The sequence below is a fragment of the Scyliorhinus torazame genome, chromosome 21 (genome assembly GCF_047496885.1).
Source record: "Scyliorhinus torazame isolate Kashiwa2021f chromosome 21, sScyTor2.1, whole genome shotgun sequence".
NCBI lineage: Eukaryota > Metazoa > Chordata > Chondrichthyes > Carcharhiniformes > Scyliorhinidae > Scyliorhinus > Scyliorhinus torazame.
Window position 1 is genome coordinate 5,642,330 of NC_092727.1, and position 72,089 is coordinate 5,714,418.

At 47.6% G+C, this 72,089-nt stretch overlaps 1 long non-coding RNA gene across 1 annotated transcript; it reads left to right on the forward strand.

Annotated features, from left to right (window-relative positions):
- Positions 1-8,344: 8,344 nt before the first annotated feature.
- LOC140397943 (uncharacterized) lies at positions 8,345-45,337 on the forward strand. The gene is made up of 4 exons (XR_011937345.1): positions 8,345-8,425; positions 10,637-10,781; positions 42,594-42,726; positions 45,221-45,337. It is a non-coding gene; the product is annotated as an uncharacterized lncRNA (long non-coding RNA).
- The last annotated feature ends 26,752 nt before the right edge of the window (positions 45,338-72,089 follow it).

A 72,089-nucleotide genomic window follows, 5' to 3' on the forward strand; every position in this document is an offset into this window, starting at 1 on the left:
TGTTGGCGAGTGGGTAGGTGTTGGTGAGTGGGTAGGTGTTGGTGAATGGGCAGGTGTTGGTGAGTGGACAGGTGTTGGTGAATGGACGGGTGTTGGTGAGTGGGCAAGTGCAGGTGAGTGGACAGGTGTTGGTGAGTGGGCAGGTGTTGCTGAGTGGTCAGGTGTTGGTGAATGGGCAGGTGTTGGTGAATGGGCAGGTGTTGGTGAGTGGGCAGGTGTTGCTGAGTGGGCAGGTGTTGCTGAGTGGGCAGGTGTTGGTGAATGGACAGGTGTTGGTGAATGGAGAGGTATTGGTGAGTGGACAGGTGTAGGTGAATGGACAGGTATTGGTGAATGGACAGGTATTGGTGAGTGGACAGTTGTTAGTGAGTGGATAGGGGTTGGTGAGTGGGCAGGTGTTGGTGAATGGACAGGTGTTGGTGAGTGGACAGATGTTGGCGAGTGGGTGGGTGTTGGTGAATGGACATGTGTTGGTGAATGGGTAGGTGTTGGTGAATGGACCGGTGTTGGTGAGTGGGCAGGTGTTAGTGAGTGGGCAGGTGCCTGCTTGTTATCTTATCAGATTCTGGTTGCCGATAACCTCAGTTGAATGACTTGGTGCCAATGAGTAGCCAGTTCGAGGAAAGCGACTGAAGGGGCATTGCCAAGTCATAGGAGTTTTTGAATTTTTTTCACAGATTAAGGTTGGATAAACAAGAATGGCCTTGTAATCGATAGAGATCTCACACCCATTGTATTGGGCAGCCTCGAGTCCAGCACACTTGGCAGGGGACTATTTAGCTGCCCTTCCCTGTGAACACCATCAAAAAAATAGAAATGGAAACACAGTCAACCTTTTTGAACAAGAGGCACTGAAAATGTGTTTTTGGAAGATTCAGAAGGAGGTTTTGTTTAAATCAAACCAATGACTAATTGACATGGAATAATATTGCTATTCTGATTATTTTTATATTGTTACATGTAAAGGAATTGTACTGTGGGAATACCTGAGTCCTGTGGTAACTGATTTCTATGCTCATTGCTGTGAAATGAAGTGCTTTCGATCTTGTTTTAGGTGTGAGAGAAGGTTGCAGTGCCCGAGAGGTAGTGGAAGCAGATTCAATAGATTATTTCAAAAGGAAATCGAATAAATACTTGGAGCGTAAAATATTCCAGGGTTATGGGAAAGAGTAGGAGAGTGATTCAATTATATTATCTGAGTAGTTTTTTTAAACTAAGTTTGCCTTTAAAAAGATTGGATCCCCTCATTTGAGAAAAACTAAAGTATTGAAATTAGAGTGGGGGGGGGGGGGGCAATTCTCACACCCCTGGTCGGTTTACCAATCTATGTTGAGAGATAAAGGTAAGAGGCTTAAAGATGTGAGCAGAAGACCACAATCCCCTAAACTCTCAACAGGCACATTGACCCAAGGAATCGATCAATCAAACTGATTGAGAATGGAGTTTACCTCAATCTGTAACGAGACAAATACATCAGCTTTGCTTATATGAGGTGAGGATTTAAAAATAACAGATTTCACAAATTGCTGCTTTGTTTACTTATTATTGGTTGATTTTGCTGTGTCTTTTTTAATTGACTACATAGGATTGCATGTGATACATATCTCGAAAAGCAGACCATTTGGCTCAGCTGTTCCATGTTTGTGTTTATGATCTACTTGTGATGTACCAGGGGCTGCATTCTCCGCGCACCGACGCTGAAATCGCATTCGCCGACAGGGCGGCGAATCCATTTCGGAGCCAAAATCGGGAGCGGCGCAGGTTTTTAAATTCTCCACCCCCCCCCCCCCCCCGAAAATCCATGAGTACGCCGCGCCGAGTATCCACCGCCTCAGGCCATTGCCTGAGGCCTGCCCCACGAAGCTCCGTTGCCGACCGGCCAAATTCCCGACGACGTGGCTCACGTGTGCTCACACCGTCCCGGATCCTCGCTTGGCGGCTGTGAGCTCAATGCACATGCACGGCCTCTGACCCGGAACTGCAAGAGGCCGAATCGGCAGCTAGAGCTATGAGCTCTATGGCGGCTCCCTGCTAGCCCCCAGGAAAACAGGGAATCTGTGGCCTTGTGGGGCCAGTTGTCCTGGCGTAAAAGGTCACCGTTTTCACGACGGCATGGGGACTTAGTCCCAGAAACAGAGAATCCAGCCCCAGGTTCACGTTGATGTTGCCTAAAGCAGACTACTGAATACCTGCCCAAAGTCTGCCCTAGGGAGGCCTTCTGGAGGGCAGATTCCACAACTTATTGTCATTAAGGAAGATATGAAACTTAACCCAGCATTCTAATCTTGTCTCATGCATGTGGTAAACCTTATTAAACGCCTTGGCAGATATCAGTTCTATCCACAAGGTCTTTGTTTTGTTCTTCTCCTCCTCAAAGTGCTCGAGATCAGTTCATATCAAAACTGCTCCCTGTGAACACAACTTTGATGGTTCACATTTTGCACAAAGCACCTTTTCAGGAAACCATCCAAGCTTAAACAATAAAATCCACTGTAGTTTATTTCAGCTGCCTATTGTCACAAATAAATGTCGACGGTGCCAGTGATGGTGACTGTGATGGTAGGTGTTATGGAGTCACGGCTTAGAAACTCCAAAGTGTAGTTTGAAGTTCATCTGACCTGCAACCTTTATGTTGACCTTAGCTAGGATGAGAACAAAAGCTTTCACTACAGGTGTGATTCCAGCCGTGTCACCCATGCGGACGCCACCCCGTGGAGGCTCTGACACCGATATCATAGATTATCATAGAATTTACAGTGCAGAAGGAGGCCATTCGGCCCATCGAGTCTGCACCGGCTCTTGGAAAGAGCACCCTACCCAAGGCCAACACCTCCACCCTATCCCCATAACCCCACCCAAAACTAAGGGCAATTTTGGACACTAAGGGCAATTTATCATGGCCACTCCACCTAACCTGCACATCTTTGGACTGTGGGAGGAAACCGGAGCACCCGGAGGAAACCCACACACACACGGGGAGGATGTGCAGACTCCGCACAGACAGTGACCCAAGCCGGAATCGAACCTGGAACCCTGGAGCTGTGAAGCAATTGTGCTATCCACAATTCTTACCGTGCTGCCCCACAGTATGCGAGAGGTGGTCGACTCCGACTTGGAAATGGAGACCCAGGCAACCGTGGTTTGCGACGGCGACCTGGCCAGGGACCAGTCGCCCACGGTACCCCACACGGTCATCCAGGAAACGGCGTTCCCAGACACGCTATACGTCCCCCAACCCAGTGCTGCAGACACTGAAAGTGCAGCCACGGGCAAAGAGGAGCAGAAGTCCTCCAGATTGAACTTCTTTGGAGGGACCTGCAGACTCCTCTGTGACTACCAAAACCTCCAGTGCTTAAAGGAAACAATTGAGATATTGGACAACAACTTCATAACTATTGCCCATAACATTTTGCGTTAATAGGTCAATCTCAGTGTTGTATCTGAGGTTAGTATAATTCATATATTTCGATTTCTGAAAAGTTTCTTCCTTCGACTTAGTTATTGTTTAAACGGTGACTTCATTTGAGTATCCCACAATGCACTGTGGGTCAAGTTCGATGAAGAACATAACCAGTGCTTTTTTTTGAGTGCAGAAAATGTAAATTAATTTTAAGATATTCCATGGAATAGAACAAGTACATAAATCAAATATTGTGTTTGCGCATTTAAGGTGAAGCCAGATAATTACATGAGGAATAAAGGAATTGAGAGATATGCTGACAGGGTTCAAAGAAAGGGTAGCAGGAGAGTTGTTTGCAACATAAACATGGACCAGTTGCGTCGAATAACCTTTTTCAATTTGCACTTTCTATGTAATTCTATATAAACATAGATGAATAGAACATAAAAACAGAGACATCATATTTAAACCTGTATGGAACCTTGTTTATACCACATTTAAAGTATAGAGCACAGTTCGGGTTTCCATTTTAATGTCAGCCAGTTGGTAATATATTTGCCTCTGCATAAGAAGATTGTGCATTCAAATCTCACTCCAGAGACTGAAGCACAAAAATGCGACGGATGCCGCTAGTATTGTACCAGGAGAATGCTGCATTGTCAATCGCACCATTGTACAGAGGTACAGTAGTTAGCCATTGTCTATGATACATGATCGGCTTTGTTTTCAGCGAGATATGCATTGTTAGGTAGCTTGAGTGGCACCCCAAGGGGCTGGTTTAGCACAGGGCTAAATCGCTGGCTTTTAAAGCAGATCAAGGCAGGCCAGCAGCACGGTTCAATTCCCGTACCAGCCTCCCCAAAAAGGCGCCGGAATGTGGCGACGAGGGGCTTTTCACAGTAACTTCATTTGAAGCCTACTTGTGACAATAAGCAATTTTCATTTCATTCACTTCTGCATCAAACATGGGGAAAGGCAAAGAGACAGGCCTCCATAAATTATCACAATCATTACAGGGCTTGGAATTGGCATCATTCTGCACCACACTCTCACCATCTAACTGATGGAGCTAAACGACTCCCACCCATTGTATAGATAAGACTCGAAAATCAAAGCCCTCAGTGCCCTATTAAGTGGGCAGAAAACATCACGTGGCACTATTTTGAAGAAGGACAGGGGAATTATTCCTGGTGTTCTGGCTAATATTTATCTCTCAAATCAATATCTGCATAAACAGGCAATTTGGTGATTATCACATTGCTGTTTGTAGGACCTTGCTTTGCACAAAAGGACTGCTGTGATTTCGATATGAACACAATGATCGTTAAAAGTGCTAATTGGCTGTAATATGCTTTGGGAAGCCCTGAAGTCGTGATAGGCTCTGTGTGAAAACAAGCTTTTTTTATATACCAAAAAGATACAGCAGCATGAGAGAGTGTGGGAAATAAGATTTACAAGATCCTAGAACTGAGAGGTTGTGTGGGATTCTCCGTCGGCCGACACCAAAATCGGAAAAACGCGCTTGGGCGGAGAATTGATTTTGATGCCGAAATCGTGACGGGCGCTGGTTTCACTCCAAATCACAATTCTACGTCACCTTAACGGCGACGTCAATGCGTTCCAGAACGCACGTACAGCACCCAATTCATTTTTTTCCAATTAAGGGGCAATTTAGCGTGGCCAATCCACCTGCCCTGCACATCTTTGGGTTGTGGGGGCGAAACCAACGCAAACACGGGGAGAATGGGCAAACTTCGCACGGACAGTGACCCAGCCGCATGTACAGTAAACACTGTTGGCATATCATTAGCGGGCCTGACCCGGTATTCTCTGGGGCCTCCGCGAAGCTCCGCCTCCGCTGGGGTGAATTCCCAACGGTGCTTTTATAAATCGTGAAACAGGCGCCGTGACTGCTGAGGGAGCGAGAGGGGGGTACGGAAAGTGTCCAACATCACCATAGTTTGCTGGCAGTCGTGCCGCTGGCCATGGGGGCTTCTGCCAGGGCCGGCGGGAGTAACGGGGGGGGGGGGGGTTGGCAGACATGACTCCTAAAATAGATTCAGGACCTTCAAATGGTAGAGAACTACTTCCCACAACATCCAAGGGAGGTCGCGCTGTACCAGATGTCTCTGTTGACAATATATTGGATGATCTTAGATATTTGATTTGTCGAAATATGGACTGTCTGAAGTTGCCACAAAAATTGAGTCAAAATATGAGATCCCCAAAGGGCAGTGGTCCCTTGATAATATCAAGAAGGCATGGGGGAAACCCAAACACTTAAATAGAGGAAAACGTATGAAATGGTCTTTTGCAGTAATGGCACAGCTCCAAAAACATCAAGAGACAATCGCAAAAACTAAATTTGATCATGACCTTAAGTCCACTAGAGACCAACTAGCAGCGGTTGTTGAAGAATTACGAGATGCAAAACCTAAACTTGATCAATGTGATCAGATTAAAACACGATTGGAAAAGGAAACCTTTAAAGTTCAACAACAATCATTTCAAATTGATGAACTCCAAAAGAAAAATGCTGACTCAGAATCCAAACTTCAACAGTTAATATCAGAAAATTATGGTCTTAAAAATCAAAATTGCCATGTATTTTGGAAAGTGACATGGACACCATGAAATGCCATAACAAATTACTGACAGACAAATTAACAGCTCAAGAGCCTTCAAACCTGTCTTTAAAAAATCCGCTGAACTCTCCAAAGCAAACAGTGCCACCAATGGGACGAGCTGAAATGATTTTAACTAAGACGCAAGATGTACCAGTGATAACTAAACCAAATCCTACATTATTGCAAGCTGCTACTGACATGAAAACAATGAGTACACTGATCGAAGTTCCACTGGGGGAGTCTGGCCAAATGAACTAGCTGTCTGTTCTGGGTTCAAGGACCCTTTTACTGAGACCGACCACGAAATGCTGCTGGCCCCGATCCAAAAGCCTCTCATGGCAGCTTTAATAGACTGTGAGATTTTTAAACAAGAAAAGCCTATTAGGTTAAGCAACAAGCCTAGTGGCAAACAAAGTGTAATACAACTTAACCCATCAAGCACCAAACAGCTTGGAGTTGAAGTGATAAAGACAACAGCCTGGTTTTTAAACCATTTAAAAGATCTATCAAAAAACCATTTTGTCACTGGTTTAAAACCAGAACTGTCTGCAGCTTTAAACTTGATCCTACTCAGACCTCAGCCTCAGTCCGAAACAGCAACTGCTAAAAATAGCTCATCAATCGTTGCTTCTCCTCCTCTGTTAATGACAAATCCGACCCCTATACTCACTTTGAAAAAGAATTCCAGAAGATTCCTTTCTCGTGTTGATGACGGCCATTTTGCGAGTTTCAGATTTCATGATTATAAATTGGTCTCTTACGATGAAGGCCCACCTCCTGGCTACAGGGACACACCCCAAGCCACATATCACTAAAAAGTTGCCAAGAACTGTTAGCTTGCGAAAATTGTCATTATTTTGAATGTTGCTTTATTAATTTTAAGAAATTAACAAATCTTGTTAGCTGTGCTTCCTTTAACAGCCGGCGAATTTATCTACAGAAAACCAAGTTCATTCATTCAGCGCAAGATTGGTTCAGTCATGTATTCAATAAGTAATTGTGTTTGATATTTTAAAATAAATGTTTAAAATTAGCTTGAAAATTAAAACTTCAGACAATGTGGAAGCTGTTTTTTAAAAAAAAACACACAATTTTTATTAAAGGCAAATCAATGTTTCAAGGCATCGTTCTAAAACATTTGATAACCGGAATTTGGCAGCAATCCAACTTTTAGTCCCAGTCCATTTGAGTGACAAATTTAAAAAACGTTTAGAGATGCAAATACAAGCTATCCACCCACTAGATACCCTCTTTTGTCTCTGCGGGAAAATTAACCCTTTCAACAGGCGTTTGTGTTTAATACAGAAGATGTCAAAGACTTGGCAATCCAAATACAATACAAAGTTTTAAAAAACACTTGACCAATCCTTTGATTACACTTTTTTGGGGTTGGCTTTCCAATTGGTTGGGTGACACAGGAATTAACATCATTCAGGGACTTTTCCTATTTTGCATATTTGGACGTATCATTTACGTACTAATGTTGCTGATCGGATACTTTAGCTAATGCATACCTACCCATAGTGCCCCACCAATCCACATGGTTCATATTAATTCATATGCACCACTAGCCAATAACATCAAAATGGAAAGTTTCTGTTGAACTATTATTTACTGCATTATTATTCATTTATTAGTGAATTATTATTGATAATTTATTACTAAATTACATAATCAATTTTGATAATCATTTCACCATTTATTACTAAATCATATACTCAACTTCAGTTATTTTACTGTATAATCACTTTATTTGTATACATGAAATTATTATTATTGATTGTTTATTACTGAATTATGTAATCACAATATCAATTTTTTAATTAGTGTATCAATGTTTTAAGCAATACTAAGGAAAGAAAAGTTGTATCCACGCATCACATGTGAAGCACGCGTATAAATATTAAGATCTTGTAAAATGTTTACTGTAATATTCATTGCAGGTTATTATTTTTTCCAATTAAGGGGCAATTTAGTGTAACCAATTCACCTACCCTGCACATTTTTGGATTGTGGGGGACGAAACCCCGCAAACATGGGGAGAATGTGCAAACTCCACACGGACAGTGACCCAGAGCCAGGATCGAACCTGGGACCTCAGCAGGGCTAACCCACTGTGCCACTGTGCTGCCCCTATTGTCAGTTATTTGATAGGCTATGTAAATGTTGTACCAGAACTGAATAAGAACACATTCCTTTACACATCTAAGATATATGCTAAAAATTTCAACATTTCCAATTGTTGGGTATGCATTGCAACCCCTACTAATTCAGGAGAGGGTATTCCCTTTCTAACTATTCCCTTTAATGCTTCAGAAACAGCAGAATGGTACATCTATCAAAGCATCCCTCGCTCTGTAGTGGACCAGTCTGGAGCATATTCATGTGAAAAAGGAAGGTACAAGATTTATTTACAGGAACTTATTAACTTATGAAAATTTGCAGGCTATCCACTAAACATCTTTTCAGGATGACACCAACTTAAATATAACCCTAACAATAATCCTCAATATATTAGCCTCCCAACTAATATTAAATAAAAAGGATCAATGTGCCTCATTAGTAATCACTCGAAAGGGATGAAAATGGGCAACAGTGTTTGTACTAATGATGTAGATGTTAACACAGCCTATAAATGTATACAAGATTTATTACAAAGAATTAAACGATCCTCAACAATAACAGGCATACACAAATACGCAAATAATAAAACATTCTCAGATCATTGGTATTTAGAAGATATTTACTTATACTCTGCTTATGATGGGACTTATTTTATTTGTAATAATAGAGCATATTCCCAGCTCCCAAAATACTGGTCAGGATCTTGCTATTTAGGATACATTGTATCTGCTGTCCGTCATTTTCCTCATCTCCCTTATGTTTCAGAACCAGCCACTCGAAGACATAAACTTTCCATAACCTTACGAGATTCAATTTATGCTAGAATTATTCCTTTCTATTGGGAAATAAGGATGGGCAATGAATTGAATAAACTAACGACCATCATACAAAATGTAGCCGATTACACCGCCACTGCCCTCGGTAAAATTTCTGATGAAATGCGAGCAATTCGAACCGTGGCATTACAAAATCGAATGGCACTTGACTATGTGCTCGCCGAAAAAGGTGGCACCTGCGCCCTGATTGGTGCGGAGTGTTGCACCTTCATTCCAGATAACTCGAAAGAAGTTAAAGACCTCGCATCACATATCCACAAAAGAAATCAAGAAACTTGATCCACCCCAGTTATCCCTCTCTGGGATAAACTTTGCAGGTGGTTGGGACACACTGGATTGTCCACAGTAAGAATAATCTTATTCTCCTGTGTAGCTGGATTCATCATTTACAAAACATACCAATGTGTTAAGTGCATCAACGAACTACAGGGGACCAACTGTCAGAATGATTCACACAAACCCAACTGCATCACCATTAGATGAAATAGAAATACATTATTATTGTTGAAATGTTACTGATCAATCAATTATTTGACTGTATTATTAACATATTGTATAATTTATTAATACTGAATCAGTAGAATCAAATTTGATTAATTTATTAATTGTTATTTTATAATAATGATTCTTTACGAATTATAATAATTTTTGCTGAAATGCTTGTAATGCAATGCTTGTCCACTCAATTGTTTAAAACTGCAATGACAATATGAATGAGTTATTCTTTGCACTTTTACCTATCCTATCGCATTAATGGTGTCTTTTATCTTATTCTGATATATCTCACTTGATCTTTCAATCTATCAAAAGAGCGGACTGCACAGCCAACTGTTTTCTAACACACCTAATAGGTAAAAGATAGCTAAATATTAAGCCCCTATCTTACTAGATACCCATTTTAAATTCACTCTTAACTTTATGTCATCTCAAAACATACAGCTTACAAAACAACATGACACAGCACAAATCTACAACATAAAAACACATAATTCAACAGAAATACAGAAGGACCTGATAGATTAAAACAAACACTTTGACAAGACGGTGTCCAAGGACAGGGTAGGCTCTATGGCAACAGCATCAAGGCACCATTGTTCTCAATGTTGATAACAGCTAAGTCAACAAGAAGTTAATTCAAGCCAGTTGCGATAACAGCATAGAATCGCATTCCATAACACATACAAGAATTCATTTCTGAAACATTTCAAGTTAATGTTGCACATTAAAGACTGACAGCTAACCGTCAAATCAAACTCATTTGATTTTAACCTAAACCAATTAGGATTACATAGGGGTGTAGATAGATGGCTAAAGACTGATATGATTTAGTATAACCGTGGCAGTCCGTACGGCCATCTTTATCCTGGATCATTCTATACTTTGATCTAAACTATTCTCGATCTCTATATTTTCACTTTCCCACTCTAACTCTTGAAGTAAATGCAAGCTGTTTGCCGTTAGCAAGAAAGTCATTTCTGTATCATTTGAAAGTTAAATTGTGTACAAATGACTTCTCTTTGAGTCCTTTTGCATGCTGGACTCATTAGAGAATAAGATTTAAGCGATTCTCAATTGTGATCAAATAGAAGACAATAAACAATTCCTATTGGCACCCGAGAAGTGTTACTCAAATTTCTACTGAGTTTTAGTGTTCGCAAGTGCCGCTAAATCCGCATGGTAGATCTCTACAACTGGCGTAGTTCGGCAAAAGGGGAGGAGCCAGCCAGGAAGAAATCAGAAGACCAAAGAAAAACCAGAAGGATGGAAGACCCAAAGAAAAACGGCTAGACTGGGGTAAGAAACATCTTTTTCACCCATTAAAAGTCTTAAAGCCGCATGAAGCAGTGCTTTGACCCCTTAGAAAGGACCTTTTTCAGACTGTGTTAATTCAATCGGGTGCCGGTCGTTGAAACTAAAATAAAACGGGACTGAGAAAATAGCCACGGTAGTGTACACAGATTACACATAGTTGACGACCAACAAATTGGGTGTAAGGCTGAGTTTATGGCAGACCATGATTCCTAAAATAGATTCAGGACCTCCAAATGGTAGAGAACTACTTCCCACAACGTCCAAGGGAGGTCGCGCTGTACCGGATGTCTTTGTTGACGATATATTGAATGATCTTAGATTTTTGATTTGTAGACAATTTGGACTGTCTGAAATTGCCACAAAAATGGAGTCAAAATATGATATCCCCAAAGGGCAGTAGTCCGTTGATAATATCAAGAAGGCATGGGGAAAAACCACTCATTTAAATAGAGGAAAACGTATGAAATGGTCTTTTGCAGTAATGGCACAGCTCCAAAAACATCTAGTTTTGCCTGGAGAATCACTGGGGGGGGGGGGGGGGGGGGGGGACGGACACACACGACCTCTGTCAATGGCCCACCAGCCGTGCCGCCTAATCTGGGCGAGAGTGATTCCCCGTGGGAGCGGCGACAGCTACGATTTCGGCGTAAAGATCGATTATCTGCCCCCCGCTCCAAAACGGGATTTCGGTGCAGGACTGTGGGAGAATCCCGGCCATGGTGTGTGCTGTTCCCTTTCAAGTGGCTGTCAGGCTTCTACAAAGTAAACTGTGCACCATTATCGCTGCCAATCTGCTCCGGTGTTCCAAATCTTGCGAATACTTTGTCTAGTTTCTCAGTCAGCTGCCCAGTCGCATTGACTTCGTTATCGTGTCTTCTGGCCATTTCGAATGCACATCCACAGTCACTGAGAACATATGACCCTCTAGTGGACCAAAATAATTGCCTGACAATTCCTTCATCCTTGCCACACCAGGATGTCCGTCATGCAGTTGGTCAAGGGCTATACTGTGCAAGTACTGAGGAATAATCACATGGATTCCCCACAATAGAACTCCATCCTGTGCGGCCAACTCAAGTCTTCATGCGTTGTAGGGCTTGAGGTCTGAATGTTTCCTTTGACCTTCTGATAGTGTTCTTGTTTGGGCCAAGTCCATCACCTTCCCCATCGCGGATCCTCTTTGAACTTGAGACGAAGTCACAGGTACACTATCCACATGAGAAATACAAAATATTGTCAGAATGTTCTTCAGGATCATGCGTGACTTGTAATTGCAATAAAGCATCAGCATGTTGCTCTGACGTGTGAACCTCAATATTGTGTGTGCCAACAATATCAACGACCACCTTTACAATCTACTAGCACTAAAGAAGGTAAATCTTTATATGGCCTGAAAATTGTAGTCAAGTGTCGATGATCCTTCAAAAGGGTAAAATGAAGATAATGGTGGAACCTTCTTATCCCGAAAAAATTATTTTTTTCACGGAGCGCATTTAATTTCTGCCCTCGTCAGAGTTCATGAAGAAAATGCTTTTGGTCGTTCCTCTGCTGAAGGCATAATGTGCGAGACAACTGCATCAACCCCGTAGGCTGAGGCATCACAAGCAAGTTGCAACTTCAACTTGGGATTATAATCAACCAAGGGCATGCTCCGCCCCCGACCGGCCGAGTTCCCGATGGCGCGGGACAGGTGTGGTCTCATCCGTCGGGACGTCGGCGTGGCGGCTGCGGACTCAGTCCAGCGCCACCACAGTCGGGGAAGGGCCGATCCGCGGGCAGGGGGGGGACTTCATCAGGAGTTGGCCGCACTGTGGGGGTGGGGGGGGGTCTGGGGTGCGCGAGCCGGCCGTTGGGGGGGGGGGGGGCTATGTCACGGGCTGGGTCCGTGAGCGGCGGCCGCCATGTAGCACGGCGTGGCTGCTGCAGGCCACCACTGTGCGTGTGCGCGGCCACCGACCTGGCAATGCTCCGGGCAGTATCGCCAGCTAGACCGGGTGCTCTGCGCTGCCTTCCTGCTAGCCACCAGCAACACGGGGAATCGGTGGCCGCACACGCCACCGTTCCCATGCCGGCGTGGGGCCATAGCCCCCAAAACCGGAGAATCCAGCCCCTGATCTCTGCACACATCTTCTTTACTGAGCAGTACCACACTCCGTGTGCTTCACCCGATGCCCGTGTCTATGTATTTACATTGTGTATTTTATGTTTGCCCTATTAGGTATTTACTTTTCAGTTACGGAATGATCTGTCTGAGCTGCACGCAGAACAATACTTTTCACTGTACCTCGTTACACGTGGCAATAAACAAATCCAATCCACTGAGTATTTTGATGTTTTAGCCGGAGCAGTGGCCTGTGCAGAGTCAGCAGACTTCGAAACTCCCGTTCCCTGCAGCCCGTGTAACGTTGCCATGTGCAGGGTCCCTGCAGCCCAGACCCTACCAGGGGCATGGGAACCTGGATTGTAGTTTTAGGGTAAGGGAGAATGAGAGTACAGAGGTCAGGAGCACAGATTTGACGTCGCAGGAGGGGGCTAGTGTTCAGGTAGGTGGTTTGAAGTGTGTCTACTTCAATGCCAGGAGTATACGAAATAAGGTAGGGGAACTGGCAGCATGGGTTGGTACCTGGGACTTCGATGTTGTGGCCATTTCGGAGACATGGATAGAGCAGGGACAGGAATGGATGTTGCAGGTTCCGGGGTTTAGGTGTTTTAGCAAGCTCAGAGAAGGAGGCAAAAGAGGGGGAGGTGTGGCGCTGCTAGTCAAGAGCAGTATTACGGTGGCGGAGAGGATGCTAGATGGGGACTCATCTTCCGAGGTAGTATGGGCTGAGGTTAGAAACATGAGAGGAGAGGTCACACTGTTGGGAGTCTTCTATAGGCCTCCAAATAGTTCTAGGGATGTAGAGGAAAGGATGGCGAGGATGATCCTGGATAAGAGCGAAAGTAACAGGGTAGTTATTATGGGAGACTTTAACTTTCCAAATATTGACTGGAAAAGATATAGTTCGAGTACATTAGATGGGTCGTTTTTTGTACAGTGTGTGCAGGAGGGTTTCCTGACACAATATGTTGACAGGCCAACAAGAGGCGAGGCCACGTTGGATTTGGTTTTGGGTAATGAACCAGGCCAGATGTTGGATTTGGAGGTAGGAGAGCACTTTGGGGACAGTGACCACAATTCGGTGACGTTTACGTTAATGATGGAAAGGGATAAGTATACACCGCAGGGCAAGAGTTATAGCTGGGGGAAGGGCAATTATGATGCCATGAGACGTGACTTGGGGGGGATAAGGTGGAGTAGGCTGCAAGTGTTGGGCACACTGGATAAGTGGAGCTTGTTCAAGGATCAGCTACTGCGTGTTCTTGATAAGTACGTACCAGTCAGGCAGGGAGGAAGGCGTCGAGCGAGGGAACCGTGGTTTACCAAAGAAGTGGAATCTCTTGCTAAGAGGAAGAAGGAGGCCTATGTGAAGATGAGGTGTGAAGTTTCAGTTGGGGCGATGGATAGTTACAAGGTAGCGAGGAAGGATCTAAAGAGAGAGCTAAGACGAGCAAGGAGGGGACATGAGAAGTATTTGGCAGGTAGGATCAAGGAAAACCCAAAAGCTTTCTATAGGTATGTCAGGAATAAGCGAATGACTAGGGAAAGAGTAGGACCAGTCAAGGACAGGGATGGGAAGTTGTGTGTGGAGTCTGATGAGATAGGCAAGATACTAAATGAATATTTTTCGTCAGTATTCACTCAGGAAAAAGATAATGTTGTGGAGGACAATGCTGAGACCCAGGCTATTAGAATAGATGGCATTGAGGTACGTAGTCCCCGGGTCCTGATGGGATTTATCCTAGGATTCTCTGGGAGGCAAGGGAAGAGATTGCTGGACCTTTGGCTTTGATTTTTATGTCATCATTGGCTACAGGAATAGTGCCAGAGGACTGGAGGATAGCAAATGTGGTCCCTTTGTTCAAAAAGGGGAGCAGAGACAACCCCGGCAACTATAGACCGGTGAGCCTCACGTCTTTAGTGGGTAAAGTCTTGGAGGGGATTATAAGAGACAAGATTTATAATCATCTAGATAGAAATAATATGATCAGGGATAGTCAGCATGGCTTTGTGAAGGGTAGGTCATGCCTCACAAACCTTATTGAGTTCTTTGAGAAGGTGACTGAACAGGTAGACGAGGGTAGAGCAGTTGGTGTGGTGTATATGGATTTAAGCAAAGCGTTTGATAAGGTTCCCCACGGTAGACTATTGCAGAAAATACGGAGGCTGGGGATTGAGGGTGATTTAGAGATGTGGATCAGAAATTGGCTAGCTGAAAGAAGACAGAGGGTGGTGGTTGATGGGAAATGTTCAGAATGGAGTTCAGTTACAAGTGGAGTACCACAAGGATCTGTTCTGGGGCCGTTGCTGTTTGTCATTTTTATCAATGACCTAGAGGAAGGCGCAGAAGGGTGGGTGAGTAAATTCGCAGACGATACTAAAGTGTTGTCGATAGTGTGGAAGGATGCAGCAGGTTACAGAGGGATATAGATAAGCTGCAGAGCTGGGCTGAGAGGTGGCAAATGGAGTTTAATGTAGAGAAGTGTGAGGTGATTCACTTTGGAAGGAATAACAGGAATGCGGAATATTTGGCTAATGGTAAAGTTCTTGGAAGTGTGGATGAGCAGAGGGATCTAGGTGTCCATGTACATAGATCCCTGAAAGTTGCCACCCAGGTTGATAGGGTTGTGAAGAAGGCCTATGGAGTGTTGGCCTTTATTGGTAGAGGGATTGTGTTCCGGAGTCAGGAGGTCATGTTGCAGCTATACAGAACTCTGGTACGGCCGCATTTGGAGTATTGCGTACAGTTCTGGTCACCTCATTATAGGAAGGACGTGGAGGCTTTGGAGCGGGTGCAGAGGAGATTTACCAGGATGTTGCCTGGTATGGAGGGAAAATCTTATGAGGAAAGGCTGATGGACTTGAGGTTGTTTTCGTTGGAGAGAAGAAGGTTAAGAGGAGACTTAATAGATGCATACAAAATGATCAGGGGGTTGGATAGGGTGGACAGTGAGAGCCTTCTCCCGCGGATGGAAATGGCTGGCACGAGGGGGACATAGCTTTAAACTGAGGGGTAATAGATATAGGACAGAGGTCAGAGGTAGGTTCTTTACGCAAAGAGTAGTGAGGCCGTGGAATGCCCTACCTGCTACAGTAGTGAACTCGCCAACATTGAGGGCATTAAAAAATTTAAAAGTTTATTGGATAAACATATGGATGATAATGGCATAGTGTAGGTTAGATGGCTTTTGTTTCGGTGCAACATCGTGGGCCGAAGGGCCTGTACTGCGCTGTATCGTTCTATGTTCTATGTTCTATGTACTCACTTCAAAGCAACTGAGACCTCCTACTCACAGTTGCTGTCGAAAATGTTGTTAACCCTTCGCATCACTGACAGAGATTCGCCCGACGTCTGTGTATGTGTAGCCTTCTGATTGGTATGGCTCAGCGCCACGTTGCATGGTGCATTCACCCAGACAGCCAGTACGAGGGCACCCAAGAGCGTTTGTGCACATTCATTCCTATTTTGTGTTTTAATTTAACTTCCTAGCTCCTGCCGCGCCCGAGGCCACATATAGAACGTCCGTTTACAAAGTCTGCTTGGACACCCTGCAAAACAGTTTGAATCTTTTAACAAACAACTAACAAACAAGAGGGAGAATCCAGATCCCTTCATTAGTGTTGCGATCTCCCAGACTGACAAATGTGATGGTCGCCATGGCAGCAGCAATTCAGTGTGATAATCGTTACTTTATAATAAGGCTCCAAATTAGACTGTGGCAGAGCGAGACACACCTCACACAGCAGCGAAAACCATTTTTAATACCCTCGCGTCTGCTGTAAAGCAGAAGTGATAATATTGCTGTGTTCCTTTTGTCTGAGTATTGGTACAACATGCTACATTGAGAGGCGGGGGGGGGGGGGAACGGTCCATCCTGTTCTGCAAACTCAAATTTGCAGATACTGAACAACACAAATGGGTGTCCTGTCATGATATCCAGATCAGCATATCACGGTGCAATCACACACACACTGATGGACAGGCAGTTGGACCAACCACACACACACATCGCAGCCAATCACCAGTGAGAGCACACGCACTATAAAACAGGGAACACCACAGTTCCCGCTCATTCTACCAGGAGACAGCTCAGAGCACAGAGCTCACAGCGTGCCACTCAGACATAGACCATGTGCTGAGTGCCTCACTAGGATAGTGATAGGGCTGGGTCCACAGGTTAGCTGGTGAAGCATGTACCCAAGCCGGTGGTTAGTTGTTATCGTTGATTAGACAATAAAACAGAGTTGTACCATCTACAGCCGTGTTGGATCATTTGTGCATCAGAACACCCAAACACGACATGTCCAATGTAGGATTGCCAAGCCTCCAGGATTGTCCTGTGGCCTTCAGGATTGAAAGGTGAACCTCACAACATATTGCAAGCAAACCCTGGGGAGAAACTCGTGTTTCAACAATTGCGCTTCGTAATTTTTCTTGCACATTTTTAATAATTAATGTGCAAATTTGACTGATCAACAGTTTTGGTACATCCAGTCAGGCAACAACACTCTGGTACTTTTCCATTCACTGTTGTTTAAAAGGGATGGCTGTATCGGGTGAACAAAGGCATGAGGTTTGGTGGGAGAAACAGTTGGTGTCCTATGATGAAACCTCCATAATCATTAAAAATCTGTCCACCTCCTCAAATCTCCTCAATGTCCCAGCATCCACAGAGAACCCATTGTAGCAGAGATCCCGCCCATTACAGAGAACTTCCCATAACTGGGAACCTCCATCTCAGCGAACCACCATATCAGAGACCCCCCTCATAACTGGGAACCCCCTATAACAGAGACCCCCATAGCAGAGAACCCCCTCCCCCATAGCAAAGAATGCCCCCCCCCCAACGAAAAGCAGAGGACTATGCTCCACCCCATTAGCCAACCTTCCTGGAAGCGGAAGAGCAGTCTAGACAGAAATTGTGCAAATAAATCACTGCTTTTGCACTCACTTGTGCCTCACACCTTCTGCCTCAGACAGGTGTCTAGAAAGAAGCAGCTGTAACAAATAGATCTGCAAAGGCAAATAGCGTCTAGTAGCCTGAAATTGACAGCTTTCAGGCAGCCAGGGAACCCACCCCGCTATTGGAGGAAAATCGATAGGAATGATTGGGAAACGGCCCAATTAATTGGGGCCAAGTTCAAGGCCCGCCCAAAAGCGCGCAAAGCCCTTTTGGGTATAAAAAGGACTCCCCAAGAGAGAATCGCTCTCTTGGCCTTGGCTGTCAGCGAGGAGAGACCTGCCAAAGCTGCTCCAGACCAAGTAAGTGCCAACGCACGCTACGAGATACACGCTCCTAACAGCTCAACCCAGCAGCCTCAGAACCGAGCAACGGCCATTGTTCCTCTGACTGAGTGGGCACCCGAAGCTAAGTATAGGCTTTTAGTAATAGTGATAGTTTAGTTTGTAGAGTTTTATGCATGAGTATATTTGACTGTGCGTAAATAAATGAGCATTGCTTTTGAACTTACTAACTGGTGTATCGAGTCTTTGATCAGTATTCGGTTTTGAACCTTGTGGCGGTGTCAAAAGATACCTGGCGACTCTTGAGCAAACGTAATTAAACAGAGCCAAATTAAGAAACAACAGCAAGTTAGCAACAGGGGAAGTCAAGGGATATACCCCCTCAATGTTAGACACAGTGGGTATACATTCCCAAGACTGGAATCTAGGAGTTTGGCTGGGGTCAGGATTCCTGTGTTCGAGAAGACACTGGTTCTGGGTAAGTAAACTGAGGTTCTCTTGTCGAAACCATTGTGTTAGGATTGCTAATGCTTCTGCCATTGGCACCATTATGGGAAATTAAGACCCAGCAGTCAAGGGCATTCAGCAGTCAAGGGCATTCAGCAGTCAAGGGCATTCAGCCTCTGATCTCCGGGTAAGCGTTCCCCAAGGCGGCCTTCAGGACGCGCGACAACGCAGAATCGCCGAGCAGAAACTTATAGCCAAGTTCCGCACACATGAGTGCAGCCTCAACCGGGACCTGGGATTCATGTCGCATTACATTCATCCCCCACCATCTGGCCTGCGAAATCCTACCAACTGTCCTGGCTTGACACAATTCACACCTCTTTAACCTGGGTTACCCCTATCTCTGGATCTGTAAAGATTTAATCACCTGCTAATGCTCGCATTCCAAGCATTGTCTGGCATCTTTGAATTTGTCTATATATATGTTTCTGGAACATACCTCTTCATTCACCTGAGGAAGGAGCTGTGCTCCGAAAGCTAGTGTTTGAAACAAACCTGTTGGACTTTAACCTGGTATTGTAAGACTTCGTACTGTGCTCACCCCAGTCCAACGCCGTCATCTCCACATCAGGGTTGATTGAAACACATCACACCCACCACGTGGATTGTAGCAGACTGGTGAGTTAGCCTGAGTAACGATAGCAGGATTAACAGGAGAGTTGAATCCAAGTCGGAGAATTGTCAATAGTTTAATAAATGTGTTAAAGTTATCTCCAAGTCTGAACCTTCCTGTGTCAGAGTGTCCATCAAGGAAGCAGCTTATGCTACATCAAGAGCATAACAAAACATGGTACTAAGGAGTGACTGTTTAAATCCATATAGTTTCAACTCAGCTAGTGTGTACAGAGGCACTCGACAATCACGGTGAGACTACTGGTGACTCCGGTAACACCACGTTAATTCAAACTTCATCCGCTCGAGCCTCTCCACAACCAAATGCATTCCTGAACGTTTTGACTCTGGACGGGGAGCATCACGAAACCTCAGAAGATTCAAGTGAACCTGAAATGACTCCGGACGGGGAGCGTCAAGAAACCAAAGATGATTCAGGTGAACCAGATGGGGCTCCAGACGGGGAGCATCGACAAACCAAAACTGACTCAGGTGAAACAGACCAGACTCCAGATGGGGAGCATCGACAAGCCAAAGCTGATTCAAGTAAGCCGGACATGACTCCAGACGGGGAGCGTCGCGGACTCAGTGACGGCACGCTCAAGGAAACAGCAGATGCCACAAAGCACGCTGACACGAGTAACCGTGTGAAGGACTTGTATTATCCACAGAGTGTGGTCCTCGAGTGCAGCAAACACGACAACAAAACCAACCAACTCAACAACAACATCAGAAACAATGGCGAGAATCGTACCAGCGGCAACAACATCGACAACAAGCACGACAAAAACAACAACAATGGGACTACGACTGGTACGACATGGTACAACTCTGCAAATGAGGGACACTGTTACTGCTCAGCTCAGTACAATGACATACCATGGCAAGACGGTGCATCTTACCAATTCACGGTTGCTGCACAACCAACAGGACAGATGCCATCAAGAATTGCTACCATAAGCATCGATAAAAAAAGAAAAAGAAACAGACTCCAAACCAGTCAATGAAGTGATTTGAACACTTGAACACCTCCTGATAACCAAACACCAGGACACTGATGGCGTTCACAAGGGAATGACAACGTCATTATTGACACTTCCATACCAGACCATATAAATTCATGAACTTTAGACTCATAACTTTTATTTTGAATTGTCTTATTCTCAAAGTCATCGCAACTATTATTTGGTCTTGTATACTATTGTACAGTCATCACAGTCATCATAACATGTACATACAGATAGGAGATTTTGTGGGAGCGTGAGAGACTCACGTTTGGTATGTTGCCTCCCAGGTGCAAGGGTACGTGATGTCTCGGATCGTGTTTTCCGGGTCCTTAAGGGGGAGGGGGAGCAGCCCCAAGTCGTGGTCCACATTGGCACTAACGACATAGGTAGGAAAGGGGATAAGGATGTCAGGCAGGCTTTCAGGGAGCTAGGATGGAAGCTCAGAACTAGAACAAACAGAGTTGTTATCTCTGGGTTGTTGCCCGTGCCACGTGATAGTGAGATGAGGAATAGGGAGAGAGAGCAATTAAACACGTGGCTACAGGGATGGTGCAGGCGGGAGGGATTCAGATTTCTGGATAACTGGGGCTCTTTCTGGGGAAGGTGGGACCTCTACAGACAGGATGGTCTACATCTGAACCAGCGGGGCACAAATATCCTGGGGGGGAGATTTGTTAGTGCTCTTTGGGGGGGTTTAAACTAATGCAGCAGGGGCATGGGAACCTGGATTGTAGTTTTAGGGTAAGGGAGAATGAGAGTATAGAGGTCAGGAGCTCAGATTTGACGTCGCAGGAGGGGGCCAGTGTTCAGGTAGGTGGTTTGAAGTGTGTCTACTTCAATGCCAGGAGTATACGAAATAAGGTAGGGGAACTGGCAGCATGGGTTGGTACCTGGGACTTCGATGTTGTGGCCATTTCGGAGACATGGATAGAGCAGGGACAGGAATTGATGTTGCAGGTTCCGGGGTTTAGGTGTTTTAGTAAGCTCAGAGAAGGAGGCAAAAGAGGGGGAGGTGTGGCGCTGCTAGTCAAGAGCAGTATTACGGTGGCGGAGAGGATGCTAGATGGGGACTCATCTTCCGAGGTAGTATGGGCTGAGGTTAGAAACAGGAAAGGAGAGGTCACCCTGTTGGGAGTTTTCTATAGGCCCCCAAATAGTTCTAGGGATGTAGAGGAAAGGATGGCGAGGATGATCCTGGATAAGAGCGAAAGTAATAGGGTAGTTATTATGGGAGACTTTAACTTTCCAAATATTGACTGGAAAATATATAGTTCGAGTACATTAGATGGGTCGTTTTTTGTACAGTGTGTGCAGGAGGGTTTCCTGACACAGTTTGTTGACAGGCCAACAAGAGGCGAGGCCACATTGGATTTGGTTTTGGGTAATGAACCAGGCCAGGTGTTGGATTTGGAGGTAGGTGAGCACTTTGGGGACAGTGACCACAATTCGGTGACGTTTACGTTAAGGATGGAAAGGGATAAGTATACACCGCAGGGCAAGAGTTATAGCTGGGGGAAGGGAAATTATGATGCCATTAGACGTGACTTGGGGGGGGATAAGGTGGAGAAGTAGGCTGCAAGTGTTGGACACACTGGATAAGTGGAGCTTGTTCAAGGATCAGCTACTGCGTGTTCTTGATAAGTATGTACCGGTCAGGCGGGGAGGAAGGTGCCGAGCGAGGGAACCGTGGTTTACCAAAGAAGTGGAATCTCTTGTTAAGAGGAAGAAGGAGGCCTATGTGAAGATGAGGTGTGAAGTTTCAGTTGGGGCGATGGATAGTTACAAGGTAGCGAGGAAGGATCTAAAGAGAGAGCTAAGACGAGCAAGGAGGGGACATGAGAAGTATTTGGCAGGAAGGATCAAGGAAAACCCAAAAGCTTTCTATAGGTATGTCAGGAATAAGCGAATGACTAGGGACAGAGTAGGACCAGTCAAGGACAGGGATGGGAAGTTGTGTGTAGAGTCTGAAGAGATAGGCGAGATACTAAATGAATATTTTTCGTCAGTATTCACTCAGGAAAAAGATAATGTTGTGGAGGAGAATGCTGAGCTCCAGGTAAATAGATTAGATGGCATTGAGGTACGTAGGGAAGAGGTGTTGGCAATTCTGGACAGGCTGAAAATAGATAAGTCCCCGGGACCTGGTGGGATTTATCCTAGGATTCTCAGGGAGGCCAGGGAAGAGATTGCTGGACCATTGGCTTTGATTTTTATGGCATCATTGGATACAGGAATAGTGCCAGAGGACTGGAGGATAGCAAATGTGGTCCCTTTGTTCAAAAAGGGGAGCAGAGACAACCCCGGCAACTATAGACCGGTGAGCCTCACGTCTGTAGTGGGTAAAGTCTTGGAGGGGATTATAAGAGACAAGATTTATAATCATCTAGATAGGAATAATATGATCAGGGATAGTCAGCATGGCTTTGTGAAGGGTAGGTCATGCCTCACAAACCTTATCGAGTTCTTTGAGAAGGTGACTGAACAGGTAGACGAGGGTAGAGCAGTTGATGTGGTGTATATGGATTTCAGCAAAGCGTTTGATAAGGTTCCCCACGGCAGGCTATTGCAGAAAATACGGAGGCTGGGGATTGAGGGTGATTTAGAGATGTGGATCAGAAATTGGCTAGCTGAAAGAAGACAGGGGTGGTGGTTGATGGGAAATGTTCAGAATGGAGTTCTGTCACAAGTGGAGTACCACAAGGATCTGTTCTGGGGCCGTTGCTGTTTGTCATTTTTATCAATGACCTAGAGGAAGGCGCAGAAGGGTGGGTGAGTAAATTTGCAGACGATACTAAAGTCGGTGGTGTTGTCGATAGTGTGGAAGGAAGTAGCAGGTTACAGAGGGATATAGATAAGCTGCAGTGCTGGGCTGAGAGGTGGCAAATGGAGTTTAATGTAGAGAAGTGTGAGGTGATTCACTTTGGAAGGAAAAACAGGAATGTGGAATATTTGGCTAATGGAAAAGTTCTTGAAAGTGTGGATGAGCAGAGGGATCTAGGTGTCCATGTACATAGATCCCTGAAAGTTGCCACCCAGGTTGATAGGGTGGTGAAGAAGGCCTATGGAGTGTTGGCCTTTATTGGTAGAGGGATTGAGTTCCGGAGTCAGGAGGTCATGTTGCAGCTGTACAGAACTCTGGTACGGCCGCATTTGGAGTATTGCGTACAGTTCTGGTCACCGCATTATAGGAAGGACGTGGAGGCTTTGGAACGGGTGCAGAGGAGATTTACCAGGATGTTGCCTGGTATGGGGGGAAAATCTTATGAGGAAAGGCTGATGGACTTGAGGTTGTTTTCGTTAGAGAGAAGAAGGTTAAGAGGAGACTTAATAGAGGCATACAAAATGATCAGAGGGTTAGATAGGGTGGACAGTGAGAGCCTTCTCCCGCGGATGGAAATGGCTAGCACGAGGGGACATAGCCTTAAACTGAGGGGTGATAGATATAGGACAGAGGTCAGGGGTAGGTTCTTTACGCAAAGAGTAGTGAGGCCGTGGAATGCCCTACCTGCTACAGTAGTGAACTCGCCAACATTGAGGGCATTTAAAAGTTTATTGGATACACATATGGATGATAATGGTATAGTGTAGGTTAGATGGCTTTTGTTTTGGTGCAACATCGTGGGCCGAAGGGCCTGTACTGCGCTGTATTGTTCTATGTTCTATAGCGTCACTTATCTACCTAGTTTGTTCAATTTTCTTCAACACTGTACAGAAAATATGTAACACGATAAAAGGGGGGATGTGGTGATATGCATCACTGTAAATACACAAGGGGTTAATGTGAACACACTACACCTAGCTAGACACCAGAGGGAGCACCAGAGACATCATGACGCACAGACATTCAAACAATAGGTCAGTAAGATAGGACACGACCAATGGGCAGTCACGACACACCCAGACGTGACACTACCACAGGGGGGCATTACACCAACCCATATATAAGGACACTGCACATATGATCTTCCTCTTTCCAGTGGAGACACTTAGTGAGTACAGACAGGGTTGATTGAAACACATCACACCCACCACATGGATTGTAGCAGACTGGTTAGTTAGTCTGAGTAGCGATAGCAGGATTAACAGGAGAGTTGAATCCAAGTAGGAGAATTGATGATAGTTTAATAAATGTGTTGAAGCTATCTCCAAGTCTGAACCTTCCTTTGTCAGAGTGTACATCAAGGAAGCAGCTTATGCTACGTCAAGAGCAGAACAAAACACGAATATTTGCCTTTGTTCAAAGATTTTTAAAAATAAATTTAGAGTACCCAATTCATTTTTTCCAGTTAAGGGGCAATTTAGCGTGGCCAATCCATCTACCCTGCACATCTTTGGGTTGTGGGGACGAAACCGACGCAAACATGGGGAGAATGTGCAAACTCCACGCGGACAGTGACCCAGTGCCCGGATCGAACCTGGGACCTCGGCGCCGTGAGGCAGCAGTGCTAACCCACTGCGCCACCGTGCTGCCCCGCCTTTGTTCAAAGCTGGCTGACCCTGTCCACATGGCTATTTGTTACGTTGAAACCTCTGCAAGGCATCAGGTGACCAGCCGGCCACCTTTGTCAGCTCAGCAACTTTGAAAAACACAGAGAAATATAACTTTATAACGTAGGCCAGCTGTTGAATATAGAGACAGCCCGAGATGTCTAGAAAGCAGCAGCTGTAACTGAATAGAAAGCTGATGAATACATTTTCTGTCACGTCTCGACCGTGACACAGTAAAAAGTGGAGACACCCAGGATTGAAACTGATAGTGAGGAATGTGAGGGGATTGTGATGAATTTTAACGAAAGTTTGCATCATTATTCACACCTTGTAAATGTTGTGGAGTGACCATGAGTTGGAGAGGCAAGAAGAGCACTTCACACTGGAGAAAGAGAGAGATGTTTTTTGGAATGCAAGTAAATTACTCTTAGCTGTGCCAAAATAATTTACATTACATGACATTTGAAACAGAATAACGGCAGAGGCATTGCTCTCATGCTGCACAGCGCTATATCTGGAACTCCCTGCAGCATTCACGGAGGGACTTTGGGATCAGAAACACAACAGTCTCCTACCTCCTCCGGGGTCTTGTGCACAGTTTTATTCAGGTCAACAAGGTGTGGGTCTGTGCAGCTTTGGTCTTATCAAGCGAGGAGAATCAATTTGGGCTTCAGTTTCTGACTTGGCTGTAAATCCAGTGGGAGACGTTAAAGCCTTGCTTGCTCTGTCAGGATTTAAAACATCACATGGCACTTTTCGAAGAGCAGTGGTCTTTATCCCTCAATCAACATCGCAAGATTAGCTAGTTGCTTTTATTTGTGGGTGTTTGCTATGCCACATTCCTTATACTACAACAGTGAGGCTGGGCTCGATTCAGCCACCCTGTTGCGTCCAGTGTGGATATGGACGCAACAGGTTATAGAATTATCGAATCATAGAATCATAGAATTTACAGTGCAGAAGGAGGCCATTCTGCCAATCGAGTCTGCCCGGCCCTGGGAAAGAGCACCCTACTTAAGATCACACCTCCAGCCTATCCCGTAACCCAGCAACCCCACCTAACCTTTTTGGACACTAAGGGACAATTTAGCGTGACCAATCCACCTGATCTGCACATCTTTGGACTGTGGGAGAAACCGGAGCACCCGGAGGAAACCCACGCACACACGGGGAGAACGTGCAGACTCCACACAGACAGTGACCCAAGCCGGGAATCGAACCTGGGACCCTGGAGCTGTGAAGCAACAGTGCTAACTACTGTGCTACCGTGCCGCCTGTGAATCGCATGAGAACCCCATATCAGGCTCTATGCTGGGCCGATCGCGAGACACCTGACTCGCTCTGGATATTGCCCTCACTGGCCATGATCTAGTCCTGGATATTTAAATGAGCGGTTAAGCCGGACGCCGAATGCACCCAGCGCCCAGGTCTCAACAGCTGCACACGGGAGACCGCGACAGGGCGCCATTTGCCATTGGTTTCCACAAACATGACGGCACCTTGGGGGGTCTCGTACACCATTAGAGATCCCCGGGTAGTCGGGGACAGGGCAGGGTGGCACCTTGGCACTCCTGTGCCATCCTGACACTACCATCCTATTACTGCCAAGGTGCCCTGGTATCACTGCCAGAATGTCACCGCCACTGCTGAGGCTGGCAATACCAAAGTTCCTGGGTGTCAGCAATTGGGCCCAGGGTCGGGGGGGGGGGGGGGGGGGGGGGGCGGGGGGGGGGGGGGGGGGTGCAGCCTAGCCATCAGAGGAGTTGAGGAAGGTTTGAGGGCCTCAGAATAGATTGAGGGCTGAAGGACGGGGTGCTGAAAGCTGGGGTGGGGTGCTGAAAGGAGGGCGGGGTGGGGGGGGGGGGAGATGCTGAAAGGGGGGGGGGCGCGCGGTCCAGAGATCGGGACAGCCTTCCAAAATGGTGTCCAGATCTGCCATGAGCCGGACCTGCTGGTGAGTTCAGCTCACGGGTGCCTCAGTGTGGCCTTGGGGGGCAGAATCTCCCCAAAGCCAACAAAAATGGCAAAGTGCCGTTGACTAGTGGGGTGATTCTCGGCGTTGCCGTTGCCAAACTTGCCGAAAAGCGGGCTTTAACTTTTGTCCCCTGAATTGCCCCCGACAAGTCAGAACTCCTTAATTGGCTGTTAAAAAATCTTTGGGACAGCCATGGGTTGTGAAGAGTATTTTATAAATGCAAATCTTTATTTCCTATTCTCCTTTTCTACTCCCAAAGAACACATTGAAGATCCAAATTATTCGAAACAACACAAACCCAGACTCGTGGTTACAGTAGACCATTTTTCAAACTCGGGGTCGTGACCCGAGGGTGGGTATTGGGTGGGTCACGGCATTTCCGATCGCGGGAGAAGCATCCAACGGCCACAATCAGCTTTTAAGAATGTTTGCCGCAACTGGCCTTTAAATACAAACGATGGTCGACAGCGTTGCCAATGGCTCCGAGTAGGTATTCAGGGAGCCCAGTGGTGCAGTCCACGGTGAAGATATGGAATCAGCTGAGGAGGCATTTTAGGGTGGAAGGGATGTCGGTGCTAACGCCGCTGTGCGAGAATCATGGGTTTGAGCCGGGGGGGATGGATAGTGTATACAGGAGGTGGAGGGAAGTGGGGCTGGTCAAGGTGAGGGATCTGTATTTGGAGGAAGGGTTCGCCAGTCTGGAGGAGCTAAAGGAGAGGGTAGAGCTGTCGAGGGGTAGTGAGTTCAGGTATCTGCAGGTTAGGGACTTTGCACGAAAGGTCTGGAGGGGGTTCCCTAGGTTGCCGGGATGCATCTGCTGTAGCGACTGCTGCTTCCTGATGTGGAAGGGGAGGGAAGAATTGGATATATATAAAAGTGGCTGGGGAGCAGGGAGGCGAGCGGGTGGTGAAGATCAAGGAAAAATGGGAAGCGGAGTTGGGAGGGGAGATCAATTGGGGAGCCTCCTGTGCATGATGCAGTTTAAGGTGGTGCACAGGGTGCATATGACTCGGACGAGAATGAGTGGGTTCTTTCAGGGAGTAGCAGATGAGGGTGAGAGGTGTGGGTGGGGGCCAGCGAATCATGCGCACATATTTTGGGGTTGTGAAAAATTGGGAAGATTCTGGGCGGGAGTGTTCGCGGTCTTAGCCAGGGTAGTGGAGGAGGAGGTGGACCCGGACCCTTTGGTGCGATATTTGGGGTTTCAGAGAAGCCGGAGCTCATGGAGAGGAGGAAGGCCGATGTCGTGGCCTTCGCCTCTCTGATTGCACGGCGGCAAACTTTGCTGGAGTGGCGGTTGGCATCGCCACCGGGGGTAGCGGCTTGGTTGGGTGACCTGTACCACTTCCTGCGGTTAGAGAAGATAAAGTATGAGTTAAGAGGGGGGTTTGAGAAACGGTGGGGGATGTTTGTGACCGTGTTTGAGGAGCTGTTCGTCGCAGGGGGTGGTGGGGGATGGGGGGGGGGGGGGAGGGGGGGGGAGTGTGATAAAGGGGAAAAATCTGTCCAGACTGTATAGTTGACTGTTGGGAAGCATGTTTCAAGGGGAGTTTATTTGCTGGAACCTGCTTTGATACGGTAAAATACGTTTTTTTAAAAATGCAAACGGTGAAGTCTTCCCGCTAGACGCGGTGGCAGAGAGCAATTCATGAGCACGGCACGTACACTGACGCCCCGCATCCTGTACGTCATGAAGAAGTGATTCCTCCATTTGTAGCGGCCAGCAAGCAATCAACAGGACTGTGTGAAGGGCTGGAGGTGGCTCATTTTGTAATAAGGAAGAGAGGGCCAGAGTCACAAACAGGCCAGGATCTGACAACTGAATCTGCAGGAGAGAGATTCTCAGGAGAGTCCAGGGAAGGAAAAAGCAGCGGTGGTGTGAGCTGCATGCAGAGCTCGAGGGATTCTGGTGAACACCAAATAAAGAAAAAATTGAAGTCCGGTACAAAGCAGTCTAAAAATAATTTATTGAGGTGTGGCTTTCTTAATTGTGCCAATTAAAATCAGGATGCAAAGCCCATGCATGTTCTATGCTGGGAGTTACTGGTAAATGAAAGTTTAAAACCCTCAAAACCTCAAAGGCATGATGAGTTCGAGGACATACCTGTTGATCTTTTTCAAAGATCGGCACGGTAGCACAGTGGTTAGTACTCTTGCTTCACAGCTCCAGGGTCCCAGGCTTGATTCCCTGCTGGGTCACTGTCTGTGCAGAGTCTGCACGTTCTCCCCGTGTCTGCGTGAGTTTCCTCTGGGTGCTCCGGTTTCCTCCCACAGTCCGAAGACGTGCAGGTTAGGTGGATTTGTCATCATAAATGAAAGGAAATGAAAATCGCTTATTGTCACAAGTAGGCTTCAAATGAAGTTACTGTGAAAAGCCCCTAGTCGCCACATTCCGGCGCCTGTTTGGGGAGGCTGGTACGGGAATCAAACCGTGCTGCTAGCCTGCCTTGGTCTGCTTTAAAAGCCAGCGATTTAGCCCAGTGTGCTAAACCATCGCCCTTAGTACCCAAAAAAAAAGATTAGGTGGGGTTACAGGGATAGGGTGGCGGTGTGGGCTTAAGTGGGGTGCTTTTTCCAAAAGCCAGTGCAGACTCGATGGACCGAATGGCCTCCTCCAGCACTGTAAAATCTAGGATCCTATGATGCAGCAAGAACTTAAATCCGTCAGCTGAAGTCCTTAGCAGAAATGTAACAATGAATGACGAAACAAGTGAGATTGTGAGGATCAAGCAGGTTCACCTGTTGCATTAAAAGTAAGAAACAATGGTGGGCTCGGACGTCGGTCCTTGTGGGACGTGAAGATCAGCTGGCCTGTGAAGGTCAACCTGTATTGGTCGTAATGTTCGGCCGGCATGGGTCCCAAAGGCTAGCCAGTTGGTAAAAGTGTGCCCCGGAAAAAAAAGTTTGCAAAATACTGCCATACACCTCCCTCCCTTTAATGGAGCTCGGTGAGTATTATGGATGTGGAATATAATAAATTCATGTAATTTATTCAAATTCCAACCAATGTGCTGAACTTTCAAGGGTTAAACATGATCTCCTGCAAAAGATGAAAGTTGTTCATTTCAGTTAGCGATGAATGATTAATAAGGAAGTATTTGGGGTTTGCAAATGCAAATATAAATAAGTTGAACTGGCGGGGTTGATTAATAAGCTTTTATATGAATCAACAGAGTTTTAATGCACTGGAATATTTGTCACTGCTCTCTCTCAAAGGTTTTCCCACTGTTTATGGTACCTTTGAAATGTACCGTCACTGTTTATAAGTCTGACATCAAAGGAAATCTTAGATTAGAAACAGTCAACGTTCAATAACACTATGGTCTGAATTGGGAACTGCAGGAACTTCGATTATATGAAGCATTGGGAGTGGCTGCATCGTGATTGCTAATGAATTGGTAAACTTGGGCCCCTGATTGATAATTCAGTAAAATAGGAGTTCAAATTTTACCTTGGGCCATTTGAGAATTTGAATTTGTTTTTAAAACAAAAAACTGGGACCATGAAAGTTGTCGGATTGTGGGAAGAAATACAATTGGTTGACGAGCCTTCTTTTGGGAAGAAATCCTATCATCTTCATTTTGCCCAGTCCCACATTAATACGATAAAAGCAAATTACTGCGGATGCTGGAATCTCTTTGTTCCCACATCAGTATGATTGACTCGTATGTGCAATGGACACAGAAAGAAGCTCTGGAGAAAATCCTGGCTGAAATACGTAAAGATGTTTGTTTAGTTAACTTGTTTACTTAGCGTGACGAAGGCAGGGTTTTAGATATACTGCATTATAAACATTTGGCAAGTTAAGGATTACACACCTGAGGTTAGAGTGTGTTTGACTGCAGTCGTCATGTTTTTAAAAAAAATCATGATTTCCATCTTATTAGCGAGATTGAAGTCGAATGTAATGCCCCCCCCCCCCCCCCCGGGGAATTTACCAGCTCCCCGCGAGAAAACACGTGGGGTCGTTTAGTGCTTCTTTTTAAAAAAGGGAAGCTGGGGCAATGGCTGCTCAGGAGAACTGAGGAGGTGAGTAGCCATTTCCATTTTCTGGCATGCAGCTCAATGGCACCGGAGCTACTGGCCCAGTGCTCAGAGAGGTAGGGTACACCTCAGGGGGGTTGGGCTTGATCGGGGCGTTCCAGCTCAGGTGTTGCCCTCTGAGCTGGGAGGGGCGGGGAGGGGCTTCTCATCTGTGAGGCTTTCAAGTCACCTTTAAATATTGTGGCTCCCCATCAAAGTGGCAACGACAGCTGCTGCCTGTCTGTCCTACCAAACACTTCCAGGACAGAGCCTTGCTCTTGGTTCCACGCTGAAGGTCACTTTAACTCCCTTTGACTGTGAGCAGCCTCTAGCTTCACAGCTGAAGGCTATTGCTAATGAGGAATTTGCCTTGTTAGTTGCGAGAGCACTTCACAGCTACAGGTTGTGTTTGCTGCTTGCTCCTGCTGGTGGCTGCAGATGCCTGGAGGCTGCTGTTGCTGTTTCCTTCCTTTTCTGTAGCCAGAAAGAAGGACAATGTATTCGAAGATACCTGGGTCCTGGAACACCGGGCTCAGGGGGAGGTGTGAGTCTGGAAGGCAATCCAGTTAGAAGCAAGGAGACGCTGTGGGACCTGGTGCACGACATGATCCAGATGAGCAACCTGCTGAAGATATTGAAGAAATGATTGCTGACCCTGCTGCTGGCTCCCCGACCCCCTCGGGGGAATAGGGTGGCTCCCCCTCTCATCCACAGAGTCTAGAAGCCTTGTGAAGACGACAACTGCAAAGCGAGGAGCAGGTCTGCGCTCTGCCATGATTGTGTGTTGACTGGGAGTGAGTGGTAAGGGAGTGTTTAAAAGCAGCTCTCCCTCGTTAGCGGCAAGACACTGAGGCGCGAGTCGGGCGAATAAGATGGCGAGATGGCCAATGATGGCGAGAAGCTCATGGGGGCCTCATCTCCAAGCACTGTTGTCACATGGACTGATTCAAGAAGGTCAATCACCTTCAGAGGGGCAATCTGAACACCACCCAGTCCATCACGCGAACCTGCCTCCCATCCATCGACTCTGTCTACACCTCCCGCTGCCTGGGGAAAGCGGGCAGCATAACCAAAGATCCCTCCCATCCGGCTTACTCACTCTTCCAACTTCTTCCATCGGGCAGGAGATACAGAAGTCTGAGAACACGCACGAACAGACTCAAAAACAGCTTCTTCCCCACTGTCACCAGACTCCTAAATGACCCTCTTATGGACTGACCTCATTAACACTACACCCTGTATGCTTCACCTGATGCCGGTGTTATATAGTTACATTGTGTACCTTGTGTTGCCCTATTATGGATTTTCTTTTATTTCCTTTTCTTGCCATGTACTTAATGATCTGTTGAGCTGCTCGCAGAAAAATACTTTCCACTGTACCTCGGTACACGTGACAATAAACAAATCCAATCCAAACTCCAAATCCAAATCCAGAGGATAGACAATGAATGCCAGCCCTGCCAGTAACTCTCAGATCCTAAGGGTGAAACAAAAAGTAAGTCATTTGCCTCCGAGCATTCGGCTTTTGAAATGAGCATTTAATTCCTTATCAAAGATTGTTGTTCAGATTTCTGTTTTGTACTTGTAGCTTTTGTTAATCTTCCCGTTCTCCATTTCTTTTCCTGGACTTCCTGGCTGCCGGTTTGGAGATGTACGCCCTCCACTTAACCCCTAAAATACCAGTGTGGTGCCATAGAATTTCTCGAGCTGCCTCTCGGTGTTCACCACCTGTTACACCTGGCCTCGGGGTGTCTGACGTTGGGTACCAAAGTCGCCACATGTTCCCCATCATTGACAAACCTCAGATTAATCAGCACAAAATGCCCCCAGATTGATTTGCGCACCATATCCGATATTGCAATCTGATGCACGGCAGCTTTGTTAAATAGCCAGGAACCGGCACAAAATGGAAATGACAATTTGCCTGAGGTAATAATGACTAGGCAGTGTTTTTCATGTTTATCTTTCATGTGTACGGGGGCGGTTAGAAAGAGCAGCTGCTGCTCTTTAATCAGCTTGTTGTTGCGTTTTAGGCCATTGCCTTTTGATGACCCCATGTTCAGATGTGATGATGGTTTTCAATCTGAATAATTCATTGCCTTTGAGGTTACCACAGATATATTTTCCTGCTGGTTTCCGATGATTACTGTCATGATATGCAGACATGCAGATAATGAGATACAGACAGGCACAGACAGGCAGCTAATGAACACAGAGAACAGGACATGACCAATGAGCAGGCAGAACACTAAGGGGTGGTATCTCACTATAAAAGGCACGAGGCACTCACACTCCGCCTCTTTCCACTGATGAACATCTACAGAGTGAGTCAGGGTGTATGTACAGTGTCACACCTCCAGCACGTGGCTAAGAGCTAGTCTGGTTCAGTCAGACAGAGTAACCACACTTAGGTTAGCAGAGAGTCGAACTCATAGAGAACTGTGCTAACTGTTCAATAAATCAGATTGAACTAACTTCAAGGTCTGGAGTATCTTTTACCTGGGGCCCCACGCATGCGCGATGCGAACGGGATAACGAAGCGGCCGACACCCACACTGCGCAGTGTGGGTGTCGGCCGCTTCGTTATCCCGTTCGCATCGCGCATGCGTGGGGCCCCAGGTAAAGCGCGCAAAATGGCCGCTTTCATCAATGCTGAGGCGCTGCATCCGGGAGATGGCCTGCACACTCTCTGCCTCGCGGGAGGCAAGTTTCTCATTTTCAGCCGATTTGTACTGGGCATAGCGATTTTTGGCGTGCCCATGCACTGTGCATGTTTCAATCGCGATTGGCAGGGTCATTGAGAGCAGCTGATTTTCAGTAGCTGCTCTCTCAGACGATCAGAGTGAACTCCAAAAACGATTTGGTCTCTGATCATGGAGTCAGCAATATCACCAAAATTGCTGGACAGCGCTAGCAGGCGGAGGTTAGTTAAGAAGGAGTTGAAAGATTCATCTTTACCTTGTAGACGCTGTTTGAATATGTAGCGCCTGAAGGTTTCATTGATGTCCACTTCACAGTGACTGACAAACTTGTCCAGGATGGTCTGAAACTTTGTCTTGTCCTGGCCTTCGGTGAAGTGAAAAGAGTTGAAGAGTTTGATGGATTGATCACCCGCTGTTGAGAGGAGAAGCGTGATCTTCCTTGCATCAGACGCACCCACGAGGTCTGAACCTTCGATGTCCAGCGGAAACTTTTGCTTGAATGTCCGCCAGTTGGCACTGAGATTGCCGGAGGTCCTGAGCTGGTGAGGAGCCTGAATCTTCTCCATGGTGCTGGGATACATTCGCTGGTCGGCACGGAACAGACTGAGGTAAACCACCTAGATTAAGCAGTCTCCTGGTAGCATGTCGTGTTACGTACTCTGGGATAACACAGGCTGCATCTGGATGCAGCCTTAACCAAAAGATACTCCAGACCTTGAAGTTAGTTCAATCTGATTTATTGAACAGTTAGCACAGTTCTCTATGAGTTTGACTCTCTGCTCACCTAAGTGTGGTTACTCTGTCTGACTGAACCAGACTAGCTCTTAGCCACGTGCTGAACTACAACGGAAATGACATCACGGCACTGGGATCCTGCCATGTACTTGTCTCCAACCGGAGCACCCATGCTCAGTTATGTTTTGAAATTGTCAAGTCAGACAGGGCATCCCTACTTGGCGCGCAGGCCTGCAAGCAGCTGAACCTCGTGCAGCGGGTTTACACAACAACATCCTCCAATGTGGATCTTCAGGCCGGCAATGACGACATCCTCACTCAGTATCTGGATGTGTTCGACGGGATGGACACGCTGCCATATCGATACAAGATTCTGCTATGACCTGATGGCATGGTCCACGCACCATGACAGGTCCTGGCTCCGCTGAGGGAGCGCCTGAAGGCACAGCTCAAGGATCTTCAGCAACAGGGCATCATTTCCAAGGTAACCGAACCGACTGACTGGGTCAGCTCGATGGTATGTGTTAAAAAGCCTTTGGGAGACCTGCGCATCTGCATTGATCCCAAGGATCTCAACAAGAATATAATGCGTGAACACTACCCCATCCCGAAGCGGGAGGAACTCACCAGTGAGATGGCACACACACGCTTCTTCACCAAGTTAGATGCGTCACATGGATTTTGGCAAATCCAGCTGGACGAGCCCAGCAGAAGGCTCTGCACCTTCAACACACCGTTTGGCAGATACTGCAATAACCGCATGCCGTTTGGCATTGTCTCGGCATCGGAGATCTTCATTCGGCATTATGGAGCAGATGATGGAGGGCATTGAAGGGGTTTGTGTGTATGTGGACGACATCATCATATGGTCCACGAACCCTGAAGAGCATGTTTCCCGTCTCCAGCAGGTATTCCGCCGTGTCCATGCCAATGGCCTGAAGCTGAACAGGTCCAAATTCTGCTTTGGCATGTCGACACTCAAGTTCTAGGTGACCAGATCTCTCAGCAGGGCGTGCGCCCGGACACAGACAAGGTCAAGGCCATCGAAGCCATGAAGGTCCCTGAAGACAAGAAGGCGGTGTTGCGCTTCCTGGGCATGGTCAATTTTCTGGGCAAGTTCATCCCAAACATGGCTTCACACACCACAGCCCTACGAAACCTGGTGAAAAAGTCCACTGCCTTTGAGTGGAAGTGGAAGGCAGCACATCAGACAGAGTGGCTGGAGCTGAAAGCCAAGGTCACCACTGCACCCGTCTTGGCATTTTTCGACTCAGACAGGGAGACAAAGATCTCAACAGATGCGATCCAGGATGGCATCGGTGCGGTACTGCTTCAACGCTGGGCTTCATCCTGGGCACCGGTAGCCTACGCATCGAGGGCCATGACGCCCACCGAAACACGGTATGCGTAAATAGAGATGGAATGCCTGGATCTTCTCACTGCATTCTCAAGTTTCACGACTATGTCTACGGCCTGCCGACATTCACTGTCGAGACGGATCATAGGACTCTGGTCCACATTATCCACAAGGACCTGAACGACATGACGCCTCGGTTGCAGCGCATCCTCCTCAAACTCAGAAGGTACAACTTTGAGTTAGTGTACACGCCTGGCAAGGAGCTCATCATCGCTGATGCATTGTACCACTCCATCGCCTTGCCTAGTGAACTGCTGGAAATCATTCGGCAGATTGAATCACAGGTGCAGCTGTGTGCTAGCACCCTCCCGGCATCTGATGAGAAGGTGGTTCGTATTCGCGAGGGGACAGCCAAAGACCCCCTCTTGCAGCGTGTCATGCACCACCTCGCCAATGGCTGGCAGAAAGGGCAGTGCCCTCAATATTACAATGTAAAGGACGACCTGACGGTGATTGATGGTATCCTCCTCAAGCTGGACCGGATTGTAATTCCACTCAGTCTCCAGAGCTTGGTGCTCCGTCAAATCCATGAGGGACACCTGGGCGTTGAGAAGTGCAGACGCAGAGCCAGGCAGGCTGTCTACTGGCCCGGTATTAGCCAGGACATCTCGAACATGGTCCTCAACTGTGCAACCTGTCAATGCTTCCAGCCAGCGCAGAGCAAGGAGACGCTCCAGCAGCATGAAATCGAGACCTCCCCGTGGTCCAAGGTTGGTATCGACCTCTTTCGTGCGAATGGTCGTGACTACGTGTTGATTATTGACTATTTCTCCAATTACCCTGAAGTCGTGAAGCTCTCAGACCTCATATCTCGGACCGTCATCAAGGCCTGTCAGGAGACGTTCTCCAGGCATGGTATCCCACTCACTGTCCTGAGTGACAATGGCCCGTGCTTCAACAGCCACGAGTGGTCTATGTTTGCCAAGTCATACCATTTCAAACATGTCACTTCCAGCCCACACTATCCACAGTCCAATGGGAAGGTTGAGAAAGGGGAGCACATTGTGAAACAGCTCATCTGCAAGGCCGCGGATTCTGCTTCTGACATCTACCTCGCGCTGCTCGCGTACAGGGCGACCCCACTGTCCACTGGCATGTCGCCGGCTCAACTCCTGATGAACAGGGACCTGCGGAAGACACTTCCAGCCATGCACTTGCCCAACCTGGATCACCTCCCGGTGCTGCAGAAGGTGCAGCAGCTCCGAAAACAGCAAAAGCAGGGCTATGACGCTCATGCCACCGATTTGCCCGCGTTACCCCCGGCAGACACTGTCAGGATCAAGATACCGGATGGTGGCTGGTCTGCTCCAGCTGTCGTTGTTCGACAGGCTGCGCTCCGCTCGTATGTTGTATGTATGGCTGATGATTCTGTTGTGCGACGAAACAGACGGGCACTGCGCAAAGTTGCCTGCCCGCAACCGCTTTCTTCTCCATTTCCGTCCGTTGTTTTGCCACCTCCTGATACCTTGAACTATGAGGCCACCAGTCAGGCTTCCATCCTGCCTGTCAAAGCACCGTCGTCCCCACCACCACCTCTCCGGCGGTCGACAAGGATCAGGCGCAAGCCCCAGAGACTGGATTTATGAACATTTGTTTGCTATGTTCTGTTTTCTCATATTAGACAGCTTTCTTCACATGTAAGTACGTTCCCATATGCCAACAAAACATTTTTAAAAAGGGGAGATGTCATGATATGCAGACATGCAGATAATGAGATACAGACAGGCACAGATAGGCAGCTAATGAACACAGAGAACAGGACATGACCAATGAGCAGGCAGGACACTAAGGGGTGGTATCTCACTATAAAAAGCACGAGGCACTCACACTCCGCCTCTTTCCACTGATGAACATCGACAGTATCACACTTCCACACGTGGCTAAGAGCTAGTCTGGTTCAACCAGACAGAGTAACCACACTTAGGTTAGCAGAGAGTCGAACTCACAGAGAACTGTGCTAACTGTGCTACTGGTTCAATAAATCAGATTGCACTAACTTCAAGGTCTGGAGTATCTTTTGGTTAAAGCTGCATCCAGTTGCAGCCTGTGTTATCCCAGAGCACATAACACACAATTATCATTTACAAGATGCACTGCAGCGACTCACCAAGGCTCTTTCGACAGCACCTTCCAAAGCTGCGCCTCTACCACCTAGAAGGACAAAGGCAGCAGATGCATAGGAACACCACCACCTGCAAGTTCCCCTCCAAATCGTTCGCCATCCTAACGTGGAACCGTATTGCCGTTCCTTCACTTTTTTCACAGAAAATGAGTGTTCAGTTCAGTGTTCAATTTAACTTTAAGGTTCTGAAACTTAAATGTGTTGTTTGGATTTTCAAAAGCCAATTTTTCATGAGTTTATCCTGTGATTGGCGTGTCAATTAAAGCTGGCAGAGAATAGGTGGGCTACATAACCCCCTTTGGTGCTGGATCATTTAATTATTCTGTGAAACCCAACAGTTGTTGGTAATAAGCTTTCAGCCGGCTGGATGTCTGTTTGTCGACATCATCACTTTTTGGCTGCACATGCCCAACACCATTTCATTACACTTCAAAATAATTAATTATCAATGAAGTGGATCAATGATTCCTGAGCTGATACAATAAAAAAGGTAAAGCAGTTGAGGCTACCTCGTTACATGTTTTTAAGGCTAAGGTAGATCGATTTTTGAACAGTAAAGGTTACGATGAGCGGCCGGGTAAGTGGAGCTGAGTCCACAAAAGGTACAGCCATGACCTTATTGAATGGTGGAGCAGGCTCGAGGGGCCAGAGGGCCTTCTCCTGCTCCCAGTTCTTATGTTCTTCTGTTACGTTACTTTGCCTTTTATAGCGGCTAATAAAAATTACAGCTCAATTTTAACCCTAGATTTTAATGTCAAAGGCTCTTTATTTTTTTAAAATAAATTTACTGTGCCCAATTCATTTTTTCCAATTAAGGGGCAATTTAGCGTGGCCAATCCACCTACCCTGCACATTGTCTGGGTTGTGGGGGCGAAACCCACGCAAGCACAGGGAGAATGTGCAAACTCCACACGGACAGTGACCCAGAGCCGGGATCGAACCTGGGACCTCGGCGCCGTGAGGCAGCAGTGCTAACCGCTGCGCCACCATCCTGCCGTCTCAAAGGCTCTTTATAAAGACAAGTGATTGTTTACCTGAAACACAGGAAGGTCAGGGTGAGCGTTTCTGGCGGCCAATGGCGTGCCCACTCCGCCTCCGCAACGCTGTCATGTCGGCCGCTGAACCAAACCGTCATTTGAAGGAACTCAACGGGCGCAATTCTCGCAAAAGATTTCTCAGTGTGGTGTCTGGCGGGAATCAAGGTGCGATTCCCGCCGGGTGGTTGGTTGGGATCCAGATTGCGCTCCACCCACACTTTGAAATTCTTTTGGAGGGGGGTGAGTTTTGCATTGGCAGTGAGAGGGACGGGGACTAAACATGCCGAGCCTGGCTTCACAGAGATTGGGGCGCCCTTTACAAAGGGTGGTAAAGGCTGCTACCCACCCCCTCAACATCACCAGCATTGGGGCTTCAGTGTCTCCCCACCACCATCTTCATTGGCATCGGCCCCTCTCAATGTGTCTCCCACCTCCCCCTCCGCGAGGTTCAGTGACATCCTGCTGTGAGTTTGCCAAATATCCCTCCCCTTCACCCCCCCCCCCCTTCATGGTCCTGCCCCTTTCAGGCCCCATCCCTTTTACACTCCACCCCTGGTACTGCAAGGCTACCCGCCGTCCACAATGTCCTCAAAGCTCCCCGGTGTGGTCGCCACATCTGGTCTCCGGTGGTGGAGACCAGTGGTGAACCGCGCTGGCTTCACGTTGCGCCGGAAGGTGGGAGAATAGTGGGAGCCGGGAGACATTGGCTTGAAGCCAATTTTGAATATGTAAATAGCCCTTTTAATATGCTAATCTGGTCACGCCCAGTGAGACTGTGAACCCGTTCCCGTCAGCTGGAGTGGGCCCAGGAACATCGCGCACTCCATAACAATTACAGGGGTGTGGGACATGTCATCGTGTGATCGAGCAGGCCACGTCAGGAGTGCCGGCTGCAGTGTTTTGACCTGAAACAGCCTGAACCCTTAAAAGGCTTTCTTGAAAATCACATATCCCAGGAATGGGGTTGGGAATCCTGGCATCGGGACCAACCTGCCATTTTTAATGGGCTCCAATCCAGACTAGGTGCGACTCCAAGACATGGGACATTTATTTTAATCCATTCAAAACCCATCCATTTGCACAGTTATAATTGGACACATACACACACATACACAGGCATATACACACACATACACAGGCATACACACACATACACAGGCATACACACACATACACACCATACACAGGCATACACACATACACATACACACGCATACACAGGCATACACACACATACACAGGCATACACACACATACACACACATACACAGACATACACATACACACGCATACACAGGCATACACACATACACACACATACACACACATACATTGGCATACACACACATACACACACATACACAAGCATACACACACATACACACGCATACACACACATACACACACATACACAGGCATACACCCACATACACATACATACACACACATACACACACAGACATAGGCATACACACACATACATAGACATACATAGACACACACACATACACACACTTACACATACATAGGCATACACACACATACATAGACATACACACACATACATAGACACACACATTTACACACACATACATAGACATATACACGCATACACACATATACCTAGACATACACACACATACACACACGTACATAGACATACACACGCATACACACATATACCTAGACATACACACACCCAAAGACATATATAAACATTCACACATACATAGACATACACACACAAATATATAGGCATACACATAGACATACACATACACACATACATAGACAAATACACACACATAGACACATATACACTCCCATACGCATATAGACATTCATAAATATTCACACACATACATAGACATATACACACACAAATACATAGACATACATGCACATAGACATACACACAAACATGCATAGACAAACATACACACATACACAGACATGCACACACATACACAGACATACATAGACACACACAGATACACACACGTACATAGACATATGCACACATACATAACATACACAGATTGATGCACATGCATACACACATATACACATGCAGAAACAACCAAACACACACACTTATGCACTACCCTCTCTGCCATTGTACACTGAAGCAGAATTACTCTCCAAATTTTGAATCTTGTTTGGCTTATTTTATTTCTGATTCATGATTCATTGTGTACTTGGTGATTTGTGAAGCGTTACAGAACACCTCCTCTGGCCGGGGAGGATTCTCTGCAGCGGAAGTTGATGGGTATTGGCTGCCAGTGGTTCATTCACCTGAAACAAATGAGGTCCACTGAGAGTCCAGAGAGTGCAGCCATGTACGTACTGACACATCCTCACTGGGAGCAGCAAAGCAAGCTCCAGCTGAGATTCCTGGATTGCTGCTAATTCTCCTTCTTGGGATGACAGCACACTCTCACCGATATCCAACAACTCCAGCCAGCTAAACATTGGGGACCAATTAGAAATTCTGGCTACGTGTCGATGGCCAGATCTCGAGGATTGAGAAAGCTCAAAAACACAAGGCAAAAGGTGGATTTTGCCATTCTGGAGACTCTGTGTGGCGGCAGATAGCAATGTTGGTGTGATTCCCGTTGGGTGGATTTTCGTGCCTGTTCTTCTTATTTGTAGCTCATTAATTATGTATCAGCGAGGCGCTCGTTGAAGTTCATGGCAGGGTAGGCAGTAATTTGTCTTCTTTGCCATTACCTCATGGGGTCGAAGGTCCCAACACCAAATATAAATGTCATCCGCCTACCCGTTCACTCACTGTAGACCAGGTGTGTGGTAAAAAAGGAAAAGAATGACCCGAAAATGAATCAAAGCCTTGCCCCATGGTTCAGTGAGGCCTCCTTGGTGGTTCTCTGACATGCAGTACAGGAATGGCTTCTTTTCTAGGGATGGGCGGAGGAGGTCCACCCCTCTGACCATGCTGGTCTGGGAGGAGGTCCACTCATCGACCATGCTGGTCTGCGAGGAGGTCCACTCATCGACCATGCTGGTCTGGGAGGAGGCCCACCCCTCTGACCATGCTGGTCTGGGAGGAGGCCCACCCCTCTGACCATGCTGGCCTGGGAGGAGGTCCACTCATCTGACCATGCTGGCCTGGGAGGAGGTCCACCCCTCTGACCATGCTGGCCTGGGAGGAGGTCCACTCATCGACCATGCTGGTCTGGGAGGAGGTCACCAGGGAGGCCAGTGCCTGTGGCTCCCAACAAGGACTGCCCTGCAGTTTAGGAAATGGATGAATAATTTGATGTGCTCGCCAGGGAAAATGAATGTTCTCCTCACTCCAAACTCACTCTCATAACGGTATCGGGCAGTCCGGCGGTTAGAGTCCACAGGAATGTCACACGTCCCAGCAGAAGAGAAATCAGCACTGAATATCTGCAGCCACTTTAAGATGCCCAGATCAGTAAGGACATACACAAATGGCATCTTAATCCCTCACAATGGAAAGTCCAGAGCACACGGCAGACATGAGCAGCTGATGCATCCCTAGTACACAGTCAATCCTTCTGTCTTTATCCAGGACAAGCTTGCTCATGATCAGCAGGAAGAATTGAAGATTGGAGGGGGTACCCCGGAGCTGGGGACATTCTCCTCCCATGAGCAGTAGGCTGCCAACCTGGATGGTGAGCACAGCGATCGTTCCTGCGTTGAAGATGAGATCTGACTCTCCTGACCAGTCTGTGAGGCTCCATGCATGCATACCTCGCGAACGTGCGGACATCGATTGTGAGCGACCTATAAGTGTAGGTGCTGCCAATCAGTAACCAATAATCTCGTATTTCAATTCCAGCTACCAGTAGGAAAAGGAGGAAGAAGAATCGCAGCCCCAGTTGACGTTCAATGAGGAGTCAGAGGATCCATGGGACAAAGACTCGTCGCTGCGATTAACTGCACCCTTCACCAGTGCAGTTGCACACACCTGGGTGGGTCCTAGTTCCAGAGTAAGCTTGTGTTTACAATGTGATAACCATGTAAGGGGCCTTCCGGTCGATTCCCTTATTTCACCTTTCTTGATTTTTGCTGTTATCATTTTGATGCATGGATGTTTAATGGACATATACCTTTAAGTCAAGCAGAGGAAATAAGGAACTCAAAAGTTACAGCATAGTACACTGCTAACTTTGGACAGCAAACTCAGACTTTTCGGCACCCAAGAGATCGGTGGGATGCGATTCGATTGGTTGGCTTGTGGCCGATAGATTAGCCAAAAGACTGTATTCTGCCCGGTAACCATAATTCATAGGAGCAGAATTAGTCCACTCGGCCCATCGAGTCTGCTCCGCCATTCAATCATGGCTGATATTTTCTCATCCCCATTCTTCTGCCTTCTCCCCATAACCCCTGACCCCTTATTAATCACGATCCTATCTATCTCTGTCTTAAAGACACTCAGTGAATTGGCCTCCACAGCCTTCTGCAGCAAAGTGTTCCACAGATTCACCACCCTCTGGCTGAAAACATTCCTCCTCATCTCTGTTTTAAAGGATCATCCCTTTAGTCTGAGATGGTGTCCTCTGCTTCTAGTTTTTCCTACAAGTGGAAACATCTTCTTCACGTCAACTCTATCCAGGTCTCGCAGTATCTTGAACGTTTCAATAAGATCCCCTCTCACCCTTCTAAACTCCAACGAGTACAGACCCAGAGTCCTCAAATGGTCCTCATACGACAAGTTCATCATTCCAGGGATCATTCTTGTGAACCTCCTCTGGACCCTTTCCAAGGCCAGCACATCCTTCCTTAGATATGGGGTCCAAAATGGCTCACAATACTCCAAATGGGGTCTGACCAGAGCCTTATTCTGCCTCAGAAGTACATCCCTGGTCTTGTATTCTAGCCCTCTTGGCATGAATGTTAACATTGCATTTGCTTTCTTAACTGCCGACTGAACCTGCACATTAACCTTAAGAGATTCATGAACAAGGACTCCCAAGTCCCTTTGTGCTTCTGATTTCCGAAGCATTTCCCCATTTAGAAAATAGTCTATACCTAGATTCCTCCTTCCAAAGTGCATAACCTCACACTTTTCCACATTGTATTTCATTTGTCACTTCATTGCCCATTCTCCTAGGCTGTCCAAGTCCTTCTGCACCCCCCTTACTTCCTCAATACTACCTGTCCCTCTACAGATCTTTGTATCATCTGCAAACTTAGCAACAGAGCCTTCAGTTCCTGCTTCCAGATCATTAATGTATATTGTAAAATGTTGTGGTCCCAGCACAGACCCCTGAGGCACACCACTAGTCACCGGCTGCCATCCTGAAAAAGACCCCTTCATCCCCACTCTCTGGCTTCTGCCAGTCAGCCAATCCTCTATCCATGCCAGGATCTTACCCTGAACACCATGGGCTCTTAACTTATTTAACAGTCTCCTATGTGGCACCTTGTCAAAGGCCTTCTGGAAATCTAAATAAATCACGTCCACTGATTCTCCTTTGTCTGACTTGATGTTACCGCCTCAAAGAACTCGAACAGATCTGTTAGACATGACGTCCCTTTGACAAAGCCGTGCTGACTCAGTCCTATTTTACCATGCACTTCCAAGTACTCTGCAGTCTCATCTTTAACAACAGACTCTAAAATCTTACCCATGACCGAAGTCAGGCTAACCGGTCTATATTGTCCCGTCTTCTGCCTCCCTCCCTTCTTAAACAGTGGTGTTACATTAGCCACCTTCCAGTCCTCTGGGACCCTTCCTGCCTCCAGTGATTCCTGAAAGATCATCACTAATGCCTCCACAATTTCCTCAGCTATCTCTTTTAGGACCCTGGGGTGTAGTCCATCCGGTCCAGGTGACTTATCCACCTTCAGATCTTTCAGTTTCCCCAGAACCTTCTCCTTCGTAATGGTCACTGCACTCACCTCTGGCATCCCACTGGTGTCTTCCACCGTGAAGACGGATGCAAAGTAACTATTCAGTCCTTCTGCCATTTCTTTGTCTCCTATTATTACTTCTCCAGCCACATTTTCTAGTGGTCCAATGTCTATTTTTGCCTCTCTCTTACCTTTTATATATTGAAAAAAATCTCTTCCTATCTTCCTTTATATTACTAGCTTGCACTCGTACTTCATCTTCTCCCCCCTCATTGCTTTTTTAGTTGTCCTCTGCTCGCTTTTAAAGGCTTCCCAATCCTCTGGTTTCCCACTAAACCTCGCCACTTTGTATGCTTTTTCCTTAGCCTTTATGCTATCCTTGACATCCCTTGTCAGCCATGGATGCCTTGTCCTCCCCTTAGCATGTTTCCTCCTCCTTGGGATGAACTTCTGTTGTGCCTCCCTAATAACCCCAAAAAACTCCTGCCATTGCTGTTCCACTGTCTTCCCTGCTAGGCTCCTTTTCCAATCAACTCTGGCCAGCTCCTCCCTCATGTCTTTGTAATTACCCTTATTTAATTGTAATACTGTTACATCTGATTGCAGCTTCTCCCAGCCTGGGTGGGGTGATTTTCAGAGAGCAAGGGGAAAAACAGTTGGAGACCCGGACATCCAGAGGAAAGGACCTTCTCTCTCTCGCCCTCCTGCTTTCTCCAATAAAGCTGCTCCAATAAAGTATTTCTGAAACTGCAGAGACCTGCACGAATCTACAGTGAACACCATTACAGACTGGAAACATAAATCTCAAACGGAAAGCCTTGAAGGAAGGTACGCTGGAAACAACCAACAGAAACATAGACTCTTACCTTTTTTACTTTACGTATTATTCTACACCCCTCTTTTCCCCTCTGCGTTTGTCTGTCTTGTGTGTGTGTAGAAGGTGGGGTGAGTTTAAGTTGGGGGAGTAGGAATTAGATGATGGTTAACCTGTTGTATTGGCTGCATATTTAATTATCAGATTGTTATTAATAAACGTAATTGTGTTTAGATTTACAAACCTGATGACTGTAGTTATTTGGTGGCTAAGGACTTAGGCTGTTTTTCTAAGAATTATTTGTGAATTTCAATTGTTGCGACTCCGGGTCAAGGGGGGCTGGAATTGACCGCACACTAGCCCAGGGGGGCGTAACATAATTTGGGGGCTCGGGTCCCTGATCGTTGGAACGGTAAACAACGGAGTTTGGGTTATAGTATCAATTAAAGAGAGATACCAGGTTTGTACTAACATAACAGGATGGCTCTGGAAGCTAATAAGGTTTTCCGTCAGGTGGACGACTTGTCTTTGGTTTATTTAAAAGGGGTTCAAGAAGACAAGCTAATCGAATTGGCAGGTGAATTAAAAATAAGAGGTGCCAGCTAAAACTAGGAAGGCAGAGATATCTGATGCATTGAATCTGTTAGAAACATGGAGAGCCCACAAAGTGGGCATCAAAGACATTTTCTGGTGCAGCAAGTGAGTTGGAGGGAATTCGGTTGCAGCTGGAACATGAGCGGGAATTTAAAGAAGAAAATGGAGAAAGAAATGGAAATGCAGCAAAAAGAAAAGATAGAGCATTTCAAATGGAAAGTGAAATAAGGAGGTTGGAATTAGAGAGAGAGGAAAACGCAAAAGAAAGAGAGTTCTACCAGGAGCTAGAGGGGAGCGTAACCCGGGAACAGAACCCAGCGGCGATATGCTTCAATTTACACAGGCCCTCCCAAAGTTTGAAGAGAAGGAAGTAGAAACCTTTTTGGGGCATTTGGGAAAATAGCAACCCAAGTGCAGTGGCTAAAGGAAAAGCGGATGTTACCCACGCAGAGTAAATGACGGAGATGCACGGGACGTTTATACTTCCGTGTCAGAGCAGGAATCTGAGGATTCTGACGAGGTTAAAAAAGGCTATTCTGGGTGCATATGAATTGTTTCCCGAGGCATGAGAGCAAAAGTTTAGGCGCGGGACTCTGCGCCTGCCAGCCCCGTTTTGCAGCGTGGGACGTCCTCGCGGCAGCAGGATGCCCCCTTCCCGCAGCTGGCCAATGAGATTTCCCATTGTGGGCCACCCCACACCATCAGGAAACGCGGGGACGTGGGTGAATTGCTGGCGGGGTGCAGGATCCCACTGATGGAGAATCCGCAGTAGGAATTTAAGGAAACAACCTGGACAGACTTATGGCGAATTCAAAAGGGTTAAGCAGAATAATTTTAATAGATGGGTACACTCATTGCGATATGAACCTACTGAAGAGGCTCTGAGAGAGGTCATTCTCTTAGAAGAATTTAAGAATTCCCTACCTTCTGCCCCTTCCAATGATTTGCTGCGTTGAACTCCTCCCACCAATTTTTTTCTAGTCTGATTTTCAAACTGCATTATTCTTAGGTGAATGCAAAAATGGTTCTGTTGACTTTTGTGAGTGAGGCCAGCTTCCAACATCCGACATGGCCCACCAAGTACCTTTCATCCTCCTCCACCCTCATTGCCTCCTTATTCACAATCCTCCTATCAATATTCAGCCTCCCCCACGTACACCACGTGTCGATGTCCTCAGGACATTGCCTGAGGCCTGCCCCCCGATGCTCCGCCCCCGACTGGCCGAGTTTCCGCCGGCGTCGGTCGTGTGTGGTCTCATCCGTCGGGAACCCGGCGTGGCGGCTGTGGACTCAGTCCAGCGCCGCCCCAGTCAGGGGAGGGCCGATCCGCAGGAGGGGAGGACTTCATTAGGGGCTGAGGGCACTGTAGGGAGGTGGTCCGGGGCGCGCGAGCTGGCCAAATGGGGGGACTATTTTGTGGGCCGGGTCCGCGAGCTACCTCCGCCATGTAGCACGGCGCAGCCGCTGCAGGCCACCGCCGTACACATGCGTGGCCACGGACCAGGCAATTCTCCGGGCCGTGTCGGCAGCTAGAGCAGTGTGCTCTATGATGCCGGCATGCTAGCCCCCAGCAAAACGGGGAATCAGTGGCCGTTTTCCGCCATTTCTTCTGGCGTAAAGCGCCACCGTTCCCACGCCGGCATGGAGACGTAGCCCCAGAATCGGTGAATCCAGCCCCAGAATCCAAATAGGGTCTAACCAAGATTCAATGCCGGTTTAGCAAACCTGTATTGAACACCCAACAGATAATTAGTCAGGAACAGTTAATATTGAAATTTAGGCACGGGAATAAAAAATGTAAAAACTTTAAATCTATACCTGGATTTTTAATAGGTTTTTCTCAGATTTCCAGAATGTTCAAACACTCAGTAGGCAGCTTTACAGAAACTCTGATAGCGGATCAATGAGTCAGAGATCCATAATGAGTAACAGGCTGCAATCTGAATTCAGAGGAGAGGGAAAGTTGAGTAGTTTATATCCGTTATCTAGATTCTAAGATTAAACTAGAGCTATGAAATTGATTTCCTTGAACCGTTGACCCAAGAATTAATAATTGCGATGTCAACATTGGGAGTTTATCAAGAAATCTCCTATTGATTACATGGCAAGTTAATTTCCAGAAAATGCTGGGATTAGGTTAGATAAAGAGTAAACAATGGATCTGAAATAATGGAAAAACCCAGCCCGTCCGGCAGCATCTGTGGCGAGAGGATCAGAATTAACATTTCGAGTCATTATCACTCATCTTCAGAATCCTTGAACTTCTGAAGAACAATCATGCTTGACTCAAAATGGAAACGCGGGTGGCGAATCTCCGGCAGCATAGCGCCCGCGCACATCCCGCTATGTTGAGAGAATAGGGGGAGAGCCCCTAAATGGGGCTTGCGGCAGGCGCCAAACAGAGCGCGATGGTCCCGTCTCGCAGTCGCTGATGTAATCTGGTTCACGCTCTCACTGGGCCTGAGCCAGATTAACATATTTAAATAATCATTTAAATCTTCCAGGACCGTTGGAAGCCGGATTCTCTCAGCTCCCGGGATTCTCCCCCCCGTCGGCACAATGTGAAGCCAACGGGAATCACAAGTGGCCTTCACCAGCAGAGACCAGACGTGATGACCATGCTGGGGGGCTCGGAGGACATTGGAGTCCCCAGGACATCAGGGTCATGGCAGTGTAGTGTCATGGCATTCCCCTGGCATCCTGTCAGTGCCAACCTGGACGTGATGCATATCAGCAAGTGGAAATGAGCCATTAGTTCTCATCCAGCAGCCTGGAGTCAACTGTCGTGCCTGTGAGACCTCGACAGGGCGCCGTTTAACACTGGTTTACACAAACGTGGACCAGGCGTGATGGCATCTCGAGGGGTCTTGCAGGACATTAGAGACCTGTTGGTGGTCGGGACAGGGCAGGGTAGTACCCTGGCACTCCCCCTGGTACCTGTGCACTCTGGCACTGCCAGCCTGGCACCATGGCAGTGCCATCGATTCTCACCAGGCTTGGGAACAAACACCCACATCTGGGGGACCTCGCCATGGCCCCTTTGAGTGCTGGTCCACACACGGGGCCTGCTGTGAGAATCAGTGCATAATGGGTGGATGGAAACTTGGCCTTCCAGCCTGACAATCAGATTTGCATCCTCCTGTCGGTACGGGTCCTGTAGCTCGCTGATGCCTCTAGTGGAGGACCTGCCATCGGAATGGGTTTGGAGCCCAGCGCCGATGGTGCTTTTCAGCCGACACTCCATTTTCCGCCCAATCAGGAAACCCGATACCGGGGTCTGATATTGGGGAATCCACCCCCTGGTCTCTGTTTGCCTCCTCCTCATGGGATGTGAAGAAAATTGGGAAGTTACATGAATGAAGGTTACAGTTACCATATACTCTCCGTTCGTTTTTCTTTTAGGGAGTGGTTATGCTCATTTGTCAGGTGGAATTTACATTAGCATTTGTGCACCTTGAATTTGGGCAAGCGATCATTTGCCCCTGCAAATCTGCTGCACCATTCAACAGGAAACAGAGAGGAGGAATAAATGGATCTTTTTCGAAGTGGCAGGTGGTGACTAGTTGGGTGATTGGGCCACAGCTGTTCACAATATACGTCAATAATTTGGATGAGGGAATCAAAAGTTATATTTCCAAGTTTGCTGACAATGCAAAATTTGGTGGGAATGTGGGTGGTGAGGAGGAAGTAAAGAGACTTCATGGTAATTTAGACCAGTTGAATGAGTGGGTAAATACATGGCAGACGCAGTGTAACGTGGATGAACGTGAAGTTATCATTTCGGACGGAGAAACAGAATGACAGAGTGTTAGTTAAATGATGATAGTTTGGGAAATGTTGACGTACAAAGGGGCCTGTGTGTCCGTGTACACCAGTCACTGAAAGAGAGCCTGAAGCTACAGCAAGCAGTTAGGAAGGTAAATAGTATGTTAACTTTCATTGTCAGAGGATTTGAGTACAGGAGCAAGGATATCTTGGTGCAGATGTGCAGGGCCTTTGTCAGACCACACCTGGAGTATTGTGTGCAGTTTTAGTCTACTTATCTAAAAAAGGATACACTTGCCATAAAGGGAGTGCAGCAAATGTTCACCAGACTGATTGCTGGGATGGTAGGATTGTCGTATGAGGAGAGATTGGGCGATAGGGGCCTGTATTCACTGGGATTTAGAAGAATGAGAGGGGATTTAACTGAAACATATGGAGCACAATTGAATGGAAATGAAACAGAGACCCGTGTCGAGCGTGTTTAGTTGGCTGTTTCGCGGCAGTGACAGCACCGAGAATGATCCCGCTATTAAATGTGACTGCTTCATTTTGGGGCCCCGGCGAGGAACGCCCTGCCGAGGCCTCACAGTCCCATTTCCTGCACTAACAAGCTTCACCCGTCAGTGCAAATAGAGATCTGGGCAGCCTCCAGATGCCCCAGCCCACCTTATAAGGGGGCCATCAAGCCCCCTCACTACCTAGCTTACAAGGACAGTGCACCCCAAGCCCAATCACCAATGCAAGCAAAATCCTATCTTGGCACCCTGGCAGTGCCTCCGCTAGTGCTATCCTGGCACCTTGGCAGTGCCAAGCTGGCACACAAGTGGCACTGCCACGGTGCCACCCTGTGCAGAGATAAACCACCTGCAGCCTCTGGTCATCGCCTGGCCCATTTGTGAAGATCACTGCTAAACCGTGCCTGCCTGGTGGAGGGGGTCTCATATTCAGCTGTGCCTAACTGTGCACTTAAATATGCAAATTTAGGGCTCACCCATTGTGGGCGTCATCCAGATCGCGACATCTCGTGAGATCCTGTTAGATCACACGATGCATGGTAAACTAGGTAAATCTCGCGAGAAGTCACTCACGAGATGTATTGGCCACGCCCCATACCAAGCGGGTCACAATGAGGCCGTTAAATCGAGCCCGCGAGGTGCTGACAGGAGTGTACAGTCTGGAATCAGGGACGTTTCCTCTGGCTGTGTGTCCAGAACGAGGGGTCACCGCCTCAGGGCACGGGGTGGGCCATTTAGGACAGGGATGAGGAGAAACATCTTCACTGAGAGGGTGGCGAATCTGTGGAATTCTCTATCGTAGAAGGCCAAGTCACCGAATATATTTAAGAAATGAATAAATAGATTTTTAAACTCTAAAGGTGTCAAGGGGACTAGGGAGATCACGGGAGTATAGTATTGAGTATGGTGATCACCATGATCATGTCGAATGGCGGAGCGGGCTCGAAGGGCTGAATGGTCTCCTCCTGCTCCAATTTTCCAGGTTTCTATGATCATTGGTGACCTTCGACCTCAGCTCCATTCTGTGCCTGCTCCACATATCCCATGAGTCCCTGGGGCTTCAAAGGTTTTTGGATCTCAGTCTTAAATATCCTCAACCTCGGGGTATTCACAACCCTCTGGAGGAGTGAATTCCTAAGATTCGCAACTGTACGACGAAAGAAATTTCTCCTCATTTAAGTCCTAAGTGATATAGCCTTTATTCTGAAGCTTTTCTAGAATCTACAGACAGGAGAAACAAGCTCCCAGTGTCCATCCTGTCAATCCCCTTCAGAATCCTGTATGTTTGAGTGTGATCACGACTCATTCGTCTGAATCCCAGAGAGGATTGGTCCAATTTACTCAGCCTCTCACTATTAGAAAACCCTCTCATCCCATGAACCAATTTAGTGAACCCAATTTCTGAGTTTTGCACTTGTGAATGGGACATTGGACTTGAATCTTTGTCGAGCTATTTTCATTGAATAAACCGCAGAATATCTGATTTCTCATAATTGGCTGTTTAAATTATACCCGACATGTTTCACATTCAATACTCAAAATCGCAAATGCATTCACACACACACACCTCCCCCTCTCAGAAGACAGACCTGTGAATGTCAGGGTTAATTTAGCTCAATCTGTCCTTCAGCATTCTCTCAGCTTGTAAAATGAGTTATTCCCCCAGCCGCCTGTCACTATGCATTTATACTTCCTGTTGCTGAGCTAGTTGCTAACGATGTCATCACTGCTCTAGCCACCATTGCAAAGACCACTTGCTCCTATCTATTGCTCGCTCTGCCTTTAGTTCCAGCACCCTTCCTGCTGATCTATATTTCCATGTCTGTCTCGCTCTCCTCTAAATATTTTGGTGCCTCTTTCACTCACTGCAGGCGATAAAGAAGGCAAATGGTTTGCTGGCCTTCATTGCGAGAGGATTCGAGTACAGGAGCAGGAATGACTTGTTGCAATTATACAGGACCCTGGTGAGGCCACACCTGGGCTATTGTGTGCAGTTGTGGTCCCCTTATCTGAGGAAGGATGTTCTTGCTGTCGAGGGAGTGCAGCGAAGGTTTACCAGACTGATTCCAGGGATGGTGGGACTGATGTAAGAGGGGAGATTGAATCGGTTACGATTGCATTTGTTGGAGTTTAGACGAATGACGGGGGATCTCATAGAAACCTATAAGATTATAACAGGGCTGGACAGGGTAGATGTGGAAAGATATTCCCGATGGTGGGTGTGACCAGAACCAGGGGCACAGTTTAAGGATATGCGGCGGGATTCTCCCCTACCAGGCGGAGCGGGGGTTCCCGGTGGGATGGAGTGGCGTGAACCACTCCAGTGTCAGACCACCCCAAAGGTGTGGATTTCTCCGCACCTTTAGGGGCTAGGCCCGCGCCGGAGTGGTTGCCGTCCCGCCGGCTGGTGTGGAAGGCCTTTGGCGCCACGCCAGCCGGGGCCGAAGGGACTCCGCCGGTCGGCGGAAGTCCGCGCATGCGCGGGAGCGTCAGCGGCTGCTGACGTCATCCCCCGCACATGCACAGTGGGGGGGTCACCTCCGTGTCGGCCATCACGGAGACCATGGCCGACGCGTAGGGGAAAGAGTGCCCCCACGCGTAGGGGAAAGAGTACCCCCACGGCACATGCCCGCCCGCGGAATGGTGGGCCCCGATCGCGGGACAGGCCACCGTGGGGGCACCCCCTGGGGCCAGATCGCCCCGGGCCCCCCCCAGGACACCGGAGCCCGCTCGCGCCGCCTGGTCCCGCCGGTAAGGGAGGTGGTTTAATTCCCGCCGGCGGGACCGGCATTACAGCAGCGGGACTTCGGCCCATCGCGAGCAGGAGAATCGGCGGGGGGGGGGGGGCCCGCCGACCGGCGTGGCGCGGTTCCTGCCCCCGCCGAATCCCCGGTGCCGGAGAATTCGGCGGCCGGCGGGGGCAGGGTTCACGCCGCCACCTGCCGATTCTCTGACCCGGTGGGGGGTCGGAGAATCCCGCCCATGGGGTAGAGCATTTAGGACAGAGGTGAGGAAAAATGTCTTCACCCAGAGAGTAGTCGGCCTGTGGAATTCGTTATAGGAAGTAGTTGAGTCCAAAACATTGTATGTTTTCAAGAAACAGTTAGATATAGCACTGAGGGCAAAGGGGATCGTAGGATATGGGTGGAAGGCGGGATTCGGCTATTGAGTATGGTGATCACCATGATCATAATGAATAATGGAGCCACCTCGAAGAGCTGAAGGGCCTCCTCCTGCTTCTATTTGTTTCTATATTTCTATGTCGGGCTCATTCAGATCATTTATGATGTATTGCTACTATATTTTAACTGTTCCAGCTCCACTTGGGGTGGGCAGTTAAAGCCAGAGGTGTACTCTGTATTGTTAGTGATGGTGATGATAAATATACAGGATTACTGTAAAGACTAATTTGGTCCACTAACCTCTTTTAGGGAAGGAAATCTGCCATCATTACCCACTGTGACCTTAATGTAACTTCAGACCTACAGCAGCGAGTCTCAGCAATGGCCAAGCGATGGACCAGCCTGTCCTGACCCACTGGACATCACAAAGGAACATCCCGTCCTGTCGATCCTGCCAGATTCTTCTCACCAATATGTGGGCCCCATGCCAAATTAGAAAAGCTGCCCCATAGATTTGTCAAGCAACACTTTGATCAAGTCGGACTCACCAAACCATGGGCAGAATTCTCCGGTCCCCCAGCCGCGTGTTTCCCAGTGGCGCGTCGTTAGCTGGTGGCGGGATTCATTCTTCCCGTTGCGTGTCAATGGGATTTCCCATTGGAGTCTCCCATGCCATCAGAAAACCTATGGACTGGGGTGTGCAGCTGGAAAAGGGAATCCCAAAGGCCAGAGAACTCCAACCATCTCTTTCAGCAAATATCCCAGACTTTTCCATCACCATCTTTGGGAATGTCCTGCCCCACCAGCAGAACTGACCTACCAGAGGTGGCAGTGCATTGGGACACAGTAAGGAGGGTGTGGTGTCCTTAATATTGACTCTGGCCTTCATGGAGTTGCATGGGCAAAAATAAATTCCTGCTGATTCCTATCCACCATCCTTCCTCAGCTGATGAAATGAAAATGATAATGAAAATTGCTTATTGTCACAAGTAGGCTTCAATGAAGTTACTGTGAAAAGCCCCTAGTTGCCACATTCCGGCACCTGTTCGGGGAGGCTGGTACGGGAATTGAACCGTGCTGCTGGCCTGTCTTGGTCTGCTTTAAAAGCCAGCGATTTAGCCCAGTGTGCTAAACCAGCCCCATGTTGAACACCACTTGGAAGAAGCACTGAGGGTAGGAAGGGCAGAGAATGTACTCTGGGTTGTGGGCGCCAGTGCCCATTACTGAGATTGACTTAGTGGTACTGCTACTGACTCAGCTGCCAGATTGGATCTATGCAGGAGGTGAGAGAACCAATATGAGGGGAAAACCTAATTGACCCTGCTCTCGACAAGCTATCTGTCACTGATGCATCTATCCATGACAGCATTGGTAGGAGTGGCCACCACCTAATCCTGGTGGAAGCAAAGTCCAGTCTTCACATTGAGAACACTCACCAACACGTGAAGTGGCACGACCACCGTGCTAAATGTGATAGCTTCAGAACATATCTGGCAGCTCAAAACTGGGAATCCATGAGGCACTGTAAGTCATTTTCAGAACGGAATTGTACGCACCATAAATTATAACCTCCTGGCCCCACTCCGCCATTATCATCAAGCCAGGGGACCGAGGTTGGCTCAATAAGGAGGGTAGGAGAGTTTGCCAGGAGCAGCAGCGGGCAAATTTAAAAGTGAGGTGTCAACCTCAAGGAGCTGCAACAAAGGAGCACATGCTGTGAAAGCAGCGTGTTATAGACAGAGCACAGTGACCCCACAACCAACGGTTCACGTTAACTTGGAAATGCAGCATATTTTCTTCATCATCACTGGGTCAAAGTACCGCAATCCCTCCCCGGCAGCTTTGTGGAAATTGTCATTCAAGAAGATGGCACCTGACCAAATTCACAAGGATCATTGAGGATGGTCAATAAATTCTTCACATGATTCTTTTGGGCAGGTCAATGGGACAGATATGAAGCAGGGACGCCCCTTAAATATGGAGATCAGAGTACAACAATGTCATCTTGTTATACAAAACAGAAAATGCTGTAAAAACACAGCAGGTCTGGCAGCATCAGTCGAGACAGCAACAGATGTAATGATTCACGTCCGTATGACTCGTCTTCAGAGGTGGAGAGAGATGGAAATGGGATGGGTTTTATATTGTTGAAGAGAGGGGAAAAGGGCAAGTCGAGCAAAAGGGGGGGGGTCAGGAGTAAGTTGCAAGCTCAGGAGAGATCTGACAAAGGTGCCATGGACACAAGACAAAGGGAGTGGTAATGATAGTGTTAAATACTGAATCTTATTTCGTGGCATGAAGTAAGATGGCAGAATGTGTTAATGGCAGAACAAGGGTTTACGCTCCCTGAAAATAAAAGATTAAAAACATGTTACAGACTAGCCTCATGTGGGGAGGGGGTTAGGAACAGAAAATGTATATCAAACTGGAGGACAGAGTTCTGACCTTGTTAAACATTAAATCTAGGGGGTTGTGAAGTGCCTCGTCGGACGATCAGGTGATGTTTCTCCTCCTTTTCTGTCTCTGTACCTTATTCAAATCTAGTTGGGGAAGAAGCCATGAATGTGTCTATCTGAAAGGATCCAAAGTGTTTCTGTCACTGTTAATTATCAGGAGGTTTGCGCCAGTGTTGTAGGGAATGTCGTGCGACGAACAGATGTCGTTATATTTTTGATTAATTGAGATTGTGCACTGTTGCTGTAAAACCTCCAGCTTTGTTATACATCACTTCTGTCCCGATCTTCAATCAAAAATTTATTTTTCTACTGTTTGTGAAAAGCTTTGTGATTAATTCATAAACAACTTTGTTCATTATTCTGCCCTTTCTATAATCATTTGCTTTCTTTTATGATGAGGGTTTTGAGGTAAATCTCTCTTCTGCTCAGTTGAACTTAATCCCTGTTTAAAGTCTCTCTAACGGGACGAAGATTTAGAAACATGTTAATCTGAAAGCAGACAGACAGATTAGAAATGATTATGGTGCCAGGTTTTGGACAAATCTTTTTGTTTGAATTTGTTTAACATCAGTTGCTTGGCCTAAACTCCAATAGTCGCACTGCAGTAAACAAGAATTGAGGGTTGTCATTTATACCATTAGTTGGCCTGTAACTCAGTTATAGACTCATTCAAAATGGAATGAACAAACCATCCAGATTCCGACCTGCTATTCTCTTTCTAATCTGCATTAGTTCATTACTATTTCCATTTAAATTTAATATTAAATGCAAATTGCATAAATGACAAGATATAAAGTCCAATTTATTACACCCTGGGCCTTCCTACATTTTATATTTTGTTTAATTAAACCCTAATTTTAATCAAACAAAATTTCAGAGTATAAATGAAATGAAATGAAAATCGCTTATTGTCACAAGTAGGCTTCAAATGAAGTTACTGTGAAAAGCCCCTAGTCGCCACATTCTGGCACCTGTTCGGGGAGGCTGGTACGGGAATTGAACTGCGATGCTGGCCTGCCTTGGTCTACTTTCAAAGCCAGCAATTTAGCCCTGTGCTAAACCAGCCCTGTTAAAGAAAGACATATTACGCTATTCATGGCCTATGAGTGTCTGAACGTGCTTTACAGCAAGTGAAGTACTTTTGAAATGTGTACCTAGGCTTCCAGGAAGCAGTTGGTAAAGTTCCACATGAAAAGCTGTTACATAACTAAAGAGTATATTGTTAAAACTTTGTGGTGGGCAGGGAATTTGGTGTAACAGAGGAAACAGGAGGTATTAATTTGAAGAGGGTGACTGGCTGGAAGATGCCACAATGCTCCAAGGATTGGTGTAGGGCCTTGATTGGAATTCAGGAGTGCAAAGTGTATGACGCTATCTTGTATGTTACTAAGCTTCTTCTGCACTGTAAATTCTATGTAAAACATCTATGTAAAGCTGGAGAAGGCAGATGGAGTTGCCGGATGAAGCAGCGATGGGCATTATTTACAAATGGACAGAACTGAAATTCTCTACAGACACGCGAGGTGTTGCACATTCAAACAAAAAATAGATGACATGATGTATTCATGTTCAACAAAATCATACGAGGTGTGCAATCCACGCTGACCGATTTTCCTCTGTGCAGTTTGGTCTAGTGCAAAAAGCAGAAAATGCAGAGGTCAGCATTGTTATAAAAAGTGACACTGTGCGGTCAAACTTTTCACCCTACTTCCCATTGGCCGGGAGGGGAGTTACAGTACAACACTGGACCTCAGCAAGCCGGAAGATATCCTGTCGATTATCTAGCTACAAGCGAGTGCGATGCATGGTCAGATGAAGCTGACAACTTGAATAACATCACCCTTATCTTTTATGCTCATGGCAGGCGGTGACCTTGCGATAGAGTGCTGATGCTGCAGGAGAGCTTCCCATAGATATGGAGAAACATGTCGGTGCCTCTCAGGCACAAAATTATCTCCAGTTCTAGTTTTAAAATTAAAGGTCAAATGTTTAGGGGAAGATTTTGCTCGAGCCGGCCGTCTCACAACATGTCCAGTTCGTGAAACCTGTTTGTGCCCATTCACATTTTTTAATCCTTTGCTTTGTAACTTGCTGGAAATGTGAGCTCATAAAGATGTGGGTCTGGCATCTCCTCAGCCCCGCCTCAAAATCCACTTTCACGCGGTTATTGGGCCCAGCACCGGTCCGGCAATTCTCAGGGCCCCAAAAATCGGCGTGATGGCAGAGTACACCGCCCCGCCGGGGGGTCATTGCCAGAGGCCTGCCCAGCAAACCTCCGCTCCCAACCGACCGAGTTCCTGGCGGCGTGGATCTAATCACCTATTGCCAGTCGGGATGCTGGCGTGCGTGGCGGCTGCGGACTCAGTCCGTGGTCGCCCTGGTCGGGGGTGGGGGGGTCGGAGGCCAGGGGGGGCCTTATAGGCGGCCGGGGATTAAACCTGCGCGGTTTCGGGCTCGGGCGAGTGGCCGATTGGGGAAGTCTCTTTTCTTGGTGAGGCTCCGCGGTCCGAGTCCACCATGGAGCTCGGCGTGGCCGTTGGAGGCCGCCGACGTGCGCGGACTCCAAACCGGAAATGCGGGGCCCGTATCCGCAGCAAAAGCTGCGAGATTTACTCCGGGTCCCTGCTCGCCCCCTGCAGGGCTGAGAATTCGTTCAACTTTTTGTAAGGAATTTCTGGAGTAAAACTCCACCGTTTTTACGCCGGCGTGGGGACACAGTCTCATTTTGGGAGAATCCAGCCGGTGGTGAGTGCACCGGGCGCCAGGGTGCTTTGTGGACAATGGGACGGACAGTCTATTTTCTAAACCAGCGAGGTTTAAGGTAGGGGTTCCCAAACTGTTGGTGGCAGCACCTGGTGGGGGGTCGCAGGATGATAGTTTCCAGTCACGAACTCCGAAGCAACAATGCCGGCAGCAGAGCTCAGACTAAATTGCAAGACCCTTTCAAATGTTTTCTTTCCTTGTTGGTGGGCATGGCTTCACGGGTGGTTCTGTCAGGTTCCGGCTGCTACAATGACAGCCTGAAAGGGTGGCCTCTTGCATTTTTCAGGACAAACCCAGCAATTTTAAACCTCCCTGCTGAATAACCTTCAAAACCACCCCCATGTCAACAAATACTGCCCTCCGTCTTCCCCAGCCGAACAACTCTCAACACCTCCGCAGCTCTGCCCACCAAGCCTCTCACACCCAACTCCTGTTTTCAATCTGTGGCCGCAACAAGTCTGAGGCATTTGTAGCGCACAAAGACTCACGAGAGACGAATAGAGATGAAGTCGATGAGGCTTTATTAAGCGTGACTTAGTTCCCCGCAGTTCAGTAGCTGACTGGCCTGCGGGGGAGAACTCCAGGTTCTTATACTCCGCCTTCAGGGCGGAGCTAGAGGTCAACAGCCAACCAGGACCCGGGATCTGTCAGCCAATGACATCACGGCTTCACAGTCCCACATGACCCCTAATGCATACTACCACATTCACCCCTTGTTAAAAATGAACCCGGCGGGGCGGTGCTTCGTATGGTGGTAAGGGTTTACAAGGCTGGTCCTGGGAGGAAAACTTTTGCATGTACAGAGGTTTTTTTTTTGTGTTTTGAACTATTTACAGTAAAAGGGGGAAAAGGAAAACGTTCTCGTTACAGTCCACAATATAGTAATGTTACATCGATGGCACAAGTCGGTCGGGCGGTCTGGTCGTCCTCGTCGATCGCCTCGGCCCCGGTGGTGGTGCTTGTTCCCGTGTTGTCGTCTCCGGGAGCCTTACGGTTTCTGCTTCCGCTTCACTTCTGGTCGGACCTGGGAGGAGGACCGATCCCCCCGGGAAGGGGGCGCTCGCGGGGTGCGCCGGTGGCAGGGAGGGGGTGATTGGTATCGGGGGGTGTGTGTGTTGCCGGCGGGCACCAGATCTCGCAGGGAGACCGTGTCCTGTCGGTCGTCGGGGTACTCCACGGAAGCATACTGCGGGTTCGCGTGGAGGAGGTGAACCCTCTCGACCAACGGGTCCGACTTGTGCGCCCGCACATGTTTTCGGAGCAGGATGGGTCCTGGGACCGCCAGCCAGGTCGGCAGCGACGTTCCAGAGGAGGACTTCCTGGGAAGACAAGGAGGCGCTCATGAGGCGTTTGGTTAGTGCTAGTACACAGTAGCGACCGGATGGAGTGGAGAGCGTCCGGGAGGACCTCCTGCCACCGTGAAACTGGGAGGTCCCTGGACCGTAGGGCCAGTAGGACGGTCTTCCAGACCGTGCCGTTCTCCCTCTCTACTTGCCCGTTCCCCCGGGGGTTGTAGCTGGTCGTCCTGCTCGAGGCTATACCGTTGCTGAGCAGGAACTGGCGCAGCTCGTCACTCATAAAGGAGGACCCCCTGTCACTGTGGACGTATGCGGGGCAACCGAACAGTGTGAATATGGTGTTAAGGGCTTTAATGACTGTGGCCGCTGTCATGTCAGGGCAGGGGATGGCGAAGGGGAAACGGGAGTACTCGTCCACCACGTTCAGGAAGTATATGTTGCGGTCGGTGGAGGGGAGGGGCCCTTTGAAATCCAGACCAATGCGTTCAAAGGGACGGGAAGCCTTGATCAGGTGCGCACCAACCGGCCTGAAAAAGTGCGGTTTGCACTCTGTGCAGATGTGGCAGTTCCTTGTGACTGTACGGACCTCCTCCACAGAGTAGGGGAGGTTGCGGGACATTATAAAGTGGTAAAACCGAGTGACCCCCGGGTGGCAGAGGTCCTCGTGGAGGGTTTGGAGGCGGTCAATTTGTGCGTTGGCACATGTGCCGCGGGATAGGGCGTCGGACGGCTCGTTCAGCTTTCCAGGACGATACATGATCTCATAGTTGAAGGTGGAGAGCTCGATCCTCCACCTTAAGATCTTGTCGTTCTTAATTTTGCCCCGCTGTGCATTATTGAACATGAAGGCTACCGACCGTTGGTCCGTGAGGAGAGTGAATCTCCTGCCAGCCAGGTAATGCCTCCAATGTCGCACAGCTTCCACTATGGCTTGGGCTTCCTTTTCCACTGAGGAGTGGCGGATTTCTGAAGCGTGGAGGGTTCGGGAGAAAAAGGCCACGGGCCTGCCCGCTTGGTTAAGGGTGGCCGCTAGAGCTACTTCGGAGGCGTCGCTCTCGACCTGGAAGGGGAGGGACTCGTCGATGGCGCGCATCGTGGCCTTTGCGATATCCGCTTTGATGCGGCTGAAGGCCTGGCAAGCCTCTGTCGACAGAGGGAAGGTTGTGGTCTGTATTAGGGGGCGGGCCTTGTCTGCGTACTGGGGGACCCACTGGGCGTAATATGAAAAGAACCCCAGGCAGCGTTTTAGGGCTTTTGAGCAGTGCGGGAGGGGAAATTCCATGAGGGGGCGCATGCGTTCGGGGTCGGGGCCTATTATCCCATTGCGCACTACATATCCCAAGATGGCTAGCCGGTTTGTGCTAAACACGCACTTGTCCTCGTTGTATGTGAGGTTCAAGGCTTTAGCGGTCTGGAGGAATTTTTGGAGGTTGGTGTCGTGGTCCTGTTGATCGTGGCCGCAGATGGTTACGTTGACGAGATACGGGAACGTGGCCTGCAACCCGTGTTGATCAACCATTCGGTGCATCTCTCGTTGGAAGACCGAGAGCCCGTTTGTGACGCCAAATGGGACCCTTAGGAAGTGGTATAATCGCCCGTCGGCCTCGAAGGCTGTGTACTTGCGGTCACTTGGGCGGATGGGGAGCTGATGGTAGGCGGACTTGAGGTCCACGGTGGAGAAGACCTTATATTGGGCAATCCGATTGACCATGTCGGATATGCGGGGGAGAGGGTACGCATCTAGTTGTCTGTACCTGTTGATGGTCTGGCTATAGTCTATGACCATCCTTTGCTTCTCCCCTGTCTTGACTACTACCACCTGTGCTCTCCAGGGACTATTGCTGGCCTGGATTATGCCTTCCTTCAGTAGCCGCTGGACTTCGGACCGAATGAATGTCCGGTCCTGGGCGCTGTACCGTCTGCTCCTAGTGGCGACGGGTTTGCAATCTGGGGTGAGGTTTGCAAACAAGGATGGGGGCTCAACCTTGACGGTTGCGAGGCCGCAGATAGTGAGTGGGGGTATTGGGCCGCCGAATTGAAACGTTAGGCTCTGCAGGTTGCACTGGAAATCTAATCCCAGTAATGTGGGTGCGCAGAGATGGGGAAGGACGTAGAGCCTGTAGTTTTTAAACTCCCTCCCTTGCACCGTTAGGGTCACTATGCAGAAACCTTTAATCTGTACGGAGTGGGATCCTGCAGCTAGGGAAATCTTTTGCGCACTGGGACGGATGGTCAAAGAACAGCGTCTTACCGTGTCGGGGTGGATGAAGCTTTCCGTGCTCCCGGAGTCGACTAGGCATGGTGTCTCGTGCCCGTTTATCAGCACCGTTGTTGTCGTCGCCTGGAGCGTCCGGGGCCGTGCTTGGTCCAGCGTCATTGAGGCCAGACATGATTGTAGTGTTTGAGCTGCTTCCTCGAACCCCGTGGAGCCGTCGACACTGGGGTCCGTTGTCGCCGTCCAAGATGGCGGCGGGGGTGAACAAAATGGCCGCCCCCATGCATCGCACATGGCTGGGGATCACAAGATGGCGGCGGGGGTGGACAAAATGGCCGTCCCCCTGCATCGCACAGGTCTGGGGGATCCCAAGATGGCGGCGCCCCTCCTCCCCTTGTGGTGGCCGGGACCCAAAATGGCGGCGCCTGCGGGTCGCACATGGGGCGCTGGAGGGGCTGGGGAGCATCAGAAACGCGCAGATCGCCTTGTTCTCCGGGGACAGCGGTAGTTGGGGCCCAAACTGGCTGCGCCTGCGGGTCGTACATGGGACGCTGGACAGCGGTGGCCGGGACCCAAACTGGTTGCGCCTGCGGGTCGTACATGGGGCGCTGGGGGGGTTGGGGAGCGTTATAAGCGCGCAGGAATCCTTGTTCGCCGGGGACCGCGGTGACCTCCCGGGACCGGCACACAGCCGCGAAATGGCCCTTTTTCCCGCAGCTCTTACAAGTCGCTGCGCGGGCCGGGCAGCGCTGCCGGGGGTGTTTCGCCTGGCCGCAGAAATAGCAGCGGGCTCCCCCGGGACGACTTGGCGTCTGAACCACGCAAGCCTGTGGGGTGGGGGGGGGAGGAGGAGGTTTGTCGCGACGGGGGTCCACGGAGCCCAAGGGGCTGCCGCGCGGTTGGGGCCGTAGGCGCGGGCGTTTCGCACGGCCACATCTAGGGAGGCTGCAAGGGCCCGTGCCTCTGAGAGTCCTAGCGACTCTTTTTCTAAAAGTCTTTGGCGGATTTGGGAAGAGTTCATACCAGCCACAAAAGCATCACGCATCAACATGTCCGTGTGTTCCATCGCGTTTACCGGCGGGCAGCCGCAGGCCCGTCCCAAAATTAGTAGCGCGGCGTAGAAATCATCTATCGATTCTCCGGGACTTTGCCGTCTCGTTGCGAGTTGGTAGCGAGCGTAGATCTGGTTCACTGGGCGAACATAGATGCTTTTTAGTGCTGCGAACGCCGTCTGATAATCCTCTGCGTCTTCGATGAGAGGGAAAATTTCCGGGCTTACCCTCGAGAGCAGGACCTGTAGTTTCTGGTCTTCTGTGACCCGGCCGGGGGCCGTTCTGAGGTAGGCCTCGAAACAAGTCTGCCAGTGTTTGAAAACTGAGTTCACTGCGTTGGGGCTGATCCTCAGGCATTCCGGGATGATCCTGAGCTCCATAGTTCTTTTAAGCACGCTTAATAAATTGTAGCGCACAAAGACTCACGAGAGACGAATAGAGATGAAGTCGATGAGGCTTTATTAAGCGTGACTTAGTTCCCCGCAGTTCAGTAGCTGACTGGCCTGCGGGGGAGAACTCCAGATTCTTATACTCTGCCTTCAGGGCGGAGCTAGAGGTCAACAGCCAACCAGGACCCGGGATCTGTCAGCCAATGACATCACGCCTTCACAGTCCCACATGACCCCTAATGCTTACTACCACAGCATTAAAATGGGGCCGCATTGGGTAAAGGTTTGCTCCACTCATAGAATCGTAGAATTTACAGTGCAGAAGGAGGCCATTCGGCCTATCAAGTCTGCACCAGCCCTTGGAAAGAGCACCCTACCTAAGACTACACCTCCACCCTATCCCGGTAACCCAGTAACCCCTCCCAACTTTTTTGGCCACGAAGGACAATTTTGCATGGCCAATCCACCTAACCTGCACATCTGTGGACTGTGGGAGGAGACCGGAGCGCCCGGAGGAAACCCACGCAGACACGGGGAGAACGTGCCGACTCCGCACAGACAGTGACCCAAGCCGGGAATCGAACCTGGGACCCTGGAGCTGTGAAGCAACTGTGCTAACCGTTATGCTACCGTGCTGCTCCTATGTTTCTGCATTCTCCACCCCCTCCCCCCCTGTAAATTTCTGTGGTGACTTTAATGGCTAACTAACGTACAAATGCAGACCTTCATGGGGAGTTTAAACACGGGATGTCGTTTCGACAAGGATAAACAGTGGAGTGATGCAATTTGTAAAGTGATTTGTGGCAATTTGCAACTCATGCTTCAACTCAAGTTGCTGACCAATTTACACATAATAACAACACACGTCAGTTAGATGTAGTCATCCTTTTCAGCAAAATCAGGCCCCTTCCTTTTAAAATGTGCTTTACTCGTGAACTTTATTCTCTGACTGTTTGAGAATAAATAAATAATGCTTCACTTATACAGTAGCATTCCATTTCTCACAGTGCTTTCCAAGGTCAATGATTTTCAATATGCAGTGACAGACGTGTCTGTAAATACCCCAGCCATTCTGCAGTGGCCAGGTCCCAAAAAACACCGAGGGATTCATCGACCAGTTTATCTATTTGGTGATGTTGGCTGCTGAAGGATTTTTGTTCAGGAAAGAAAGAATGAATGTGCATGCATTCAGACTCTCACAACCTCAGGATGCTCCAAGCACTTTACAGCAATGGAACATTGCGCCAATCTGCGGCGCAAGGTCCGATAAGTAGCAACTTGCTAATCACACACAGAATCTGTTTTTAGCGATGTAGGTGAAGGGGTGGATGTTGACCAGCACTCCAGGGAGGCCTTCCTTGAACAGCTTTGAAATATGTCACACAACCTTGTATATCCAACTGAGAAGGCAGACAAGGCTTTGTTTTAATGCCTCGTTAAATTTGACGGTGCATTCTCTGGACAGAAGTACCAGGCTAATTATATGCTCAAATCTTTAGAGCGGGGCTTGTGAGGAATTGTGTGGTGATTTCAGATATACTGCAGTGCATGTATTTTTAAAAATTCATTTACGGGATATGGGCTTCGCTGGTTAGGCCACCATTTATTGTGCATCCTTTCAGAAGGTGGTGGTGAGCTGCCTTCTTGAACCGCTGCAGTCCTTGATGTGTAGATACACCCACTGTGCTGTTAGGGAGGGAGTTCCAGGATGTTGCCCCAGCGACAGTGAAGGAACAGCGATATATTTCCAAGTCAGGGTGGTGAGTGACTTGGAGGGGAACCTCCAGGTGGTGGGGTTCCCAGATATCTGGTGCAGTAAGGGTTAAAAACCTGGGTTAGTGCGTGTATGACTGCCTCAGTTATGTTTTTAAAAATCCTGGTTTAAAAGCAACTATGTTTTTGGGAGACAGGTGCAATTAAAGCATCGTAAAAGCTTGGGCTAATGGATTTTTGTTTAGATTAACAGTTCCCTGTGGCGTAGTTAATTAGATACATTGTGTTTCAGCTTTGTACGGTGATGTAATTAATGGGAGGAGCTAGAGTGCCAGGCATTGTGCAGAAAAGCAGGTTAGTTGAGTTTTAGATTAGGATGTGAGCAGAAGTCTGGCATCTGCTCTCACTGCAGTTTAGTTAAAGATTTGACTGGGAACATACCAGAAGCAGATTTACCTGTAAACCGATCGGCAGTTTAAACAATGAGTTGAGACACAGGAGTTTGCAGTTGGTTCTGGTAGTCAATATGCGAAGACAGTTTCTGAAGACTTCAGCTGGAAATCCTGCATTGTTCTGACAGGATTCAGGTCTATCTCTTAAAACATTTTCAAAGAACGTCTCTGAAACAAGTTTTTCTGGACCTGCTAACTGTATTTAAACGTGGATAGAGAGCTGAGATGGTTTAGTTGTTTGAGTGGGAATAAAGATAGCAGTTAATGGTCATTGTGTCACTGTATTGATTAGTATTGTTTAAGGGGTAATTGTAAGCTATTCTCTTGTGTGATGATAAAGATATTTTAATACTGTGTTAGTAATAATGTTTGTTTTAATATACATTGTGTGGGATTCTCTGATCCTGAGGCTAAGTGTTGACGCCATCCTAAACGCTGTTGCGTTTTACGACGGCATCAACTGGCCCCCAGGATCAGCGATCCTGTGCCCTACAGGGGGTCAGCATGGCACTGGAGTGACTCACGCAGCTCCAGCTGCCAATACTGGCATCAAACGGGTGTCACGGGTCTGCGCACGCGCGCTGCGGTCGGCGCAAACTCACGCATGCGCGCGAGTTTCCTTCCCCGCTCCGGCCCCGACGCAACATGGCGGAGAGCTACAGCGGTCCGGCGCGGAGTAAAAGAGGCCCCCACCAGGAGAAACCGGCAAGCCGATCAGTAGGCCCCGATCGCCGGCCAGGCCATGGTGGAGGCCCCCCCCCCCAGGATCGGACCCCCCCCCTCCCCCCCACCAAGCCGCACCCCGCAGGATGGATACCGAGGTCCCGCCAGGTAGGACCACATGTGAACGGAGCCAGCGGGACTCGGCCTATTTCGGCAGCCACTTGGTCCACCCCGCGCGGAGAATCGCCGACCGCGCTGGCGGTAATGGCGCCGATTCTACAGTCACCGGAGAATCGGCAGGCCCCTGTCGGGGCGGCGTCGCATGAATCGCGCCTCTCGCCCTGGCGATGCTCCGACTTGGCCCGGGGTTATAGAATCCCGCCCCATATCCCTATTTTGTGTGAAATCACCCCTGGAGTGAGGTATCCTTTCCTCACAGTCTAACAAAATTAAAATACAATATTGGGATTTCCTAGCCACTGTTGGGGTCTGGTCTGGGATCGTGTTAGGCTTGACCACAAAATCACCTGACTCAGAGCCACGGCTGACACCATTAATCTAAACTCGGATCAGGTAGTCTGGTGCATGATGACATAGTGTGCCTGGAATTCCAAAATGCCTTTGATAAAGTTCCAGATGGAAGGCTGTTACATCACCTAAGGGTACCCCAGTTAAAATTTGTTGGTGGATTGACTGGGCATTGACTGAAATAGAGAAAACATGCAAGAGCTAACTTGGAGAGCTGTGACCTGCTCGGGTGCAGTGCTCCAAGAACCGGCCCTGATCTACAATATAAATGATCAGGATTCAGGAATACCAAGTGTATTGCATTACCTGATGAAGTATTCATGGATAACATGAAAATGAAATGAAAATTGCTTTTTGTCACAAGTAGGTTTCAAATGAAGTTACTGTGAAAAGCCCCTAGTCACCACATTCCGGCACCTGTTCGGGGAGGCTGTTATGGGAATTGAACCATGCTGCTGGCCTGCCTTGGTCTGCTTTCAAAGCCAGCGATTTAGCCCAGTGTGCTAAACAGCCCCTGTTTTACAAATGAACAGAACTGTGACAGATGAAATGCTTTTCCAGTCAGTGTGAGGTAAAGCTTCAAAACACTAATGGACTGAATGACCAGTCAATCCATTTTGGTGATGTTGATTGTGAAAAGATCATTGTCCAGGAAGGAAACAAGTTTGTATTTCTATGGCATCGTTCATGACCTCAGAATGTTTCAAAGCACATTATAGCCAAGGAAGCACTTTTGTGTGTTGTTGCTGTTGAAATTTAGGAGTAAAGATAAAGTCTCCATACTCCCCGAGGACCAAAGACTGCTCTCCCCTTTGAGGGGTGAGCTGACTGGTGATAGTTTAACCTGAGGATCACCACACCTCAGGCGAGGGGCAAGGTTGAGAAGGCGTTCAAGAGTAACCTGTTGAAATGTAGGTAATGCAACAAACAACTTGGGTCCAGCAAACTCCTACAAAACTAAAACGGATATTCACTGAGAGATACACGCTGGTCAGGGCTCGATGATTGAGTGGCGGAGCAGACTCGATGGGCCGAGTGGCCTAATTCTGCTCCTATGTCTTCTTATGGTCTTATAGGACATTGGATGGAACCGGTCTTCTTTGAAGTATTGTCTTGAGTTATTTTATATCCATCTAAAAAGTGAAGAAAGTGAACGCATGCAACTTATCGGAGTTGTTTAAAGCAGAAAGATCGTTTCCTTCATCACAATTGTCCTGCCCTCTGGATTACAGAAAGGCTTCAGATACTCAACTCACCCGTCTGAAGGGAGAGGAAAATACAAGATGCAGCTTTCAAAAGGTAAAAACACAGCAGGATAAACAGAACAAAAAAAACAAAAGTGAGCAATCAGAAATCTTCCAGCACGTCATCATTACTACAACATCTTCACCTAATTTTCTGCCTTCAATTTAATCATCTTCACCATAATTTATTCATGTCTTCATTATAATCCATCATAATTCATTCATTGTATTCATTATGACTTGTTAATCATTTTCTTCAGTGATCTGACTCTCAGTCTAGTGACTTTGCCTTTCAGTAGTCGTGCTTGTCGAGCTTGTTCATTACAGATTAGAGTATGGTTGTCACTGAGCTCAGGGGCCTCACAAACCCCATCTCAGCCTGATGACAGCTGTTCAGGAAGGATAGAATCAATGTTCCCTGCAACAGATTTATCAATATTCATAACTCAACACTTTCCAGGAATAGATCACGTCACTATCCCCACAGACAAGACAATTATAGTGCAACCATTTCAAAGTAAAATGTTCTTTCAAGAAAATTATATACAACAGTTAGAGGTTTTTATTTTAAGTGGAATTAGGACATTTCCAATTTAACCTCCACAGCACCTTTGGAAAATGTAACATTTAAAGTGTTGGTGCTGAATTTTAAACTTTTCTTCAAACTTCTCAGAAGCTTGGAATGAATTTTATTTTGTCAGCAGGTGTTGTTTGGAAAGGGTGAGTGAGTGCCCGCCAGATGGAGATTTTTGCTCCGTGATGCATTCAAGGACAGGCACTCTGAAACTCAAATCCATTCAATGGGACTTCCACTCAATCCCACTCCGTGCTCCCAAGATTGGTGACAAAAAGAATAATGAAACCTCAGATTAAAAATCAAACACGCAGCAGGTCCATCAGCTCCAGTTGATGTTTTTAGTAGGATCCTTCATGGAATAGCTTCAAGCACAGCAATTAGCAGTCAGAGGAAGTAAGTAGAAAAGCAAATGCAGTGTTTCAAAGAGGATGGAGTTTAAAGGAAGATGGGCGGTATTTTCCATTTGCCGATGGCAAAATTGGGAAACGCGATTGGGCAGAGAATAGGTTCCGACGGCAAAATCGCGTTGAGGGTCGATTTGACACTAACTCATGATTCTCCATCACCTCAACAGCGGGGTCAATGCGTACTGGAACGCACGTACGGTAAACACCGTTTGCATATCATTAGCAGGCCCCACTCTGTATTCTCCGGGGCCGCCGCGATTCTTCTCTTCGGATGAGCCAAGTTCGCGATGTCGCAGTTCACTTGTACTTTCAGAAATCCTGAAACCGGCTGATGAAGGAGAGAGAGAGAAAGTAGGACACAGAGAGGCTCGACTGTGGACTGCTGGGCCAGACACCCGCCGAGCTGACTGGGGGTGGGGGTGGGTCCTCCCAAGGCCGGTGGGAGGGGTGATGGGGGGGGGAACAGGTCAAGTGGCTGGGGTGACCCCCCATGGGACTGGTGCGGTGCCCAGGCACAGACCACCATTACCATGGCCAACTTGCTGCGCACCCACTGACCACCCACCTTGGCCCCTGGTTCTGGTTCTGCAGAGTGACAACGGCCATATGAGTTCCCCCCACCCATGAGCGGAAGAGTCTGCCTTTCAGGTGTCATTCAACAGGTTTCTGAGGCGCTTTTAATCAAAAATCAAGCTTTATTCTAAGAATTTAGTTAACATTGTATAAACACACACAGCAAAAATTTCTATCAGCTACAAACATAAAGACCCCACACAGCTACAGTAATCTATGTATAATCATTAATGAATTCCCCCTTAACTGTTCCAATTCAATAAGAAAATCCAAGTAAAACCAGAAACCCCTTTTCAAAGGCGTGACCCAGCACACGGCATTCTCACTGGTATAAGACTTGTTATTGATACTCTTGTTCCCCTTTTCAAACAGCAGGTTTGAGTTCCTTCCAGAAAGCAATTATCTCTTTTAAGTTACCAAGTAGTCAGGAAACAGCTTTTAAAATGAAGATAGAGAAAAACACTTCTTTCAACCTGTGCAGTTCCAACCAGTCCAAAACTCAAAGCGCAAGTGAAGCTCGCAGAGCCACAGCCCAGCTCCACCCACACAATACATCACTGAAGCCATACGATAAGACAAAAACCTTTCTTAAAGAGACACTCACATGACACCTCCCCCCAAGAAAAAAAATAAACCATTATCTTCAAAGATGGTTTCATTTTTCACCTTTTCACTTGTCCATTAATAACAATTGACAATAAACATACATTTTTCAAACAAAAACAAAACAGGCAAACATTGATAATAATACAGTCCATTTTAGTTCTTCTTCCACCATCGAACCAGCTTCTCTTCAGCACATGCGTGACAAAGCACGTCCTGCCACATGTATAATTTTTTAATGAAATGGTTGTAATAGTAAAATCCTTCGAAACTGTTGAGCATTTTCATTCCTGAATTGCTCCAAAAACATAAACGGATTATGATCAGTATATATAATTGTTTCAGACATATTGCTGGTAACGTAAATGTTGTAATGTTGCAAAGCCAGCAGCAAACTCAGAGTCTCCTTTTCAATTGTTGAATACTTCCTCTGGTGATCATTTAATTTCTTGGGGAAATATCCAATAGGCCGCTCTATTCTTTTGCCGTCTTCTTGCAAGAGCACAGCACCTACGCCCACATCACTCACATCGACAGCCACCTTGAATGGTTTTGTGTAATTTGGGGTGACCAACACAGGAGCAGTGGTTAACACGGCCTTCAGGCAGTCAAATGTCTGTTGACACTCCGCCCGCCGTCCACTGAAATGTGCTACGCTTCTTCAGCAAGTCCGTCAGTGGAGCATCCACGCTGATAAAAGTCACCATAAATTTACGGTAAAAACCACTCAAACCAAGAAATTGCATTATTTCCCTTCCTGTCGAGGATATTGGAAACACCCCAGTAACCTTTGTTTTCACATCCCATTGGGTCCATTTGTCCCTGTCCAATTGTATGGCCAAGGACCGTGACTTGGGCTTTTCCAAATTCACTTTTGGCTCGGTTTACCACCAAACCCGCCTCCTGAAGTCGATCGAATAACTCCATCAGATGCTTCAAATGTTCTTTCCATGTCTGACTAAAAATCACCAGATCGTCGATGTACATCGCACAATTCGGTAATCCTGAAATGACTTTGTTAGTTGACCGTTGAAATGTGGCTGGGGCATTTTTCATGCCAAATGACGTAACTTTGAATTGGTATACACCATTTGGAGTCACAAAAGCTGAAATCTCCTTCGCCCTTTCGGATAAAGGTACCTGCCAGTAACCTTTAAGTAAATCCAGTTTGGAGATAAAAGCTGATTGCCCCACCTTCACAATGCAGTCCTCCAACCGTGGGATAGGATAAGAGTCCGTTCTTGTAACTGCATTAACCTTGCTATAGTCCGCACACAATTGTTGGGTATCTTCCAATTTCGGTACCATCAAGATGGGTGAGCTCCATTGGCTGCAACCCACTTCAACTCTGACATTTTTAAGCGTACTCCCAATTTCTTTTTGAACCTGTGGCAATTTTCGAGTGTTAAGTCTATATGGATGTTGTTTAATTGGAACAGCATTTCCCACATTTAGATCATGTATAGCCATTTTAGTACTTCCCAACTTATTTCCACAAACTTTCCCATGTCATATTAATAACTCTTTCGGGTCAGTTCGTTTTTCCTCTGGAAGGGATCTCAATAATTTATCCCAAGTTTTCACAACATTCTTGTTATCCAATTTAATTCGAGGAATGCTATGGAGAGTGTCAATTAATAGATTCATGGCTGAGATTGACAGTGAAAGTTGAGGCTAATCTTTATACATTTGCAAGATTTTATTCATAAAAATACACATGGATTTCCAACCA